Consider the following 72,089-nt stretch of genomic DNA (forward strand, 5'->3'; position numbering starts at 1 on the left):
TCTAAACCAAGGGATCTTGAAGTTTTAAATTATTTTCCTGGTTCATATGTTAACTTTAAGCACAATAATTTAAACAAAGTTTGCATAACTTATTTTAGACAAGATCCCTTGAATAGGAACTTTACAAATACCACATTAAAGGTTGAAATCATGAAGTTTGCAACTCTAATGGAGGTGTTAGTTGAAAATTGAAGAAGAAGGAAATGGAAAAAAGTGGAAAAGACAAGATGGTTCTTGAGAACCTTCTTTTAGAACATACCTAGGATAGTATGAGTGAAGATCTCAGGAATCTCTGTCTTTTGAAGTGGTCCAAATGAGCAGGAATCATGCTGCATTTATAGAAAACGACAGCACGCTGGACACGGCCCCATGTCGGCTGGACTTGGCCCCGTGTGCAGACAAAATCCTGACACATTTTTGTCCGTATTCTGATAAAATCAGAGGAGAATCTTTGGGTGGACACGGGGGCGTGTTGACCTGGATACGGCCCCGTGTCTGGAAGCTGTCTTGTAGAGTTTCTTATTTTCAAGGAACTAATCCGGATCGGGTGGTTCCTTACTGGATGGAACAACCCCAAAGTGCCTAAGATACCTTAATTGCTCTAGGCTAAGACGAGAACGCAAGAGGTTGTCGGTGAGGGCGATTCCTATGCTATATGTAGGTGGACAAGTCCAACCCTTTTCCGGGCTCTCGTTAAAGAAGGTATATGCCGAATCGCTCAGGTCTATGTATGCACCGAACGAAGTCGATGGAGAGTCCTTCACGGCACAATCGGCATAGGGACGACTATCGTCCAAGTCTTTACTAGAATTGAAGGTATTTTCGGGAACAACGAGGTTGTCTTCATGCGACCCCCAACAATTCTTTTTGGTCATTGTCTTGGGATGGATTAATGAAATCCTTCCTAAGCTCTTCTAACCAATTTAGAACTAGATTTTCTAATTGAAATAATTCGTCAAGGAGCATTTCTCCTAGAATATCTGGTTGGGCGCATTCGCGGGAGAGATAGTGACTATTTTTACTTTCGCCCCTCTTAAGGTTATAGGGAGACGGTGGGTCTATATAGTGGGGCTTATAATTTAAAAAGTAACATTCTAATTCTTTATGTTTGCCTCCACATAACTGACACCACGTACCATAAGAGTGCCGAAAGTAAAAAAAATCATTATCACTCATTTTTCTGTCAGAAATTACCAACCGTCGGGATCTTACGGTTTTGTTTTCAGTAACTGAATCTTGGGCACGGGGGCGTGTTGAGTGGGAACGGCCCCGTGTTCAGCTTACTGTCTGACTTAAAACAAGATTGCCAGTTCCAATGATTGGGCACGGGGGCGTGTTCAGCAAGCACGGCCCGTGCTGAGTTCTGCAGAAGCTGAAAAATTAAAAAAATCTAAAAAAATAAAAAGAAAATAGAAAAAGCGATTAGGCCGTTGATTCCTAACTTTCTTAAAATCCTTGTGCCCCCGGCAACGGCGCCAAAAACTTGAGGTGCTGAAGTGTGTTATATTTTAGGTGTATATTTTAAGCCCTTTTACACTTTTTAGCCAAGTTTTAAATTTATAAAACATGATATTTACTAACACTAAACACACATATGGGCAAGTGCACCTATCGTGGACGTAGTATATTGTAGGTAAGATACCGAGGTCGTCCAAGGACACAAGAGCTTTTAGTACCGGTTTATCTTCAACGTCTAATCAAATCAAAATGTTAGAAAAAAATTTTTAAACTAAGAAAATAAAACTAACTAAAATGCTGAAAATAAAAATAAAAGTAAAAACAGATAGACAAGATGAATCACTTGGATCCGACTCGTGTGTTAGTGTAACCTTTGATTATTTTCGCACTTTTGCACTTGTTTAAGAGATTATCTTAGTTATTGTAGTAGGCCCCTCTTTTGAAGGCGACGTTACCCTCTACCCAGTAGTTTGAGTCAGCAAGGATACAATCCTAAAGGGTCGGATTATTGAAAGATAATTAATTAAGTTATTAATGCATAATGTGGTAGGCCCCTCTTTTGAAGGCGACGTTACCCTCAGCTAAGTAGTCTGAGTCAGCAGGGATACAATCCTAAGTAGCTGGGTTAAAGTTTTAATAGTAGTTTAACTTATGAGGGGATCAAAGAGTTTGGACCCCCGCCATCCAATACCTTTGGGTATTGAAGGAGGTCCTGCTAAATTTGACCCAGGTCCTTTGCAGGATCTATACACTGAATAATGGCAAGACTCTTACCAAACCGTTCCCTTAACCCCCGACCAGGTAGCCAACATACCTCCATATAGACCGTGGAGATATGAATGGTGAAAATATTTTATTTTATATAGATAGTAAAATAATGCCAAGACACCACGGACAAACGATATGGAAGAATCACCTTCAACATAAGAAACTAGTAATTAAAGTCATTAATACAAAACCAATTAAAAAGTGCAAAAGATTAAAAATAAAAAGTATTACACTAAAAACTTGTCTTCACCAAGTGATGTAAGAGACTTAGGCAAACATGGCCTTTGATTGTCAAGAACTCTTACGATCAATCTTGGATCCCGAGACGACTCACACACTCTATGATGGACAATGGATGATGGTGGTGGATGATGGTGTTATGGTGGTGGTGGGTGGTGGGTGAAGTGTGAGAGAGGTGGTGTGCCAAGGGATGAGTTGAAATGGCTCCAAGCACTCCTATTTATAGGCTGAACAGAAGCCTGGGCACGGCCCCGTGTCCATCTGACACTCTCTCTCTTCATTAATTGTAATTCGCAATTACAATAAATGCGCCTGCAGCAACCTGACCACGCCCCCGTGTCCGCTGGGCACGGCTCCGTGGTGGGCAATAGAAGCTTCTATAGGTTTGTCTTTTCTGCTGCTTCTTGGGCACGGCCCCGTGCTCGCTGAGCACGGGGCGTGTTCGGTCTTCTGGCTTCTCTGTTTTGCTTGGGGAGATGCTGTTGAGGGGTCGGGCATATCACTTTTGTTCCCTTTCTTGTATTTTTGTTAGATTTTGCTGTCTTTTTGCTTCTTTTGTTATTTTGAGCTCATTTAATCCTGAAAACACAAAAGGAAGACAAAAGCATACTTTTTCCAACATTAGTACTAAAAAAGGGTTAGTTTTAAGCCACAATTGATGTAATTTATATGTTGCATTTTGTGCACATCAAGGTTATCTGCTGTAAACTCTATCGTCGTGTCGATTATGTGACAACTCGAGTTTCCAAGATTCTACCTTCGCATTAATTGCACGTTGACTGTTTAAGTTATTTGTTACATGACTTGGTTTCCTTGTAATTGTACACGTTGGATTATAAGTTGAGATGGTTGTTTGATATATTATGTGTTTAATATAAGTAAAGTGTTTGGTTGCATGAGCATGAACTTGTAAACTGTTTAAGATTAGAACTACCCGACGAAACAGGAGTGTTTCGCCATAAGTCACCTTGATGAAACAAGTGTGTACTTTAGGACTTGACTGATTATTTGCGAGCACATACGTGAACTTCGTGAATATAAACTGATTATGTACACGTGCGTACTTTAGGACTTGACTGATTATTTGCGAGCACATACTTTAGCATACCGAGCAAACCAATGTGAGTTCACACTCTTTCCAAGGCATGGGATTCCCAAGGGTTGGGAATGGGTAAATGAACTATACGGTAATTACGACCATCCTCCGTGGGTAGGATGCCAAGATTACACACTGGACCAAATCTCTATCATTGAAGTCCCTCATTATATCGACTTAATCGCCGAGGCCTATGGCGAGCGGGTCATTAGTTAATAGCGCTATTAGGTTTAACAAACCTGACACCGTGTCGTTCGAACGGGCGTGTACTAATGGACTATGGGCAAAGGGTCAATGCTGATAGACATTGACTTAGGGCACCTCTTACATTTTCGTAGCAGTCGATACACACGGTCTAGTAACACATGGGAAGCCCCCGCTAATCTTCGCACACATGTCTGGGAGACCGCGATACGAATTAATATGATACATGGTTTACAAAACGAACATATGAATTACAAAACGAATACAATAACTAAACAACCAACTATGAACTCGCTCAACTTTGTTGTTGACTCGTTGTTACATGCCTTGCAGGTCGTTAGGTACTCATAGAGCTTGCACAGGGAGGCGCGGTCGTTGTGGGACATGGCAGTGTGTGCCATGCTAAAAACATTACTTTATTTCGTACTTAATACTTACATTGGGTTTTACAATTATGCTTCCGCTAAACACTTAACTATGTCTTTGAATTGAAACACCTTTCATATTGTGTGGTTGAATTTTACTTATTACTTGTCATGTTCAATATGATTGGTGGCTTGATCCTGGTCAGTCACGCCTCCAGGCGGTGGTACTCCACGTGTGGATTTTGGGGGTGTGACAGATTATCCCATCATCAACCTTTTTCAACTTCAACTTTTCTTCCTCAGCTTCTCTTTCTTCAGCTTCTCTTGCCCACATTCTCTGTCTTGCTTCTTCTTCTTCTGCTATTTGTTCCATGAGGGTTTCAACACTGATCGATGAAGGTTCAACAACTATGTTTCCTTTAGGGTCCAAATAGCATTCCCGATCAGCATCCCATCTTTTTGCACTCTTTGCCTCTTTCCATGTTCGATAAATTTTATCTTTCATGAATTGGGCTAACATCTTCCTGTTGACATATTTTACTTCTTCTGTACGGGTATCTTTAAAAGGAACAATTTTTGCCATGATTTTATCTCCTTGAATTACCTACGAACAACCACAATTATTTCAAACAATATCAAACAACTTGAATCGGATGGGTACTCGAACGAGTGTGTCAGTGACACTAATCGGGTGACAATACTGTGGATAGTGTGACAATTCGTTCGAGCTTTTGTTCGATCGAGTCACTCAAACCGTTCGATCGAGCTACTGTTCGATCAAATCACACTACACGACAATATAATATGTTGGTCGATCGGGTGGGAATTCTGATCGAGTCACCACTTGATGCTTGGACAACACAACAAACAAGATAATGCTTTCTTTGAATCGATTGGTAACTCATTCGACCCTCCACTCGTTTGAATGTCACTACAAATTGAATAATATGGCAACTCGAACAACCCGTTGTTCGTTTGATGGCACAAAAGACAAAATGCTTATGTCGTCCGCTCGGGTAGCGTAAACTCACATGCAAACAGCCATTATGTGTCTGACAATAACAATCTATCACATGTAATGTATTGATACTTGTAAACAATGGCAGACAAGTTTAATATTATTAACTTCTGATTGGACCTCACTTTTATCGAGTAATGAATCTAAATAATGCAATCACATGCAAACCTAGGGCCGAGATATTCACTTGACAAACTGATAAACACTTTAGTTTTCACTTTGTGATTGGGCCGATAACTATTTTGGACAAATATGAATCACATGGGCCGATTACTTTTAGATGTATCTGACAATCAATTAAAGAGATCACGTGATATATGAGTCAATGGGACGCTGGTCGTTTGGGTGGGATGCTGGTCGTTTGGGTGGCTACTGTTTTCCGATCGAGTGGGACTTTTGCTGTCTGAACGAGTGGCTTTTGCTGTCCGATCGGGCGACACTAATGTTGCTCGATCGAGTGGGACTAAGGCTGCTCGAACATGACGAACATTTCAGCAAAATCGGCCACAAAAACTCAGATTTCTCCCAAACGGCTTGGAATTTTAACCTGAAAGTCCGTAGGGTTATAGATCAGCTAATTTTGCACAACATATCAAAAAATCAGCCAATTTGGACCGTATAAACCCCGTCAATTAACAAATATTCGATATAAAACGTGAAGAACAAGAAAAGTATGAAAATTTTGACAAATCTGGATGTTTTTGGCTCTGAATCTGATCAAATCTTGAACGATTATGTGCGTTTGATCTTCGCAACCGAGAACCTGCTCTGATACCACTTGTAGGACCGGTTTTGACTCCGAAACGATTGCAAACCGAACGTGTGACGTGCAGAATCTGTACACGAACATGACCGAACACAAGATCGTAAAATTAACGTGATTCTTATTGAACAATATGACAAATACAAGGCGTCGTGAGTCACCTACGAACACTTTCTCTCTCTAGACTTTCTCTCTCTAAGCACCAAGCTCCAAGATCTCAAATGGCCAAAAGTCTCTAATAAAACCCTAAAGCTCCTATATATAGGCCAAGACTTATAAGAGATCCCCTCTTATTTACAGTATTGTCACCTTGCCTTTTTCTTACAAATTACAATATAAAGCTTTGTTTTCTTCAGATTCTGCTACGAACAGGATTGACGGAGGCGATAGACATTACTACACTAACATTAACACTAGAACCCCCAAAAATATACACCAACTAAACATTAAATATGCATCATATCTTCTAATTTCATCCTTGAGTTCATCAACTATGTAGGAACTGCAACTGTTATTTGGGGGATTAAGTTGGCCATTCTTTTAGATGAAGCTTGGTTCATGGGAGAATCGATCCAAACAAAGAATTTACACTTAGATCTCTCCAATACACAACTTTATAGTTACATTTTACAATATAAACGAATTATCAAATTAGGGTTCAAATACTTACCATTTGGGGGCAGGTATAAAATCGACACTCAGGGTTTTGATCGGTCTTCGAAGTCTTCATTGTTGCAGCTCTACCACATTTGTACACAACCATCTTCAGATCGATGTGGAATTTGAGGGGTTGAATTAGGGTTTTGGATTCGGGGGAAACCTGTTATAAATTGGGGGGGGGGGACTTGTAGCATGTAATGACTAAAATAACCTCACGTTTATGGCACGCGAGGGTACTAGTGTTACTTTTTAACAGAGCATTAACGTTAACACCTTTAAACGTTACAAATTCAAAAGCTAATACCCTAATTAGTGATTTTAACTATTAGTATCTTAGTCTATTACTTTTTGCAAACTACATGGACTAACTATGTAATTAACTCTTCATGATATGATATTAGTTGATGAAAGTTAATTCAAGTAGATTAAAAAAATAAAAATAAATAAATCATCAAATTCTTATTGGGTTGTATGTCATATGTGTATAATTCGATTAGATAATCTTAGGGATTTACTTATAATAAATTATAGATTATAGATTTCTTAGAATGTACACAAAGATATATTCATGACATATTGATATATTTTATGGTATGCCCTCATAAAACTCCAAAGATTATATTCTTCTTTCGAGCATGTGATGTCTAAGAAATAGAATAATTTTGGTCAACAAGTATTATTTTCCCCTTACTTTTAAAGATTAAATAGTTCAACTATTATTTAAAAAATATTTTTGTAACCGACCGATCTCATAGCAATCCAGTGTACTGTCTTCGATCTAATGTTTTGTTTATTTTCGGTCTCAACCTGATCCGATACGGTTTTAAAACAATCTATTTCATCATGTTTGAAGAAAGAATTGAAATTCTCCTAGAACTCTCTTACAAAGTCCCACAAGTTACAATCTTTTAATTTAAATTAATTTGTTTATTTTTGGAGTCAAACTCAGAGTTCCATGGGTTTCTCTTAGCTTCCAGATTTTAACGCCTACGAAGACAATAATTTCATAGTTTGACTTCTAATTTTTGTTTATTGAGATTTTTTTATGATCATAATTTTTACAACACACACATATATCAATAAAGAATTCTGATTTAAACGTTGACAACTTCATAATATTATTTAGAAGTAACCAGTAAATGAGAGGGTACAAGAGAAATCTCAAATCCGCCACGTTTGGTTCTATCAATTTTTTAAGATATAGAAAATAAAATTTTTTATTATTTATTCACTTTAAAATTAGAGTAAATTGTCATTTTAGTACCTGAGGTTTAACTAAAATTGACCTTTAGTATAAATAGTTTTTTTTTCTTGCCATTATAGTCTAAATAGTTTTGTTTTCTGCCATCTTACTCCCTGCATTTTGTCATTTTCATCGACCACCACCTTCCACCACCCACCCCATTACAACCTTCTATCATCGCCACCACTTGCCTGCACCGTCACCACCCACCCACCCACCCCACCCCCATCACCACCCACCATTTCCACTACCACCGACCACATTTCCGCCACCCACGTCATCAACAATCACTGCCGCCATCATCGTAAAAGCAACAACCACCGCCATCATCTCCACTGTAAACCGGCACAACACCATCCCCGTATCATGCACCGGCAAAAAAAAAAAAGAAAAATGTGGTTTGGCCAAAATTGACCTAAGTTAACTAAATTTTTCGAATGAAGTTAGTGGATTAGATGAAAATGAAAAAAATGACAAAAGTCAGGGATTAAAATGACTAAAAAACAAAACGATTTGGATTAAAATAGCAAGAAAAAAACTATTTAAATTAAAGTGACAATTTTAATCAAAAATTAAGAACTAAAATGACAATTTACTCTTAAAATTAAAAAAAAAAAGTAAAATGTTGTTTTTTCTGAAAGGTCAAAGACACTATGTGACAAACAATGGGCCAGTCTAACCAATCTACATGGTATAATTGTAAACTTGCGTACATAATGTCCATAAAAATCATCACTCATAAAATTTAAGGCCTTAACGTTTTTTAAACGCTTTGTACATAAACCACCATCGTGTATACACGCGACGCTGTTTGCTTCTCGTCATTAAAAATAAATAGACACAGTGATGTAATATATACATTCTGGTATTCGATCACTAAATATCATTTACTATATTTACACATACATTAAAAATAAATAGACAGAGACATGGTGATGTAACATATACATTCTGGTATTCAATTACTATATTTACATATAAGATTCATACCTTAAAATAACAAACTAAAGCTATTTATGTTTTTTTCTTCACAGATATATACACTTATACACATTTTCACATACAATACATAATCTATCTTTGTTCCCAGAAATTCAAACAAAAGAAAATAAATTTATTTTTTCGTATAAAAAAAATAATTTGATTAATTCTTATAACTTTAATTCATTTGTTTTCAAATGAACACCACCAACAATAACACAACATAACTTCAAACACAAAATCACCAGCAGCTGAAGAATCATTCTTCAACTGCAAAAATGGCAATTATATATTCCAACCCTATTCATTCAATCAATTAGCTCTCCAGAAAACCAGTCATTCGAAGAACACAATTCCTCATTTCACTCAAATCTCTTCCTTTCAAAGTCCTTCCAATCCCATAACAAACCGAAAACGCCATTTTCTCCGCCAATCGCCGCCTCACCAACACGTGAGGCGGCACCAGTTCCCCTTCGTCTCCTTCATATTCATATAAACTCGGTTCCATATAACCACACCACGATATATTCACAGGTTTCGTCTTCTTCTCAACCTTTTTCCTCTTTGATCTTCTCGATTGATCATCAGAATCCGAATCCGTAAAACATTTTAAAAAACACTCGTCATCATCTACGTTGTTCATAGTGAACACGACGTCTGATTCTTCGAATTCTTCAGCCATTGAAACCTCGAATACCCTAGCTGAATCAGATTATTTAAAAATAACCGATTGAGAGAGGTTTGGTGCAAAAGGTAGACCGTGTGAATGATAGAGAAGGGGATTATATAGGGGACGGAATCGCTATCGTCTTGAGTACTCAATCATTCTCTGTCGTTTGAGTGTGGTCCCGGGTTTCTCTCTCTAGACGTTTTTGGTTTCTCTCTCTAAAAGTTATTGAATGTGTGTCAGCTTGCCTAAATTGTTACAGCTCACTATAACCGGCTTACTTGTGGCTCACGTAACTGTGTACAACCAAACTTGCATCAAGTACCTCTTACGCTAGGTCCCCGTGGATTACGTTGTGAATGGTTTTATTTGTTTTTTCTTTTTTTTTTTGTGTGTTTATACAAGTAAAATTGCATGGTGTACAACCTAACTTAATTCCAATGATTTGTTTACTGGTTTTGATTACTTGAATCGGATTCGAATAAACCAAAATTTGAATAATTATACGGGTATTTATTATTTGAATCAAACTCGAATAATCAAAAGTTTGATTCGAATTATACGGGTATTTATTACTTGAATCAAACTCGAATAACCAAAAGTTTGATTCGAACCAAATTCCAGTAATGAATTAGAATTCCGGTTTATTCGAATCGGGTCATTATTTGAACCAAATTCAAAGTTAGGTATCTCGAAGCAAGACTGATTTGAGTAATCCGAATTCGCACTATTTATTAATTCTTTTTATATTTTTAAATAATATACATATAACTTTTTTTTGAACGGCTAATTTATTTAATCCCTTGTCGTTTGTAGGACTTGAACCTAAGATCTTCCATTTCCCAATCTAGGTGTTTTAAAGGTTTTACCTTTGCCAATAGACCACCACCCCATTCGTAATATACATATAACTTATTGAGTTGGGATTCATAATCAGTTATTTATTTATAAGATACTAGGTTATCACCCGCGAACTTCGCGGGTAGAAACATTAACTTTATATTAATCGAACTATGTCATTAAATAAAATAAAAATACATGTTTTCGAACATAATTTTTTTTATAATTGTTTTGAATTGAAAGTTGTAGTCATTGGGTTGCGAGTAAGGTCAGAAACTTCGGGCAAGAACCAGAGGCAGAAACTTGCCTCATTGAATGACCCAAGAAACAAAAAAAAAAACTTTTAATTATTATAATAAAATATACGCATGGAGTTGTTCGAACCTACAAAACAAACTCATTTAATTAAATTTAGAAATTAATTAAAAGTTTACATAAGAAAATATAAACAACAAAAACTTTATTCATTAAATATACATTATATATTTTTTTTAACAATCATGACCAATCGAAATATAACAAATTAGTAACATGGAGATTAATATAGTGTTGATTGTTCCCATTTTCAAATAGTCACTTGCTTATTAAAAAAATCCATTAACTTTGAAGGCATTAAACTGACTTGCTAATGGTATTCATTCATACCTAATACAATACGCTAATCAATAAATAAAACACACACACAAAAACCATTCAAATAATAATGTTGAGTAAATCATTCAAAACTCTATCCAAATGTATGCCATTTAGTACTCAATGGTAACAAAACACACAACAAAGTGAAACCATCATGCTGCCTCCTGCAATTGAGGTGCCTACATAAAGAGGTACTGCAGAAAACATAGATTAAACTAATCGCTCTTAACACGATACATTTTTCGTATAAAATGAGCGAAACTTAATCTTCCAAGTACCTCGAATGGTTTGCCGGATCGTTCAAAATCCAGTATGTTTAGAGCAACTTCACAGCTCTATGAAACAATCGGTTCTGGATCTTTGGAGAATTCCTCAAGTAGAGATATACACTGGTCATCTACAAAAATGGTTTATTAAGGTCAAAAACATAAAGTTTTTCATAAAAGTATCCCGAGTCAACCCAACAGAGCCGTTTTGACCCTAAAAACCATATTTGACTACCTACCCAACATAGTCCATTTTCCACCAAATGTTATTAAAAAGTATAGTAGATTTTAGAAGCATGGTTACCTTATATTTTTTGTTTTAAAAAATGTGGCAACTCTCTCTCTCTCTCATTTTCTTTGTGTTAAATTGTTTTTTTTTTTCCTTTTCCTTTCAGTTTTTCGTTCAGTATATAATTCAGTTTATAACAACCTCTCATTTTTTATACTTAAATGTGAATCTAATAAGTTATGTTCAAACTTATTTGTCTACAATCAACAAAATCTCATATAACCAGCAATTTCTTGCGTAATCAAAGGTGTCACAATCAAACACAAACATCAATAAATCTACACACTTTCTCAAAACATAATCTCTAACATCACTAACCTGTATCAATAATTCAAAACCCTAACTAATGTGTTGTGCACTCACTAATATCTGCTACACACGTCTCACTTATTCATCTTCACAACTTCAAACACATCTTATCTAATACCTTATGCCAATCAACAAAATCTCATATATCAATCAGCAATACAATGCACAATCAAAGACCTCACAATCAATTTCAAACATCAATCAATATACAAAATTTCTCAAGACACAAAGTCTAATATCACTAACCTGATGCGCTACTGCTCAATAATATGTCGGTGCCATGAAAAACTTCATAACCCTAACTAATGTGTTAACTTGCCAAGGCTCAAGGTTGTATCTTATCCCAATGTTGTTTGTCCGACGCATCGTCACAAATCTAACAACCGAGTCAATCAAACTATTAGCTAAAAAATTAAAATAATGATTGAGTTCAAAATTTAAAATTTAAAATCTGAAAATCAAATCACTAATATCTAATCTTGTAAATCAAGCAAACTTATTAGGAAAGTCTAACCTTGCCAAGCAAAACCAACCGACATGGTACCAATTTCCAGCCATAGCAAGCATATCTCTGTCCAACATAGTTGCAGCCAAAAACTCCGGACCATCCAAAATAAACACCTAATGAATCAAAATAAAAACACATAAACCTTGATTATTACTCAATTTATGAATACTATCCCATAAAACAAAACTTTGTCAACAAATTATACTAACTTATGCAGTGGTAAACCATAAAAATAACAAATTAATTTAGATGATTAGCCTTGCAGAAAACCCAAATTGGGAAAGTTTACCTGAATTGCTAACGAAAAAAATCAGACTCAGATTGGGTTACTCAAGCGGATATTAATCACTGGAATAAGATCTGGTATCAAACATAAGAGCACACATGAGTTGATTAACGGAACAAAATGGTGAGGAAAAGAATATACATCAGTTAATCGAATAGAGATCAATTTCCCATAGGATCCCATTCAAGATATATAGATATATAGATATAGATAAAGAAGTGTGCAAGATATACCTTTCCTTCAACTTCTAATAGGATCCCATTCAAGAGTTCCTTGTAAGGGAAGGAGTCTGAAAGAAGCTTATCACCAAAAATTACAAAACACAGTTTGAATTAGATATGCAACTCGAGTACAAAAACAATAGTCGAAGACTCGAAGCATTCCTAAAATTACAAATAATATAGTCAAAGCATCTCATAAAAAAACATCAAGATTTCAAAGCATTCAAAATTTAAAATCAAACACAATAATGGTTTACTTCAAAATTTAAATTTAAAATAATGATTGGCTTCAAAAATTAAAATTTAAAATCTGAAAATCAAATCACTAATATCCAATCCCATAAATCAAGCAAACTTATTAGGAAAGTCTAACCTTTCAAATTTAAATTCAATTTACAGATTCGAAATTTAAAATCAAACATATTAATGGCAAACTTTCAAATTTAAATTTAAAATAATAACTGACTTCGAAATTGAAAATTTAAAATCAAGCACAACAATGGTTTACTTCAAAATTTAAATTTAAAATGATGATTAACTTCAAAATTTAAAATTTAAAATCTGAAAATCAAATCACTAATATCCAATCCCGTAAATCAAGCAAAGTTATTAGGAAAGTCTAACCTTGTCAAGCAAAACCAAACGGCAATTTCAGTTTTTCGTTCAGTTTATAACAACCTCTCATTTTTTATACTTAAATGTCAATTTCTAATAAGTTCTGTTCAAACTTATTTATCTACAATCAACAAAAGCTCATATAACCAGCAATTTCATGCGCAATCAAAGGTGTCACAATCAAACACAGACATCAATAAATCTACACACTTTCTCAAAATACAATCTCTAACATGACTAACATGTATCAATAATTCAAAACCCTAACTAATGTGTTGTGCACTCACTAATATCTGCTACGCACGTCTCACTTATTCATCTTCACAACTTGAAACACATCTTATCTAATACCATATGCCAATCAACAAAATCTCATATATCAATCAGCAATACAATGCACAATCAAAGACCTCACAATCAATTTAAAACATCAATCAATATACAAAATTTCTCAAGACAAAAATTCTAATATCACTAACCTGATGCGCTACTGCTCAATAAGGTGTCAGTGCCATGAAAAACTTCATAATCCTAACTAAAGTGTTAACTTGCCAAGGCTCAAGGCTGTATCTCATCCCAATGTTGTTTGTCCGACGCATCACCACAAATCTAAAAACCGAGTCAACAAACTATTAGCTAAAAAATTAAATAATAATTGAGTTTAAAATTTAAAATTTAAAATCTAAAAATCAAATCACTAATGTCTAATCTCGTAAATCAATCAAACTTATTAGGAAAGTCTAACCTTGCCAAGCAAAACCAACCGACATGGTACCAATTTCCAGCCATAGCAAGCATATCTCTATCCAACATAGTTGCAGCCAAAAACTCCGGACCATCCAAAATAAACACCTAATGAATCAAAATAAAAACACATAAACCTTGAATATTACATAATTTATGACTACTATCTCACAAAACAAATCTTTGTCAACAAATTATACTAACTTATGCAATGGTAAACCATAAAAATAACAAATTAATTTAGATGATTAGCCTTGCAGAAAACCCAAATCGGGAAAGTTTACCTGAATCGTTAACGAAAAAAATCAAACTCAGATTGGGTTACTCAAGCGGAAATTAATCACTCGATTAAGATCGGGTATCAAACATAAGAGCACACATGAGTTGATTAACGGAACTAAATGGTGAGGAGAAAAAAATACATCAGTGAATCGAATAGAGATCAATTTCCCATAGGATCCCATTTAAAATAAATTCAAACACAATAATGGTTTACTTCAAAATTTAAGTTTAAAATAATGATTGATTTGAAAATGTAAAATTTAAAATCTGAAAATCAAATCACTAATATCCAATACCGTAAATCAAGCAAACTTATTAGGAAAGTCTAACCTTTCAAATTTAAATTCAATTTACAGATTCGAAATTTAAAATGAAACACATTAATAGAAAACTTTCAAATTTAAATTTAAAATAATAATTGACTTCGAAATTGAAAATCTAAAATCAAACACAATAATGGTTTACTTCAAAATTTAAATTTAAAATAATGATTGATTTCAAAATTTAAAATTTAAAAATCAAATCACTAAGGAAACATACCAAAAATATAGGATCATATTCCTCAATCACATTTAACAATGAATGAGAGATGTTTTTAGGATCCATAACTGCAAAGTAAGTAACCACTGTTTTAAAAAATATATAATGGTAATCTATTTATAGAAACAAAGTCTATTTACAGAAACCGAATCATAATTCCGAATACAAAAATCATCTTTAACAACAGTAATCTGTTTATAGAAACAAAAACAACTTTAAAAATGAAATTAAAGGCATCTTTAAAGAATTACCAACTAACTTAATACAAAAATTATAACTAAATGACTCACGATAAATCATCATCAATAATTTTAAGACATTAATATATGGAAGTTCTTCTCCCCACAATAAGGTTGCAAAATCATACGGTATTTCCTATCAATCGAAAAAAAAAACATATAAGTTGCAATAACTTATTGTGTGCACAAAACTAAAAACTTAAGAAACATACCAAAAATATAGAATCATAGTCCCCAATCAACATTAATAACGAAGGAGCGTTGTTTTCATGATCCATAACTGCAATGGAAGTAACCACTGTTTTAAAAAAATATAACTGTAATCTATTTATAGAAACAAAATCTATTTAAAAAAATGGTGAGGAGAAAAAAATACATCAGTGAATCGAATAGAGATCAATTTCCCATAGGATCCCATTTAAAATAAATTCAAACACAATAATGGTTTACTTCAAAATTTAAGTTTAAAATAATGATTGACTTGAAAATGTAAAATTTAAAATCTGAAAATCAAATCACTAATATCCAATACCATAAATCAAGCAAACTTATTAGGAAAGTCTAACCTTTCAAATTTAAATTCAATTTACAGATTCGAAATTTAAAATGAAACACATTAATAGAAAACTTTCAAATTTAAATTTAAAATAATAATTGACTTCGAAATTGAAAATCTAAAATCAAACACAATAATGGTTTACTTCAAAATTTAAATTTAAAATAATGATTGATTTCAAAATTTAAAATTTAAAAATCAAATCACTAAGGAAACATACCAAAAATATAGGATCATATTCCTCAATCACATTTAACAATGAATGAGAGATGTTTTTAGGATCCATAACTGCAAAGTAAGTAACCACTGTTTTAAAAAATATATAATGGTAATCTATTTATAGAAACAAAGTCTATTTACAGAAACCGAATCATAATTCCGAATACAAAAATCATCTTTAACAACAGTAATCTGTTTATAGAAACAAAAACAACTTTAAAAATGAAATTAAAGGCATCTTTAAAGAATTACCAACTAACTTAATACAAAAATTATAACTAAATGACTCACGATAAATCATCATCAATAATTTTAAGACATTAATATATAGAAGTTCTTCTCCCCACAATAAGGTTGCAAAATCATACGGTATTTCCTATCAATCGAAAAAAAAACATATAAGTTGCAATAACTTATTGTGTGCACAAAACTAAAAACTTAAGAAACATACCAAAAATATAGAATCATAGTCCCCAATCAACATTAATAACGAAGGAGCGTTGTTTTCATGATCCATAACTGCAATGGAAGTAACCACTGTTTTAAAAAAATATAACTGTAATCTATTTATAGAAACAAAATCTATTTACATAAAGCGAATCATAATTTCGAATACAAAAATCATCTTTAACAACACTAATCTATTTATAGAAACAAAAACAACTTTAAAAAGAAATTAAATACATCTTTAAAGAATTAACAATTAACTAAATACAAAAACTATAACTAAATACAAAAAATTATAACTCATAAAACAAACCATAAGAACTTCAAAAGATAATCACATAAAATTTCAAATTAACAGCTAAAGAAAAAAATAAAAAAAGAAAGACTATACATATCAAAAAACAAACAACAAAAACAAAACTGAATTACCCTGTTTTTGGTCGACGAACAATTCGAAAAATATAGGATCATAGTCCTCAATCAACTTTAACAACGAAGGAGCGTTGTTTTCATGATCCATAACTGCAAAGGAAGTAACCACTGTTTTAAAAAAATATATCGGTAATCTATTTATAGAAACAAAGTCTATTTACTTCAAAATTTAAATTTAAAATAGTGATTGACTTCAAAATTTAAAATTTAAAATCTGAAAATCAAATCATTAATATCTAATCCCGTAAATCAAGCAAACTTATTAGGAAAGTCTAACCTTTCAAATTTAAATTCAATTTACATATTCGAAATTTAAAATTAAACACATTAATGGAAAACTTTCAAATTTAGATTTAAAATAATAATTGACTTCGTAATTGTAAATTTAAGATCAAACAAAATAATGGTTTACTTCAAAATTTAAATTTAAAATAATGATTGATTTTAAAATTTAAAATTTAAATCAAATCACTAAGAAAACATACCAAAAATATAGGATCATATTCTTCAATCAACTTTAACAACGAATAAGAGTTGTTTTTAGGATCCATAACTGCAAAGGAAGTACCATTGTTTTAAAAAATATATATTGGTAATATATTTATAGAAACAAAGTCTATTTACATAAACCGAATCATAACTCCGAATACAAAAATCATCTTTAACAACAGTAATCTGTTTATAGAAACAAAAACAACTTTAAAAATGAAATTAAAGGCATCTTTAAAGAATTAACAACTAACTAAATACAAAAAATATAACTAAATGACTCACGATAAATCATCATCAATAATTTTAAGACATTGACATATGGAAGTTGTTCTCCCCACAATAAGGTTGCAAAATCATACGGTATTTCCTATCAATCTAAACAAAAAAAAACATATAAGTTGCAATAACTTATTGTGTGCACAAAACTGAAAACTTAAGAAACATACCAAAAATACAGGATCATAGTCCCCAATCAACTTTAACAACGAAGGAGCGTTGTTTTCATGATCCATAACTGCAATGGAAGTAACCATTGTTTAAAAAAATATAACGGTAATCTATTTATAGAAACAAAGTCTATTTACAGAAACCGAATCATAATTTCGAATACAAAAATCATCTTTAACAACACTAATATATTTATAGAAACAAAAACAGATTTAAAAAGAAATTAAAGACATCTTTAAAGAATTAACAGTTAACTAAATACAAAAATTATAATTAAATACAAAAAATTATAACTCACAAAACAAATCATAAGAACTTCAAAAGATAATCACATAAAATTTCAAATTAACACCTAAAGACAAAAATAAAAAAGAAAGACTATACATATCAAAAAACAAACAACACCAACAAAACTGAACTAACCTGTTTTTGGTCGACGAACAATTCAAAAAATATAGGATCATAGTCCTCAATCAACTTTAACAACGAAGGAACGTTGTTTTCATGATCTATAACTGCAAAGGAAGTAATCATTGTTTAAAAAAAAATATAACGGTAATCTATTTATAAAAACAAAGTCTATTTACAGAAACCGAATCATAATTTCGAATACAAAAATCATCTTTAACAACACTAATCTATTTATAGAAACAAAAACAGATTTAAAAAGAAATTAAAGTCATATTTAAAGAATTAAAAACTAATTAAATACAAAAATTATAACTAAATACAAAAAATTATAACTCACAAAACGAACCATAAGAACTTCAAAAGATAATCACATAAAATTTCAAATTAACGCCTAAAGACAAAAGTAAAAAAGAAAGACTATACCTATCAAAAAACAAACAACACCAACAAAACTGAACTAACCTGGTTTGGTCGACGAACAATTCAAGTCCAATTGTCACAAAAGATTGAGGGTTTACCATGAGAAAAACAAACCATAAAACATTCAGAACATATGTTATTAATTTTTGAAAAAAAAATACCGAACAGAAAGGATAAAATCAAACCTACACAAACTTAAAAAAAAAAAAGAAAACAACTATAACATTTAACTAACCTCTGTTGTTTCACGAATGATCAGAGTCCAATTTTATCCAAGATTTAGGGTTCCACATGAAAAACAAAATCAACAAAAATCAGTAACTTTGATAAATCTAGATGATGATAATAAAACCTCTGATCTTGATTTTGTTTGCAAAAAAACAAAAAGATAAATGTTCAATCGCTTGATTAAAGATACACAATAGATAAACAACAAATTAAAACAACATACCTTCAATTTTTATGATCAGATCTACAAAGTTTAGGACAAAGAAGAAGTTAATAGCATTCGACACAATCTTTATAAAATCAAGTTTCTATAGAATTGAATAACATAAATAAAGCAGATTTAGGATCGATTGTGTAGATTACAATCGTAAAACAAAGAAATCAGAAACAATAAAATCAAAAACATAGAAACATACCTTTGATTGGTTAATAGGATTGATTTGTGTGAAGAAGATGATGTTGTAGAGGTTTGGCTATGGTTTGGAATTGAGGATCTTGGTGGTGGCGATAGGAGAGAGGGTGCAACTTAGTTTTTTAGGGTTTGTAAAGTGTGTGCAAGAAGAATGAGAAAAAAAAGGAAATATATACTATGACCCGAATTCAAAAAACCCGACCCAACACATTTCGGATCCCGCCTCTTTTTTCTTGGAATCGTGAATGTAGAAAGCAAAATGGGATTTCCCTCCTAAACCAAGTTGCCACATCAGCCAAGATGGCCAAATACAAATGCCACCTAGCCCAAATCCATCTCATTTATATATATATTTAGAATATAGATACTAATGATTTACTTTTCAAATTTTTTTATAATATACTTATAATTTTTGAATTTTTAACCTTTTTTGTAATAATTCGTTTTATTGGAATAGACCCGAATATGAATAAGCTCATTCCTAACAATTTGTGTAAATCTTACTCAAATCCGAATTTTGAATTAAAATTTTCAAATTCAAATGACAGAAAATAAAATCAGTAAACACGTATGTGATTATCTTGAAAGATTATCTTGAAAGTGGTATACGGATGGGTAAGACGGTAAAAATCTAGTTATTTTTAAAACACTTTTAGGGTTTTTATGGGTATATAGTTATGCCAGAGTAAGAAAGGTAGAATCACTTAGCAAATATGTTGCGATGAATGTAAAATGTTAAAAAAGACGGCATGTAGCGTACATGGTGAAGGGTTTCACATTTCATGCCAAAGAATATGTGTTGTGGAGAGATAGAATGTGAGATGAGTGTGTGTGTGTGGGGGGGGAGTTGAGGTGACTATAAGATTCAATTATAAATTAGCTAATATTTAAAAAAAATCAACAATACCCGCCCCTAGCCCTCCTTGCGTCCGATGTGTGGTGGTGTTTCGCGCCCTACTGGCTAACGTGTTTTCTTCATGCCGCACAAGGCATAACCTTATACCATATTTCTACCTTTTCTTACTAATTTTATATCTAGAGGCATGTAATATTCTTTCACAAGCTATATTATTAAAAAGTTCCAATTAGGTATTTTTTTATAAACCCTTTAGTTAAAATAGTTATATAATTGTGCTTTTCTTTGAAAAAAATGTCTAAAGGTTTTCACATAATTGTATACTATTAATAGAGAAAGTTAATGAACAGTAATATTCCGTTTTAAATATACTTTAATTTTTAATTGTGTTATTTAGTGGTTTTTTATATGTGTTAATGAACAGTAAGTATATATTTGTTTTAAATATATTTTAATTTTTAATTGTGTTATTTAGTGGTTCTTATATGTGTTATGTGGTTCTTTTATATATCTTATATGTAATTTGCGTTTGTTTTTTACCGATGTAATTCACGTGTAATTCACGTGTCAATATTTTTTTATAATATCAAGATTTTTTTCTTTATGGGTTGCTGTAACGAGTGTAGGTGGCGTAACAAAACAAACCGATACCGATCAAATTCCCGCCGTATACTATTAGGGGGCGTTTGGTTCGCAGGAATTCAATGGAATTTAAAGGAATTGGAATCTAAATTCCATATCTTAAGATGTTTGGTTCACAGAATTTGATTGAATTGTATACTATTAATAGAGAAAGTTAATGAACAGTAAGTATATATTTGTTTTAAATATACTTTAATTTTTAATTGTGTTATTTAGTGGTTTTTTATATGTGTTAATAAACAGTAAGTATATATTTGTTTTAAATATATTTTAATTTTTAATTGTGTTATTTAGTGGTTTTTATATGTGTTATCTGGTTCTTTTATATATCTTATATGTAATTTGCGTTTGTTTTTTACCGATGTAATTCACGTGTAATTCACGTGTCAGTATTTTTCTATAATATCAAGATTTTTTTTTCTTTATGGGTTGCTGTAACGAGTGTAGGTGGCGTAACAAAACAAACCGATACCGATCAAATTCCCCCCGTATACTATTAGGGGGCGTTTGGTTCGCAGGAATTCAATGGAATTTAAAGGAATTGGAATCTAAATTCCATATCTTAAGATGTTTGGTTCACAGAATTTGATTGAATTGGAATCTAAATTCCAATCTTCATGTGTTTGGTTGACAATGGTATTGGAATTGGAATTGAGCATGAAATCCTTCAAATTCCTTGAACTAAAAGAATTCAAAATCCTTTCTATATGTGAAGGAATTAAAGTAAATTCATTCGAATCTTCGACCATTTCGACCCGAACGGTTTCGACCCGCACCGTTTCGATCCGAATCATTTTGACCCGTACTGTTTCGAATCGAACTGTTTCGACGCGAACCGTTTCGACCCGTACCGTTTCGAATCGAACCGTTTCGACGCGAACGGTTTCGACCGTACCGTTTCGAATCGAGCCGTTTCGACGCGAACTGTTTCGAATCGAACCGTTTCAACGCGAACTGTTTTAACACGTATTGTTTTCACCCGAACCGGGGGTTGTGGGTGTCAGGGTGATGGATTCCAATTCATTTGACAATCAAACACAACAAAAGTGGAATTGAGATTCCAATTCCAACAATTTCCAATTCCAATTGGAATGTTTAAATTCTAAATCCAATTCCTTCAAATTCTAATTCCTATACAAATTCCAATTCTAATTCCAATTCCAAAACATTCCGTGAACCAAACGCCCCCTTAATAGACAAAGTTAATGAACAGTAAGTATATTTGTTTTAAAGGTTTTTTTATATGTGTTATTTAGTGGTTTTTATATGTGTTATGTGGTTCTTTTATATATCTTATGTAACTTGCGTTTGTTTTTTTATCAATGTAATTCACGTGTCAGTATTTTTTTATTATATCAAGATTTTTTTCTCTATGGGTTGCTTTATGTATTTGTGTTACGACGATGTGTAAAACTATGATTTATATTCCGATCGGTATTATGCTTTATGTATTTGTGTTACGACGATGTGTAAAACTTGTCAAAAAACACTAATGACTATTAACACCGAAAAAAATCGCATAAAAAAGAAATAAAAATGAAAAAAAATTAAGGGTTATTGGATTTTATCACCCCCAACTATCAACCTTTGGCCGTTGCCACTGCCAACTAACAGTTTGACGCCCAGCACCAGGGCCGGCCCTGAGAATTCGGGTACCCTGTTCGAGCTCGAAAAAATGTGCCCTTAGGCCTTAACGAAATTGGGTATTGGGCTCACTAAAGGTCTAAACCTAATGTCAAAGGGGTTAATAACTAACCTAAACCATAATAATAGTTTTGTAAGGGGGCCTATGTTGGTGTTTGCATGGGTATACCCTATTAAAAAAATATTTTACATATACATATCGGTTTTTCTTCTTAAAAAACGTAGCACTCGAAATATCGGCACCTGGCAGGTGGTCCTCCCCGCCCACCCCCAGGGCCAGCCATGCCCAGCACCTCTAACTTGACTTTAAGTTTGTGGTGGCAAACCACAAGCTTGGTCAAAAATCAAGGAGGAGGCATTTGCCAAGGCATGAGTTGCTACGTCAAAATGCCCAATTGTTGACAAGTATTGTTGATAATTTATATATATATATACTAGGTTAAAACCCGTGTGGTACACGGGGTTGGATAACATGAAAATCTGAAATAAAAAGTTATAACAAATAAATACATAACGTAATTGCAAATTCTTTATTTATAATTACATATCATATTTATGTACACGGTTCGGCAAATTTTGTACCGATATCTAGTATCATGTTAGGCCCTAAAGTGTGAGACTGACGCATCAAATTAGCACAACGGGCTATGGTTACGAACTGGGTCGTACCGGGTTAGTTTATATTAAGTTGTAGACCTTTATAGGTCACTTGGGCCAAGCTTTAGGCCATGTGGGCCAAGCAGGCCCAAGGGGAGCCCATGTAGGGAATTGGGTTTGTCCATGTATATAAACAAGTTTTAGACTTGTTTTAGGGTTGGAACTTCATAGTTACAGATTTCCTAGAGAGAGAGCTAGAGGTTTCGAGTTGGTGGTGATCATTTGTACCAGACGGTTTTGCTTATTCAAGTAATAGAATCGTGTGCAAGTGGTTAAAAGTGATTCGGTTTGTTCTTCGTTTCATATTTTCGGTTCGTTCTTCATATTTCTCGATTTGTTCTTGAATCACATCAAGTTTGGATTCCGCACAAACTTGGTGTTGTTTGATATCATTGAAAGATCCGGTTAAATGGGACTTACAAGTGGTATCAGAGCTTTTAGAACCTATTTCTAGGCTCGGTGTGATATCAAGGATTCAAGATTTCGTTATTTTTGGGTTGGTGTTCATCGCGTTCTTCGTAGTGTTCATCGAATTTTCTTGAAAATTCCACATATTTTGGTGTTTCAATTGTTGAAAAAGTTGTTAAAAGATTAAACATAATCTTTTATTTTTTTTAAAAAAAAATAATAAAAAAAATATAAACAAACTGATTTGGAAATTTTGTTTAATTTTGATAAGATTTTTAAAAATCTTTGATTAATTTCAATTGTTTTCGGAAAAGTTTGTTTGTAAAAGATATTTTGGTTGACCGGTTTTGTTTCAAAATAACATTCAGTTTGCGAGTTTCTATATTATCTGATTTCCAGTTATCATATTCAGTCGCAACCACAAGTTCTGTCATCATCTGGGAGTCGCAATCAACATTTCCACTCGCAACCTCCAATTTCGACAAATCCTGTTTTCAGTCGCAACCACAAGATCAGTCACATCCTCCGACTCGTAACCAGCAACCACCTATACGGTTACGAGTCATTTCCATCCGGTCGCAACCTTCAACCATCGTTTCATCGTGTCTGACTCGCAACCGCAGTTCCGAGTCGCAACCGAGATCTCGACTCTTCACGGCTTCTCGCAACCTCCATTACGACTCGCAACCTCCGATTTCGGTTCATCACGTTTTGTGTCGCAACCATCGGACTCGCAACCTCGTTTACGAGTCGCAACTGAGTTATTGAGTCGAAATCATCAAAGATAATCATCATCTCCGGTGAAAACCTGCAACGATCTCCGGCGATTTCGAACATCATCTTCTCCTTATCATTCATCATCGTTCACCGTTTCGGAACCTGTATCTCACAAAAGTTTCATCGTCAACCTCCGTCTTAGTCATCGACGTACTTCATCACTCTAATTCATTCTCCTGATCAGCTACCGTTCCCCTGTCACACTTATCACTGTTCCGTTCATCATCATCATCATACACTGATCATTGTCTAACCTGCAATCGCCTCTATTCATATTCATCATCATCCATAGTTCACGTCAACCACCTCCACACTATCTCCGGTCACTTGCACCTTCTCCGATAATACTGTAACCATCACTGTCACTGTCGTTCATCTTCCTTCATCATCATCATCTTGATTTCGGCGGCAATTAATTGAAATTAGGGCTTCGGTGTGTTTGGTGTGATCGAAGAAGACGAACAGGTCTTTAGACGTCATTTAGGGTTTAATATATAATAATATTTTTTAATAATTATAATATAAGTATTTTAATCATTGAGTCATCATTGTCTAATCATTAGATTTAATAATAATAATAATAATAATAATAATAATAATAATAATAATAATAATAATAATAATAGTTTATATTATAGATTTTAATTAAAAAAAAAGGGGGTTTGGTTGTTTGTTTGGTGGTGAATTCAGTTTGACAGGTTTTGAGGCACGTTTCAGAAAGCGGGTTCGATTGAGTGCAAAGTGTTTGATTTAGCGAGTACACGGGTTCTCGTTGGTTTGTGTTTTGAGGAGAAGATCAAAAGTGTCAACTACCCTCTGAAATTATGACATTCATCACTAAAGAAGACATACTTTCTGTCTTTTGCACTCCTGAGTGCCGAGGAAGGGTTGAGGCTTATAGGATACAAAACGCTGAGCTAATCGAAGACTACAATGAAATTAAACGGAAAAATTTCACTTTAACGAAAAACGAAAAACTTTTCAAAGAGAAAATCGAAGCTCAGCGTAAGGACATCGTTCAACTCAAGGACGATGTTAGTGTAGCTACGGCCCAACTCATGATAGTCAAAGAAAAACTGTGTGAGGTGACTAAAGAACTGGAGAATGTTAGGGATAAATACCAAATTAATCAGTTAAACATTAAAAAATTCGATTCCTCCAGTAAATTAGTCAAAAATCTGTGTGATCAACAATTAGCATATTCTAAAAAGAAAGGGTCGGGATTGGGTTATAATCAGACTCCTCCTCCGTACAATGATAATTACACTTATTTACCGATGACTGAGGAGGAGATGATGAACGAGAGTAAAATGACTTATGGTTCGAAAAACAACAAATCGTCTGTTCATGACAGACAAGTTGAGAAACAAAAGTCTACTCCATTGAATTTTGTTCCCAAAGGCACAATTGATCCTAATGTTTCATCTTCATGTGCAGATGATAGCTCTGAAGTAAAGAGTGGTGATGTTCATGGGAGTGAACCGGTCATCAGTTCAAATGTTTCTGAACCATATTTTGAATCTTATTCTGAACCAACTGAGTCTGATATTGCTTTTACTCGTTCTCTGTTTGCGTCATTTTCTGCTTATGTTTCATCTTGTGTATCTGATGTTTCTAACCCTTTGGTTGATGAAAGTGTCACAGGTGAGGTCCCTCAGGACACATTCAGTGAAACCACTGAAAAGTCTTCACAAGAAAATCAGGAGTTCTGTGATTCTTCTTCTGAATCTATCTCAGTGGGCATCCCTAATGTTGAATCTAGTGGGACCCCATTGGAAACCGTAGCTGAAAGTAAACCACAAGTAGATTCACATGAAACACGTGTTGATGAAACACGTGTTGATGAAACTTCTACATCTTCTGAAATTAAAACTGAACCAGATTTTGAAAAGGAAGAAGTGGTCACATTAAATGAAAAGTCACAAGAAAATGTTTCTGGAAAGAGAATTAAAACAGAAACTAAATCGTCTTCTCAAAATGATTCTGATAAAATTATAAAAGACGAAAAACATCATATGTCTGAATCTCATGCTTCTACTAGTTCTGATCAACAGGTACAGAAAGAATCAGAAAAGGCATATGGAACACAAGCAAAGCAACCTAAGCAAGCTCAGTCACCTAGACCTATCAGATCAGCAACTGTTGCTAGCACTCCGAATCTCCATACATTGAAGCGACAGACTTGTTTCAACTGTGGAATTCCTGGACACATTGCTAGAAATTGTGTTCATTGTCCAAATGTGCAACGAAATGCCAACACTTACTCGTGTGCTGGTGTTTGTGAGCCGGTTCACAACAAGCGGAATGAGCCAAAACGGGCAGATCAAAATCAGGGATATAAGAAGTCTGCTCATCAAGGACAATCACAATCTCGTAAGGCTCGTGACAAGGTGAAGAAAAGCTCCAATCAGGGAGAAAAGACGAATAATGGTGCTCAGAGCAACAAGACTTCTGCAAACAACAAATACAAGCACCCCAATTCGTCTTCATCTAAGAGAAATGTGCAGTCACATCCAACGCAAAAAGGACCGGTTTGTCCTTCAGGACCTGCTAGAGCGAATCAAGCGGCTCAAAACGTCTTTCCGGTGAAAAGACAAACTTGCTACAATTGTGGCATTGCGGGTCACATTGCTAGAAACTGCACAAGGCGTCCCTACGTACCCTACTATATGCAAAATCAGAGGGTTACACCAAAGGACAACTACCATTCTAAGCCAATGAAGGTATCTTCACCTAAGGCAATGAAGAATGTGAATCCCACGGTTAAACCTTCTGATGGGGATTGGAATGCTGCTAAAGCAAAAAAGAAAACAAGCTTTGAAACCTACAAAAATTTTGAAAAATAATAAGGTTGATAAGCCAAATGTTTTGCCAAAGGCATCTAAGAAACTAGAAAAGCCTAAACAAATTTGGAGAGCAAAACAAAAAGCAGCTACGTCTCCAATCCTTGAAATTAAAGGGGACTTGTGTTTAAAAGAAGTGTCTTATTTTGATGCTTCAGGAAATCCCAGGACCACGATGGCCTGGGTACCCATGTCTTACTAATCTCCTTACCTTTCAGGAACAACTAAGGAGGAGCTGTTGACAATCTCTGGAATGTTGATAGCAGTTGTTCCAGAGATAAAAACGGGTAACATTTCACTGTTGCAAAAAGTTCAAATTTTTTTTACAGATGATATGTTTCCTTTGGAGGAGATAAACGAAGTAAGAAATGATCAGCAAAAGGTACCGTTTAAATTCAGAACTTTGATTTGTCTTCAATCTGATGACAGAACGGTTAAGCAAAAATATTTTCTCTTTTTCTTAGTTTATAACCTTGTATATAAAGTGTCCTTTCTCTTGTAAATGGTAAATTTGCGCAAAAATCCAAGATTTATGCACAAATTTAGGGGGGGAGAGGAACATATAGATAGATATAGAGTTTAGGGGGAGAAAACTCAGAAAAGAAAAATACAAAAAAAAGAGTTTGATGTATATATATGTATTGCTTTAGGGGGAGAAAATGAGAAAAACACAAAAACATTAGAAAAACAAAAAGCCAAAAAGAAAAATTGCATGATATGGGAAGTGAAATAAATGTTCGTGTTAAAGAGTTTGACTAACACATGTAAGGTGCCATAGCTGAAAAGACTAGGATCTACTGCGATATGTCGATAGGCTTGACGCTCAACATGATAAAAGATACTAAGTGATATAAACATAATGAACTACGTATCATGTGGGTAACATACCAACGGCGTATGATTTTATGGTCTTAAATCTTGCGTTGATAGATAGCCAACATCTGAGGTTTCGGGTCTTTATATTGTTGAATCATCCGGGGATATCTTGGTTGTCCTTCTGCTTAGAACTAAAATTGTACATGACCCCAGGAAAGAAAGTCACTTGGAATTAGCTCATTTCTATTTGAATGTCTGTATGTTTTCCCGATACACACAATTTTGATCTGATTCTGGAATCTTCTCTGAAAAAAGTCGTGTACCTCCTCTGCTGCATCCAGATACATGCTGACCTGGAGGTGCTAGGCAACGACAGCTTCTGCTGCATCCAGATACATGCTGACCTAGCTGTACGTTGTCGCGCTGTAGATCTAATACACCCGAAAGAGGCCCTCAAGTGCCCAAAAGAAACCCCAATAAACCTATATCAAATTGAGAAAAACTCATTTGATCTGTATATTATACCATCTCTACAAAAGATCTATTCTGTTCTCTTCTCAACCTATTCCCAGTTAAGATTTCAGAAATCTGGATTGGACTTGTGAAATATGTGGTAGGGAAGATACTTGCATGATAGAGTGTGCTGCTTATATTTCCAGGATTTGATTAGTATTTATTTGGGTGTTCATTGTTAAGAAATGAAAACATGATAAAATAGATTATATGCAGACCTTGACACAGTCAGGATATCTTAAAGGATGACATCAGTATACTCACCTGCTACGATGAATTGTTGTGCTTACCTTGATCGCGGGGGTATGCCTTGGAATGGGAAACACGGGTATAATAGTATAATATTACTTTAATCATATCACGAAGTTAAAAAATTGAAAGTTGAGCGTTAAAGTTTAAGTGGACAAACATATTGGCAATCGCATAGACCAGTTTGATTAGGCTCGTACTGAAAAGTGTTCCTTAGTCTGCCTGAGAACGAATTTTGATCCCATTGCAATTGTAATTGTATATTATGGTAGTTGTTTATATTTTGAGTTTTTATTTGCTTTTATTTTTAAAATTAAAAAAATTTAAAAAAAATTGAAAATTTCAAAAAAAAATCCAAAAATAGTGTGTTTATTTGTTTCTCTTAAAATTAAAAAAAAAATGTAACCGTTCTTGAAGATTTGACTGATCATCAAAAGTTAAAAGAATTTAAATTGTGAAATTGGATGTACCTAGTGTTCATGTGGTACTCTCCCTGTTGCATTAGAAATGTTTGCTTTTGAGTGTGTGAGCATATACAGAACTTGATTTCAATCAAGAACAGGGGTTGATGAAGATTGAGATGCTGTTAGTTGCTGAAGAAGCCAAAAGCATCACAACAACAAGATGTACCTGAGTCAGAAGAACCGGACACGAGACGCCGTCTGACAGTGAAAGTACATTTGAAGAAGTACCGTGAACTTGCTTGAAAGACAAAGACTGAAGAAGAAAAGAGCTGCTGAGAATCCTCCTCTCACATTCTTTTTGACAAGATTTTCAAGCAAATGCTGATCGAGATCCTGATATGAAGTTAACCACAAGAGCTGAAGAAAGAGACCCAGTGCTGAGAGTTCAGAAGTCAAGAACTTCCACAACATCTGCAGCTTAGAGACAACCATAGATTTCGTTGAAGACGTTGCTGAATTTAAGTTATGAAGACAATTTGATGGCATCAGTCTAGGGGGAGATTGTTAGGCCCTAAAGTGTGAGACTGACGCATCAAATTAGCACAACGGGCTATGGTTACGAACTGGGTCGTACCGGGTTAGTTTATATTAAGTTGTAGACCTTTATAGGTCACTTGGGCCAAGCTTTAGGCCATGTGGGCCAAGCAGGCCCAAGGGGAGCCCATGTAGGGAATTGGGTTTGTCCATGTATATAAACAAGTTTTAGACTTGTTTTAGGGTTGGAACTTCATAGTTACAGATTTCCTAGAGAGAGAGCTAGAGGTTTCGAGTTGGTGGTGATCATTTGTACCAGACGGTTTTGCTTATTCAAGTAATAGAATCGTGTGCAAGTGGTTAAAAGTGATTCGGTTTGTTCTTCGTTTCATATTTTCGGTTCGTTCTTCATATTTCTCGATTTGTTCTTGAATCACATCAAGTTTGGATTCCGCACAAACTTGGTGTTGTTTGATATCATTGAAAGATCCGGTTAAACGGGACTTACATATCATTTGCTCATCCTTATAACAGTCCCTTTTCCTCGAATAATACACGTTACAAAGTATATAGAATCATACAAACTGGTCAAACTCCAGGGACGAAATTGACATTTTACTCCATAAATAAATAAATAAACAACTTACTTGATAAGCCTTTAGTGACAGATCAGCTACTTTTTTGTCATCACCAAACTTAAACTCCGTAAGATACCTATAATAGTCTAAGGGTGAGCTCGGTACCAATCATACCTGTACCAAAAATCCTTAAAAGAGGGTACCGGTACCATATAAATACCGTATGGTACAGTTACCGAAAATGTCAAATTAGTCTGAAAAGTGGCACAAAATAGTGTATGTGGCTAAAAATTTGCATTTAAAAAACCATCTTATTTAAAAAAACTTAAACATGAATAATATAAAATGAAAAATAAACAAAAAAATTTAATAAAAATAAATATAGATTCAAGAAAACTTACATAACATAACTCAGCATGGTCATGCTCATCAGTCGTTACTATGCGCCAGCAATTCCATTTTCATATTTATCAAGAAAAAGAAAAAAAGACATTAGAAAGAAATTCAAGTTATGGTTTCCAAACAATTTACAAGAGTAAACATGTCGAATAAAACATTCAATAAAATTAACCTCTTATCTTTCTTCTATAGTTGAAAATAAACAGTACTTGAATTTACATATGTTTTATTTTCTAAAGAAACTTTGTAGCAGGTTCAACATATATAAATGCCCTTACACATGTTGAATTTCTTATAAAGTTTGTTTTGAAAATGAAAGAAGTTGAAATCATCCAAACCAAGCAGATCGGAGAAATCCAGTCTTGTAACCAATTGGACAGAAGACATCTTCACACATGTCTGCATTTTCTGAAAGAACAAATAAGATTTCAACCAATAAGTTTGGAGGGATACCAAATCTCAAAATCAATAACTCTCATAGCATGTTGCTTAGAATAATAACTTAATTGTTTATCTAGAAAACCTCCTTCCACCACATGAGGGTAATCTTTAATCTTTATCCACAAGAACATCTTTTACTTCCCTAAACTTCTCAACTTCCATTTCTACTTTAATAGCTCGATCAAAAGAAATTTGCCTTCCTTTTCAATTGCCACAATCTTCTTTTCGAAAACAGATAATGTACCTCTATGTACAGAAGTATTTATATCAAGGGCACCCATCTATGGTGTGTGACAAATTGGGGAGTAAATCAACTTAGGGTTCAAAACAAAATCAAAATAAAACAACCATTGACTTTAATAAGGACGATTACTAATCTAAATCAAAACCCTTGTAGTGATCAGTTATACAAACATAAAAAACCCTACTTCTAAACTGATCTATAAAGATTCATAGTCTAATAAAAAACATAACAATCACATGATCCGTACCATCCTGAATATAGAAACACGTAGTTCTTCACAGCCAATTTTCTCAATGCTCATTTGTATATTGAAAGTTGAAACACACATTTTTCATCCAAAAGTTGGTAAATTGTATGATATTAATCACACTTAAAAACGGAAACTTCAAAGGGTTCCATACAAATCACAAATAAGCCCCAAAAACCCAATTCATCATATCCCCCAATAAACATGCATGTTCAAAAATAAAAATCGAAGTCAAAATCAAACCTTTTGATAATCTTTTAGAATTCTATACGCATTAAAGGGTAAATCTAAGCATCTAGATCCTGCATATATAAAATCACAAAACCACAACAAAAAATAGGGATCAATGGTACAATCCAACTAAGCATCACTTTTTATCGAAGACTTTAAGCAACTATATAATTAATCGAAAAAAAAAATGTTGTAAGATGGAATTAGAAATAAGGATAAAATTACCACATGGAATGAAAAAGTAGGGAATCAAAATGGCTACCCAAATCTTTAACACATACGTATATTCGCAATAACATGACATTTTTTTCGTTGAATATGGGTTTTTGTAAAAACCCTAATAGGTGAAGAAAGTAATGGGAAAACAAATTTATACTGATACGAAACCCGAATCATTGAAGAAAGCATACATAGATGAGATTAGAGATAGGGAAAAACTTAACTTGTTGACTGAGGGCAGTAGAAGAGATCTAGGGTTTCATATGGGTAGGATCTGAACGAATGATACTGGTCTCTGTTTAAACATTCGTGGTTTTTTTGTAAAACAAATACAGGATTAAAGAATGGAGTGCCACGTGTAAATTTTATTTAAATAAAGAAAGGAGAATAATCCACTTGTCAATATAATAAGGTAGGCTTATGTATAAATGACACATAAACAAAAATAACTTTGTTATATTAGAATAGATAGATTGTTGATAATTTTTCTTACATTTTTAAAATGTAAGCAACAACCAAACCGGATATGGTTTTTGGAAGGAAATGGTACAAAAAATCCATTCAATTATGGAGCAAGGTCCGTCTCGAGAGGTCAATTCCGTCTATTCCAGATAGCAGAAGATGAATGCTGCGGTCCAACATTTTTGTGGGATTTATAACAATTTATATACTCATCATCCAAGTGGATGGAATGACGAGGACGTTTACAATGAGGTGTTGCCTAGATACAAAGATCAATTTAAGCATCCTTTCCCATACGTGCGGGCATGGGAAGTCATGAGGAAAGCTAACAAGTGGGCGCAGGTTCCAAACGAGGTTGCAACCGCTAAACGGTCCAAAACATCGGAGTCTGGAAGTTACAGTGCGGGGGGCTCGGACAGCTGTTGTCAAATAAATATAAACTACAAGCCTGAATTTGACGAGGATGTGAATGAAGTTCTGGAGGAGGAGGAATGTCCCATGTGAAGGGAGAAAGCCAAAATTGTGGAAGCTACAAAAAAAGTCGCGTCAGGGGGTAGTTCGAAAATTGACGATTTAATGGCCCAATTCAAAGCATACACTGAGGTCACAACCAAAAAGGTAAAAGTGAAGAAACATGAAGTCGACGAACGGCTTAGGTTGAAAGAAGAGGGGACACAAATAGAGAAATGGAAGATAATGACAACCGGCATGTACACGTATTAGGAAGAAGAGTGCGACATTTTGAAAAAAAATGAAAGAAAAGATAAAAAAATGGAGGTCGTAGGTTTTTTAATTTTAAGGAATCTAGTAGTTTTTTTAATTTAGTTTTTTAAGTTATGTAGTGTTTGAATTTTTAAGTTATGTAATGTTTTTCTTAAGTTATGTATTGTTTTAATTTATAAGTTGTATTTATGTTTTTTAAGTTATGTTTAAAAAATATTGAATTTAATAAAAAACAAAAAAAGGGTTTATTCTTCACACCCTTGACCCATCCCTTAAGACTCATCCCCATCACCGATGATATGGCAACTGATGTGGAGGGCCATCTCAAAATAATGGGGCTCCTCCACAGCTTATAGCATAATAGTCAAAATAACGTTGACTTCACACAAGGGTGAACATTGATTCCTTTTGGAAATGACGGGGTGTAAAGTTGACGAAATTTCAAAATAGAGTGTAAACCTGTCAGCAGGGGGCAATCACAGGGTGTAAAACTGCAGTTTACTCTTTATTATTATTTTTTTGAACGACGTTTGAAGGTACTCTCAATATCCGAGTGAGTCTTCCTAAAACGGGATGTCAATTCAACCATCCTTAAAGTGGATCTGATTGACCTTATACATAGTTCTTTAATTATAACTAGTAATTTTGCCCCGTGTGTTACGACGGGAGTTTAATTATCAATATAGTACCGACATTCGGTATAGCAACTGAAAGGGATAACATAAAATCATTGGAAAAGGAACATCGAAACGTCCGGTATCTATAAAAAAACACTAACAAACGAAATACTAAGAGAAAAAAATTCGGTTATAATAATACCGATAGCGGAAACAATATTGTTCAGTTAGATTGGCTTTGGTTCATCATGTTAGGGAGAACAAAAACTCTAAAAGGCGAAATACTTAACTGAATAGAAGTAAAAGTAGAGTGACTAAACATGTATATCGACAAAGTTAAAGTAGATGGACTAAACATGTATATAAGCAAAGTTAACTAATGGGGAATAAATTTTATTTAGTTGAGGGACTAAATATGTATATTAGGAAAGCTAAATTAGAAGGACTAAACACATAAATTAGCAAAGTTATTGGTTAAAGGAATAAAATTCTTGTGGCCATCCACAAAGACGATGTCACACTCTGACTTTTGCGAAAGCGTATACATGTGACTTGATTAGTTTTCATTGCATCCGATTATAATAAACAACTACATGACTAAAATAAGCGATGTTCATCCATTCAGGAGTTTAAAACATTACAAACATAATTTGTTTAAGTTTTCAACCAACACAAATTTTAGTTTAAGTTACATACCATCATAAGATTCAAAGTTCCACAAAAGGACTTGTTTAACAAAAGACTAGTTTCACGAGGCTTTGCATTCTATATCTCATCATGGATGGGATATACGAATCAAACCCTTCAAAAGTGGATGACATCTAAACTTGAAATTCACAGCTTGAAAACAACACCAGCGCCAAAGATCCATCTAGTTTACTATAAAATCAAAATTTATTTATTACATTATCATATTTCTAAAGTCATATTAATTAACATAACTTTATTTTAGGTTGCTCAGTTCGAATGTGAAATGAGAGTGGAGGAGGGGGATTAGATAAGATTCGTTTATATATCAGCTTATATTTAAAAAAAAATCAAGCTAACCCTGCCCTAGCCCTCTTTGCGTCCGGTGTGTGGTGGCGTCCTGCGTCCCGCCGGCCGATATGGCTTTATCACGCCACACAAGACTAGGGCTGCAAACGAACCAATCGTTCGGCGAACAGTTCGTGAACCGTTCGGCGGGAAGTTCGTTTGTGTTCGTTTGTTTACTAAACAAACGAACACGAACAAGAAATTTCGTTTGTTTAGTTAAATGAACAAACATGAACAGAGGTCGTGTTTGTTCGTTTATGTTCGTGAACGTTCGGTAACGTGTTCGTTTGTGTTCAATACTTCATTAGTGTTTTTAGTTTTTATATTTATTTAAATACTTCAAAATTCCGACAAATTAAATATCTAATAAGTGTCGGTGTATTATATATTTTGTTCATGAACGATTGTTTGTGTTCGTTTGTTTGCATTTGTGTTCATGAAAAATAGTTTGTGCTCATTTGTGTTCGTCAACGTTCGTTGCCTAAAATTAACAAACAAACACAAACAAACACAAACGAACACGAACAAGTTCATTTCCTTAACAAACGAACACGACATAAAATCTCGTTCGATAAGTGCTCGTGAACGATTTGTGAACACATATATTTCTTAAAAAACGAACACGAGCAAGGTCTTGTTCGTGTTCGTTTGGTTCGTTTGTAGCCCTATACAAGACACAACCTTACACACCATTTCTATTTTTTCTTACCGGTTTTATATCTTGAGGCATGCAATATCTATATATATATATAAATGAGATGGATTTGGGCTATGTGGCATTTGTATTTGGCCATCTAGGCTGATGTGGCAATTTGATTTAGGAGGGAAATCCCATTTTGCTTTCTACAATCAGGATTCCAAGAAAAAAGAGGCGGGATCCGGATTTGATTCGGGTCACCCATCTCTCAAATTCGGATAGTATATATTCTCTTTCTCATACACACAACGTATTACATCCTCACCTTCCTGAAACCCTAAATCCCAAAATACTCTGCTCTTCTTTTTCTTTTCCATTGTTCAACGATAATAGAAGGTATGTTTTTAGTTTCATTCCTCTATGATTTTTATTGTTCAACGATTTAGATGCATCATTTATTCGTTTCCAATTCAGGATTCAACACAGGTCGCTATGTATTATAAACCTTTATGTAATAATACCAAAAATTGGTGCCATGGATGTTAGGGCTTGATGTTAATGACATATCTGAAGATGCAAGACAAGATGAAAATGAATCCTTATTCATCGATCAATTGTGTAAGTGCTAATCTTAACCCTTTGTCAGTTAATCATTATTCCGTTTTTTCAGATCTGAAGAGAAAAAGATGACGGCGGAAAGGGTTTCTTCGTGTAATTAATTCATTAAACCGTTGATGTTTTTGGATTCGTAAATCATTGGTGTTCTTTATTCTTCATATTTGAGGTTCAGTTGTTTATTCTTCACCAGTATTCCTTTCGTTTTAGTTTTTTTGGCTTGGGTTTCTTCATTATTTTGATTTTTAAGATTTAATTATCTTTTAACATAAAGTTGTTTTTCAATTACAGAGAAGATAGTTACTACTGGGACGGAATCTACTACAAAACTGGAAACAATGGCTTTAATAGGAATGGTTATGTGTTGATAAACCTATTTAATTTAGATATGTGCTTTTATTTAGATTCCATGTAAATAATGTCATTTTGCATTTGATTATTGTTGGCTCATCGGTCTGTGTTTTTGATCCGCAGTAGTCGAAGTGGAATTGTTGGTGTTACCAAACCACGTTGTGTGGCGGTTTCCGCAAACGCAAGGTAGGTGACTTTTGGGCTTGATGTTGGTCTCTCGAAGGAGTTCAGTTTTCAATTTAGGCATGACAAAAGGATTGAAGAGAGTTGTTCTTTCAAGTTCTTTGCTGGGCTTTGAGCCCTGATTTCAGAAGTTGAAGATATTATGAGCTCTGATTGCCTATGACTCCAGGTATCTAAATGAGTTTTTGTGATTCAACTGTTGATTTGTTTGTATTTCATGTTGATGGTTAGTTAATTGGTTAGTTGAATTGCGAATTTGATTTGGATTTGCTAATATCACACATGCGTTGCAAACCCTTACTCCAAACAAATCGTCCTTCTGTTAGTTTCTGGTCCACATTGCCACCGGTTTGAAAATCCTCTTTATGTACTTACCTAATTTCAAAGTTCAAGCACATGATGAATTGGCTCAAAGGAAACCGGACCTTGAAAAAGACAAACTGTGTAGTGTTTTTATGTTAGCTTCTTTGGAGCAGGCCTTACTATGATGAACCTGATGCAAATCTAAATAACATCAGGAAGAACAAGGATTCTTATTTCCCTCATCAAGGAATTGATTACATGTTTTTGTTGTTTGATTTAGGGTTGTTCACAAGCCGAGCTGAATTATGGCAGATTGATTAAAAAATCTTTCCAATTCGTTCTGGTATCTTTGGTTTTTGTTTTATTGAAACCACCAATTCGTTGATGATGTTGTTTTGATATTAGGCTTAGAATGATATTGAGACGGTTACTGATTTTTGTTTTAAATGACATTGTTTTTATGCTGACATTCACACGCATATGTTTGCGGATAAGTTTTTTTCATCAAATATTATTTTGATTTCGGTTTCGGTTTCGGTTTCGGTTTTAATCAATTGACGAGGAGCTGTATTTAAGTCAAATATGTTTGCGGATAAGTTTTTTTCATCAAATATGTTTGCGGATAAGTTTTCTTCATCAAATACTTTTGTTATAATATATTATATTTTCTTACTTTATTCATGTACCTCAATTTAAGTCAAAGTAATAATTGATTTGATTCCATGTATATATACTATTTATCGGCATTCACACACTTTCGGTAAATTTTTAGTTTTCTTTATTAAGTTCGCAGTGCTAATCAATCTCTTTGTGCAGTTTCTTATTTTTTTTTTTGATCTTTTTATTTTTGTTTTTCGTAGGTATGAGCAGTCAAAAATCGCTTGATGATTTCAATCAACGCTCCATCACAGTGGCGCAAAAGAAGGGGATAGCGGTTTTGAAAGGAGATGGCGTCAGCAATTTCACATAACTTTAGGTAAGCGATAATTTTAGGTAAGTTTTTTTTTTTATTAGGGAACCTTCTTTCGTTAGGGTTTGTGTCAAATGTTTGCATTTGATTGTAATTATTGATGATATGTAAATGTCAATGTGATTAATAAGTAGGTTCACAAACAACATAAATGAAGATGACTTGAGAGTGGGTGGATTTACTTGGCCTAATTTATTGGTTCTGTCCATTGTTACTACATTCGAAGACAAAATCCCCTTTTATTTTTTTCATCTGAATGTTCCGAGGGGAAGGCTTTTTGCATTTCTCATGTTGGTGTAGGGTTTGATACTGCTGCTATTCGTGAAGTAGTTGTTAAAGTCATGGAGCAGAAAATGGTTAGAATAATCTACTTTATTTTCTAAATTTGTTTTCTTAATATTTTTTAAAACACTTTTCGGTTTCTGGTCAGGGAATGGGGGTGATGGTTTTTAGTAATGATTTAGAGTTAAACAAGGCCTTAGTTTTTGATGATGCGCTAGAAAAAGTGGTAAGAACAACCGGCTGAAAATTTTAGACCGACTGAAGTTGACGTCGAAGCCGCTAGAAGGCAAAGGTGGCGGTGGGAAAGGTGGTCTTGCCCAAGGTCAGGTATGACGTGATATATATCTGGAAAGTGATGGAAAGAATGTGGTACAATATATCTGGAAAGTTTTGGACAAAATTCATGAATTTTCGGATAAAGTTTGCAATGAATATTGGATGGCTATCGATATTATAAACTGATTTTATTGAAAACGTATTATTTATATAATACCGTACTTTTGTTTGTTTCTGGTTATGTTTTTAAATCATGGATCTGATAATATCACGCAAAGACCGACGATGCCTATAAGTAGTTCTACGGTTCCACATAAACATCTATTGAATTTGACATAGATAGTGTGATTGCATGTGCAGGGCTTGATCTCGGAGGTGGAACCGCCGAGTCCGATGAGATGCTTGATCGGGTCTTTAAAGGTTCATCATTCATTCATAAGTACATGTATCAAGTTGTTCTTAAAATGCGGAATATAATATGGGTTTGATGTTCTTATTTTCTGCGGTGACTTTTCCAATAACAATCTTTGTGGATGGTCCTTTCACAACGCTGGTGGCTGTAGAGACGTAGTTGGCGACAACTAGATTAGGTATGCATGTCATCCCTTCTTAAGCAAATACGTATGTTATAACCTAACTTGGCATCTTTGATTCAGTGTTTCAGGCGCAAAAAGGTTGTCCATTAACCAGTAAATAGCAAAACTTTTGGAGTTCTTTCTTATTCATGAAAGGTTGTTGATCATCACTATCAAATGGTATGTTTTTGAATGTGTATCCAATGGTATTACTAATAATTTAATTTTACTCTTGGTTTATATACAACATAGATCATTCAAACAGGGTTAATAAAATATGTGGTTTTAAATTAGGGTCTCATTTAATTTGAAACTCAACTAAGAACTTACTATGCTGTTTATTCTATTTTGAAGTTTAAAAGATATAAATAATTGTTAAAGAGATACATTTATGTTCATATGCCAAATAATCTTTTTGTTCAAGTATACATATACGGAGAATATGAATATGATGGTCTCATTTCTGCAGTCACATTTAGGGATTTGCATTTGGTACTGGGTATTGGTAGTACCGTACCGGTTATATTCGGCACTGATACCAATACCCGCGTTACCAAGTACCGGCACCGGTTATATTCGGTACCGATATTGGTTATATTCGGTACTGGTATCTGTTTTCCCCGTTTTTTCGGTACCTACAGGTCCGGTACCATGCTCATGTAAATGTCCACACAAAATATGAATTCTTAAATTCTACAATGAATGATTGAAGGTCTGTTTTGACTTTTGTATAAGGAGTGGGTAGGGAAAGGTTGGGTTGGCTAATAGGTTAGAATAGACACTTTTGTGTATGTGTCGGCTACTGGCTTGCATTGTTTGTAAACGTCTGTTTGTAAAATTGTAAATCCTAATAATACTCATCTTTTTAGTATTTTGTTCAATAAGTCTATTTTATTCTAATGCAAGAGGTTTTATGATATTTTGGTGACTTTCGACCCGTCATAGATAATGCATAACCTGATTCTGGCTTCCTTTTTAGTATATTTCATAGACAAGACAGCATAGCAATTAGCAGATTGAAGTTCAAGTTTTCAATTTAGTAGTACAACTATCATGTGATTGTATGCACATGCTAAAATTCATAAATGTATTTATGTTTGGCCCTGCTCCGGGTTAATATTGGTGGTAGTGATGGAGGGAATTTAGAGTCTTCAAATGACAACAACGATGGAACCTTCAATGCAGACTCATCTATTAAGAAACGCACACGAAGAAGCAATGGGATGCTTTAGGTATAATTTATACAATTGCGAGTTTCATGTTAATTTTGTAGGCTGCTATTGTCATTGCTATAATACATCTTCAGGTTCATATTTTGCTTAATATCACACTCGTTCAAATTAATATAAAAAGATTGATAATTTCTTGATTAAATGAATTCAAATTGAAGTTTAATTAGGCTACATTAATTATTTAGGTGATTTCAGTTGGTGTACATTTTGATGTAATTTTTGTCCGGTTTCAAGTTGGTATAAATTTAAGTTATTTTACGTTTTGACTGTATAAATTCGATCATATTTCTTATGAAGAAAAAGTTGCAACTGAAAGATGGAGAGTCGAACCTTTCGTCTCCAAAATTTGCACCACTATCACTTGTGCATACTATTTTAAATGATGGAGAGTTTCTTAACAATAAAATAGACCCACGAATTTCAGTCTACCACCAACGTATGCTGCTGATGAGTGATGTGTGCTCTTAATATATACGTTTCCTGTGGAAGACAACTATTTTTTTTGTTGAAGATGAACATTTTTTTTTCAACAATACAGGGTTCCTATTGATTGTGGATAGCCTTGGGATGTGGATTTAGGGGCTTCAAATTTGACACTGACGGGACATATAGAACAAGTTCGAGGTATTGTTTAACCAATAATTTTTCATAGCAAGGGCATGTTAGCAACAACACCTAAACAAGATGACCAGCAGCCACACCCCCACACCCTGCTAAAAATCAGCTTCTCAACGTCTCTTATCGCTGCACCGGTCCACCACCATGGCGTAAGCTTTCCTCTTCCGGTCCCTTTATAATGTGTAAAAATCCGAAATGAATTTTCTCTTTGTAATAATATGAAAGCTGGCAAAAATATTGTTTGGTGGGGGAATTGTATTTATTTTAGAGGTCTAGGAAGGAATGTAGGTTGTCAATAAAGAAAATTAGATAGTATAATATTTTTATTTAGATGATTTTATTTTACCCTATAGTCTTGAAAGGGTTGAAAAAAATTTTAATTTCTTTTATGAAAACTATTCAGATTTGTATGCTTTTCAATTGGTTTCTTCATAAGAACCATATAATTAACAAATTGAGAGATGTACTACTTATATTGCTACTTGGTGAAAATTGAACACGTTATAATAAGTTGGAATTTCAAGTAGCTTAGGTAATTCCTATCGTCGACGTTAGAGCATCATCTTCTCTATCTACTCAGGTGGCTACTAACATGTCACTCATTATTTAATTTTCGTTTTTTTTTTCACTTAAGCTTTTTGTTTTTTATGTAGAAAGTAAGCAATTGAATCTGAGATTCAGTTTTCTTTTTGTAATAGAAGATCCACAATGGTGTCACCCTCTCTACCAATCGACACTACCAAAATATGCAATCAACGCCTGGTTTTATTGAGCCGTTAGAGCATCATCTTCTCTATCTATTAGAAGATCCCATTTTACTTCTCATGGCCTCGAGGGTCAGAGAAAAAGCAGTAGCGCCATCGACGCTGTTAGTAACAGGTTTACAACAAACATCAGTGTGTCCCCCTGGTGATTCAGGTATATAAGGTTGATGGTAATGATTACTCCTACGAGTTCATGGTTTCTCGGCTTAAAAATTTTTATATCAAGGCTTTAAAGTGTACTTTGCCGGTTTGAGTTTCAAAATTGAGGACTTTGGTTTAAGTTGTAGACATATAAGTTGAACTTGAAGCCCTTGCACTTAACGCAAATGATTCTCAAGTTCGGAATGAGGATAGTGTTGTAAATAGCTATTCAACACTTCCCAGGTGCCTCTTTAAGAATCACTATAGTTTCTTGCATTAGCATGCAATAAATTTACTTTAAAATCACTTTTAAACCTCCCACTTTTGTATATTGCACTATTTTCTTCAGAAGCCTCACATATATACATATTTGTAAGCTAAATGATATTTCTCTTCATTACATTTTATCTGGTGACACTCTTTTTTGTCATTAACTTCCATACAGGCCCATGCGAGATTACGTTTTCAAAAGATGACAAACAAAAGCTTCGAAGTCAGGTGCTTATTTGTTTCCTTAAAACAAACATCGCCATGAAGGGATTTACATCTATATGAACTTTCTTTTGAGGGTAGGCTTTAACAGTTCACAAATACTAACATGTCTAAGATTCCTGTTGACAGCCTTGCTGGCTAAAGTTGGACTGAACATCCAAGAAGCACATGCTTTCTCCACAGTGGATCGCTACTCATTAGATGTCTTTGCTGTTGATGGTTGGCCATATGAGGTATTTCCGTGAACTCCTAAAGTTATGTTATATAAGAAGTTTAGTTGAATTCATTTATTTCTATAGTCAATGTTAAACGCCTGTCGGCTGCACCACCTCAACTGTTTTTAGTTTGACTTTGTCTTTCAAATTGAAAATTTGTTGCACCTATTTTTCGAAAACTGGGCAGCTTTGAACTGCCCTGGAAAAATAACCTTTTAAGCTTCAGGTATGAACCTGCGAAACAAGATTTAAGTTAAGTATTATCTACTGTCGGTTAATTAGTGTGTGTTACAAGTACTTTTGTCACTGTTGGAGTTTGGTTTCATTGTATAAGTGGCCATTGAAATCTGTGCAGAACCAGTCTTGGCCAAGTCAAAGTTCATCATCCCTTTAAGTGAGCTCGACCAACGAAGTGGCGTTAGAGTTCTCTCAATATCAACGGGGCGTTTTACTCGTATAGACAAGGAAATCGTAGTTGACTTAAAGGCCTGCTCTCAATGACCATAATGTTCGACTTACCTCCAATGATTTCTTTCTTTGATCCTTTCTTTGATTCTGGAGGATGTTCTTAGAGACGTTGCAGAGATGTTTAGACCTTCAACTTCATTTTTTGCATGATTTGATTCTTTTTACAAATACTGTCATATTAGATGTAGCAAAATGGACGAGTCAGGTTGATTGGATAACAATAAGGTGATATATACAAATCGAAACATAAGCTAACATTTCTTTTGTTACGTTTTTTCTTGAATACCATGAAATAAGGATGTAAGTCGAGTTGTATAATCTTTTCGCATCGTATCTCTACAAGTCGAGAGGTGTGTCAGGACGGGCTGGTTCGTATAATATTTACAAGGGGAGGGAAATGTTGGGTTAATCACATTAACCTTTTCTTATTTTAACTTTATACCATCTGTAGTTCTCATTATATTCAATTAATGTGTTATTTGATTGGTATGTAATATGTAATTGGTTTATAATACATAAAATAAAATCAATTGTATTGAAGGCTTTAAGATATTATAACGATTTCTATTCTCATATATCATATATCTAAAATAAATTAAAAAATCAATTTTTACGTTTGTTGTTTTCATAATTTAAATGGTCCAACCCGTGAGTATTCACGGGCGATAACCCGTGAGTATTCACGCAGGCGACGGGGACGCAGCTCATGTTGGACACACTAACAAGTCTTCAAAAAAGGTAAGAGAAAATCAACATATGTTGTATTTAAATACTCAATTTATTTATTTACTTATGGTTTTCTTATAATATTTTATATACTCTATACGTGCATGCACTAAATGAAGCAAACACGAAAAAATTGCTTATAAAATAACGTAACTACTATATATAGACATAGCAAAATGTAAGTAGATTAAGTCAGTTGGTAAAAATTGAAGTATTGTTACATGCATACCAAATGCAAGTATATAACATGTTAACATTAATGCTTTCATATTTCTGATCTATTGTATTGTTGAAGGAACAATACCATATGAAAGCTTACTTGACACTACAGAGAGCTTTTCTCAGCTCTCTAAGTTATTAATATTTGTCCCAATGGCAAAGTGGGTGAGTTGAATGAGTTGGTAAGAGGTCAAAATAGATATACCCATACAAACACAAACATAGGCTCACTTACAAAACTATTTTTATGGTTTAGATTAGTTATTAGCCTATTAATATTAGGTTTAGACCTTTAGTGAGCTCAATACTCAACTTCGTTAAGGCCTAAAGGCATGTTTTTTCAAGCTTGAACAGTGTACACGAATTCTCAGGGCCGGCCTTACTTATTGGACCCGTTTATAAGTAAATGGGTCAAAATCACCACCCTTTTTTTACTTTCCTTTATTGCACTTAATAATCTTCCAAATATACAACTAATTTGGTCCATTGGCCGTAGAAAATGGTTAGATTTTTAATGAACACATCGAAGTGTAAAGCATTTTCAATCAGTTTGTTTCAATACATCATATTTCTATCAAACAAATATTTCATTACTTGAATAGCTGTCACTTACTATTTTTTTTATATTTTTTTGATTGTTTGTTGACAATTCATTATTAATTTTGCATATTATTTAGTTTCGATTTGATCAGGTGAATTAGTCAACAGTTTGTGTTATTTCTAATACATTTAGGATATATCAGGAGGGCTTTAGAGACTCTCATGTGAATTATTCATGCTTTATGTTATTTCCAATCTGTTTCTGAGATTTCAAGAAGGCTGTTTACAACAATTGTAAAAGTATGTGTGTTTGGTGGCAGGGCAAGGGTTGGTGGTTTCGCTTCTTATCCTATCATCCGCAACACCAGCTGCAAAAACAAAACCTTCAACAAGGCCTCATAACAAGTCCAAAGGTAGGAAGCTTTCATATTTATAAAGCAATATAATTTTACACATTTGCTAATTAGTAATACACACATGCATTATTGCTTATACACGATTTACAAATATGAATACGTGAATGCAATATAGGGTTCTATAGATCGATGCTTATTCGGATGCAAACTATTGTGAAATGAGTGGCAAAACACAACGGTTTAAAAGTCAACTTTTCTCATTCTATTTTATTTTATTTCAGGTAGCGAAAGAAGTCAGGCAAGTTCAAGTGAAGTTGACCGATCAATTCCCTTTTCAAATCCCGCTACTCACTTTTATACGGCTTGGCTTCGCTATAGACTTAAGACTACTTTATATTTACGTAAATTTCAATTTTATTATTTCTTTTATTTTCTTAAAAGTAACATGCAGTTTACTTTTTCTTTATTTTATTATATATTTTTATGTCTTATACAACTTAAATTGTTCAAACCGTATAACACACGGTAGATAACCTATTGTTGTATACAAGGAAAGCTTTAGAGACTTATGATCATTTTGAATTATGTGATAGTAAACTTAGTTGTTACTTTTAATCTTTTAATGTTGGCTGGATTATGCAATTTATTTATTTATTTATTTTTATTTACATATATGTGTGACTTATAGGTATTAAATACCTGAACCCATGAGGTACACGGGTCTTATTTCTCCTTTTCTTTTATCATTCGTATTCAGAAACCCTAATAATCATCAACGGCACCGTGAATCAAGATAGTGTGAATCTTTTTGTTTGAGTTATCCACGACACCGGGAATCAATACAAGGCGAATCGTTTTGTTTTAGTTTGCAAAGATCCATGTATCTAAAGCCTCAAGGGTGCAATGCAATTAGGGGGAAGGCAAAGCCGAAACTGATAGAAAAGGCCCAGTCTTTACTAATATGCTACATATTGAAATATTTGCCATTCTAACTTGAACTGGTTCACAAAATCTAAATGTTTTGTTCAAATGTTTGTTCTTATTTAAGTTCATATTTAGAAAAGGCCCAGTCTTTACTAATATGCTACATATCTTAATTGTTATTATATGTTATTGAGGTTAACACGTAATTTTGTGTACATAAGTTCATATTTAAGAAGTCAAAACTTTGCAGACGAGTGGTAGAAAAGTCAAATATTGATTTCTTTTTTAGTAACCATGAGTTCATGATGGTGTGGTCTTATAAAACCTAAAAGCATATGCAGTTGGAACTATTATTTGACACTAAAACCTTTCCTTTATCATGTGTAATACTTAATTTCAGTTACAATATACTTTTTTATTTTTGGTAGAATATAAATTTAGGCGAATATCTGGGTGCTCATCATGCATGGATTGATGTTATTTGTTTTACTAATATTGATGATGCATGGATGTATGTGGCACTGTCAAGAGTTAAAAGCAGATGGTTGTAGATAAAGTTAAACTACTAATATAAGATAGAGATAACGGTGTAACAAATAAAATAGCAAATGGTTGTAGATAAAGTAATATTTATACATTTATGAATTAATTGTGTACTTTTACATTTAAAGATTTTTTAATTTGTATTTATTTATTTATTTATTTATTATTGTTTTTTTTTAATTTAGTGTCGTATGTAACTTCAACCAAATTTATAATTTAAAATATAATATGATACAATATAAAGATATTATAAAATTAAATGGTAACCGTTGTTTACATCATTTAAATTTCCAACCCGCGAAGTTCGCGGGTGATAACCTAATTCCATACAAGCTATATTATTAAAAAAAAAACAAGCCAATTATGTTTTTTTAACAAACCCTTTTAGTTAAAATAGTTATATACCTGTGCTTTTCTTTGAAGAAAATGTCTAAAAGTTTTCACATATTATTCCATATATAAATAAGCAACATGTTGCTTCATATGGTTGTACATTATGCATTGTGAGCTTTTAAAAAAAAATTGAATTTTATTACTTTAAATCCAAAAGTCTTTTACCTTTTACATTTTAACCCTATTGTTTTTTTTTTACTTTTACCCAAAGCTTTTTAATCTTTTGCAATTTAACACAAACAATTTTTTTATGTTCAACTTTAGTCCCTCATACTTTTATCTTTCGCAAGTTTTTCGTTTTATGTTTCATTCTAAATTTGTGAGTCAACACGCTCCAATGTGCGTGTGGGGTTCAATGTTTTTTGTCTATTTTCCCGTTTTACAGGCCCATCGCAACACGTCTATTTTTCTCCGTTTGAGAAGTTCATCGCAACGTGCAGGTCCTAGATCGACTTAGTTATTCTTTTCTACGTTTTTACGTTACGGTCCAATTTCTCGCATTAACATGATGCAATGGGCGTCTGTGGTTTAACAATTTTACGCCTGTTTTTTCATTCGGTGTTATTTATTTCTTTTTTATTTATTTTATTTTTACGATCTTTCCTGATATTGGTGGTCGTTGGCAGTGGTGTGGCATTGGTGCTACTTGGCACGATTTTACGAACGTATTTAACCTATTAATTTTTACTAATAATTTGTTTCGAGTTTACCCCTATACCTCATTTACTTTAAAAGAAACTATTTTTACGTGTATATTTTTATGTATTTGTCGGCATGAATTCAATTTGCTATACGTTTCGAAGTAAACTTTTTCTAAAAATGAGATAGGTCAAATATAATACGTTTTCGTATAAAAAAACCATTTTTATGTATGTTTCGGTATACATTGAAGTTGGTGTATGTTTCGACGTAATTTTTTTGGTAAACGAGTCAGGTCAATATAATATGTTTTCGTGCTTATTTTATGAATGTTAAATTTGTTTCGAATCGAGTGGAGTCAAATCGGGGTTTCTTTTTTCCCTTTTTCACAAAGTTCTAATTAATCTCTTTTAATTATACGTGTAAACTTTCCCGTTACATGTGTTACGTTTTCTATGTATGAGTTGGGTCACATATAACACATTATGATTGTATGATATAAATTTGATTTACTTTATGTTTTGATCCAATCGCAATGCTTATATAGGTTACATTGAGTTCAATCGGGAAACGTCTAAACACGCGTTTTCATATGATTAACGCATCACATAACATTTGGACTAATCCATTCGATGTTTGTGACGTACCCGCGCTGCAACGCGCGCGGTTGTTATTGCTAGTTTTACTATAAAATCATAAAATTATTTATTACATAAGCATATTCTAAAATCACATTATAAATGTAACTTTTTTTTAGGTTGCTCGATTCGATATGTTTTAAGACTATAAAATCATAAAATTATTAATTAAATAAGCAAATTTCTAACATCATATTAACTAGTCTTTAAGCCCCCCTGTATTGTGAGGCGGGGACGTAAAATCGTGCTAAGTAGCAACTGAACGCCGACTTAAATCAGAAAAAACATAAAATAAAAACACGAATTTTTAGCACCAAGTGACTATGTAAATTACAAAATAAAGTGTACTTTTTAGTCGCAATGGACTGAATGTGTTTTTACCTAAAACGCAATGCACAAAAAACACAAAGAAATGTTTTATTTGTAAAACGCAATGGCTAGAAAATACTTAATATATCTTTTTTCTAAAACGCAATGGCCAGAAAACACATAAAAATGTCTTATTTCTAAAACGCAATGGCCTAAAAACACAAAAGAAACTGTTCTCTCTAAAACGCAATGAACTGAAAACACATAAAAATGTGTTTTACCTAAAACGCAATGACTAAAAACACTTCAAAAATGGCTTATTTCTAAAACGCAATGACCAGAAAACACTTAAAAATGTCTTATTTCTAAAACGCAATGGCCTAAAACACAAAAGAAACTGTTCTCTTTGAACCAGAAGCTGTTTATGAGGCAACTCGACCCCAGCAAGGGGCTGCCGCCCCTTGGACCCTGCTCCTAGGGGCGCTGCCCCCGGACCCCCGATCGTAAAACGCAATGACTCAATTCAAAATCCCAGATCGTAAAAATGCAATTCAAGAATTTCTTACATAGATCGAAGCCGATTTCTTCAGATTTCTTTACCGATTGACGAAATTTGAATGTTAGAAACACTTATCAGCGATCAAGTCGAACGAATTGAGTGATTCGCTTCAAAATCACAGGGAAAAAATGAGATATTGTATGAAATTAAACTGGGTTTCTTCAAAAAAGTTGAAGAACACGTTGATTGGGTGTTTGAATCATTGATTGGTGACGAAAATCACACTATAATGTAGTGATTATTGAGATAGAAAGAAAATGTTGAAGATGGTGTGTTTTGAAAATGGTGAATTTTGAAGTTACTGAGAGAAGAAGGAAGAAAAAAGGATACGATTGACTAATATACCATTTTCTCTTTATTTTAAATTTTGCCACATGTCATAATTCTATTGCTTACTATCCTTCTTAACCAAAATAAACTAGGATTCTGACCCGCCGCAATGCGGCGGGGATTCTTTAGTTATAGCTAAGTCAATCTAGGACCCGCACTTAATGTTAACCTGTCAAACAGGGAAAAAATAGACGATTTAAAAACATTCACCCACACACGCACGTTGCGTCATGTTAACTCGCAAAATTTAGAACGAAACGTAAAAACGTTAAACCAAAGACGCACATTGCGATGTGTTAAGTCACAAAATTTAGAACCAAGCATAAAGCGAAAAATTTGCGGAAAATGAAAACTATAAAGGATCAAATTTGAAAGTAAAAAAAGTTATGAGAATAGATTACAAAAGATAAAAAATTTTGGGTTAAAAGTAAAAAAACAAATAGTTTTTGGTTAAAAGTAATTTATGAAATACTTTTGGGTGAAAAGTAAAAAAAATCAATTTTTTTTTGGAAAACCCCTAAAGCCAACGTTATGACAACCATATGCATAACCATTTTTTTCTTTGGAAACCCCCCAAAGCACACCACGCATTGCGGCGGGGCGTAAAACGATGTGTCAAATAGTATTAATGTCACACAACCGTCATCGACCACCAACACTGACTCGACCTAGGATATGCGTGTTGCGACGAACCTTTCAAAAATGGAAAAATAGAGGTAAAAACGTTGAACCACACATGCACGTTGCGTCATATTAACTCGTAAAATTTAAAACTATACGCAAAACGAAAATTTACGAAAGATGAAAAGTATAAGTGACAAAAGTTACAAAGTTAAATTGCAAATAATAAAAAGTTTTGGGTTAAAGTTAAAAAACAAATTATAAAATTTAAAACTATACGCAAAACGAAAATTTACGAAAGATGAAAAGTATAAGTGACAAAAGTTACAAAGTTAAATTGCAAATAATAAAAAGTTTTGGGTTAAAGTTAAAAAACAAATTATAAAATTTAAAACTATACGCAAAACGAAAATTTACAAAAGATGAAAAGTATAAGTGACAAAAGTTACAAAGTTAAATTGCAAATAATAAAAAGTTTTGGGTTAAAGTTAAAAAACAAATTATGTAGGGTTAAAATTGAAATAAATAAAAACCTTTTGGTTAAAAGTGAAAATTCAACTTTTTTTTTTGAAAAACTCACAAAGCACAATGTACAAGTTGCTATGCATAAAAAACTTGTAAACTTATATATGAAATAATTTCGTATTTGATTCTCATCCTATTTTTATAATAAAAAATAATTTGCTTATATTTTATGGTATAGTCTAAAAACAAACCTTTTTCATATCGAATAATCTAGGAATATGTTATGTAATCAGTTATTTTTAACAAATACGGATTTTTTTTATAAATACAAATGACTTTATAGTAATATGGTATTCAATTACAATAGATTTTTCAATTTTGCGATTCAATAAAAACAAAACTTCCCACTTATGAGATTTAGACATTATGCCTTGATAAGTGGCAATGATTAAATAAAATCGAGTGACGTGAAGCCTAGATATAGAGTTATATACAAAGTTATCATTATATACTATATAAAACCTATAAACTATATACATACTAGGTTAGAACCCCGTGTATTACACGGGTTGAATAAATGCAATTTTATATATCAAATAATAAAAAAAATATATCTTTAAAAATCTCGTTTATTACACGGGTTGAATAAATGCAATTTTATATACCAAATAATAAAACAATATATATTTAAAAATCTCGTTTATTATATTGGTTGAATAAATGTAATTTTATATATTAAATAATAAAAAAAGTTATATATTTAAGAACCCCATGTATTGTACGGGTTGAGTAAATTTAATTTTATATATTAAATAATAAAAAAGTTACATTTTTAAGAACCTCGTTAAGGCTGTAAACGAGCCGAGTCGAACCGAGCTCGACCTGGCTCGAGCTCGGCTCGAACTCAATTCGAGCTGGCTCGGCTCGGGCTCGAATTTCAAATCGAGCTGAGATTTGAGGCTCGAGCTCGACTCGATTAAAATTCGAGCTAGCTCGGCTCGGCTCGATGTAGCTCGAATTAACAAAAAACCGCAAAATTTACTACTTAAAAAACCCTAAAAATGAATATTTTCATAGACTAAGGGCCATAATTGCAATTATATTTAACCAAATGGCTGAATATGCAAGTATAAATACTTAAATCTATTTGTACATTTTCCTTACCTTCTTTTATAGGGGAAATACTCCCTTAGTTTTTGTCTTCTGAGCGATGTGGGACAAAAATATGAAGGATGTAAACCTTATCGAGCTGGCTCACGAGCTCGCGAGCCGAGCCAGGCCAAGCTCGAGCTCGACTTGCTTACAAATCGAGCCGAGCCGAGCTGGCTCGTTTACAACCGAGCCAATTTCGAGCCGAGCTCTTTTCGAACTTTTTTCGAGCGAGTTTCGAGCGAGCTGCGAGCCACGAGTTTTTTGAACACCCCTAAACCTCGTCGAGCTGAGGAGCGAGACTAAGTTCGACCATTAGGGAGACAAAGGACACAGTTTGCAATAAGTGACATATATAAAGGACGATTTTTGTAATTTACTCTTTTTAAAAATATTATATATATTATCTCCTATATGAATTGTTTAAATTATATTAAACTAGAATTACGACCCGCCGCAATGCGGCGGGGATTCTTTAGTTATAACTAAGTCGATTTAGCACCCGCACGTTATGTTGAACCTGTCAAACAGGGAAAAAATAGACGATGTATAAACGTTCACCCACACACGCACGCTGAGTCGTGTTAACTCGTAAACTTTAAAACGAAACGTAAAAACGTTAAACCAAAGATGCACGTTGCGATATGTTAAGTCACAAAATTTAAAATGAAGCATAAAGCGAAAAATTTGCGGAAAATGAAAACTATAAAAGACCAAAGTTGAAAGTAAAAAAAGTTGTGAGGATAGATTGCAAAAGATATAAAGTTTTGGGTTAAAAGTAAAAAAATCAATTTTTTTTTTGAAAAACCCCCCAAAGCCAAGGTTAAACAACAATATACATAACCATTTTTTTCTTTGAAAACCCCCAAAGCCAAGATTACAACACATATACGCATAAATATGTTGCTTCTTTATAGTGTTTTGATCTTAATAACTAAGTTGATCAATGACCCACGCGTTGTGACGAACCTGTAAGATGAAAAACAATAAACGTAAAAACCATGAACTACACATGGACGTTGTACCGTGTTAACTCGCAAAATTATGAACAAAACGTAAAAACGTGGAACCACGCAAGCACGTTGCTCCGTGGTAACTCGTAAAATTTAGTACGAAACGTAAATAAAAAATTTGCGAAAGATGAAAAGTAGAAAAATTGTGAGGTTAAATTATTAAAGAAAAAAAGTTTTGGCTTTTTAAGGTGAACAAAATGAATTTTGTAAGTTAAATGTGCAACAAATAGAAAGAATTGGGTTGAAAAGTAAAATTCTCATTTTTTTTTGAAAACCACCCAAAGCCTAGGGTACAACTACCCTAAGCTTAAAGATGTTGCTTATTTATAGTGGGGATAATTTAAATGTATAATTATCTTTTAATTAGTATTAATTATATTTAAAAAATAGATGGCTTCAATGAATGACACATGTCCAAAACTTGATTTCTTTTATTATAGTAGATAGATGTGCGCGCGTGTGTATATATTATACAGGTGAGCCGAGCTTGAGTTTGACTAAACCCCGTCCTTGGCTCGTTTAACTTAATAGTACCACTGTAACAAGAGAAACTCTCTGATGATTTAGACAGAGAGGAGGACTTCTATATATATTCACAATTTACATATTAACAATGGAAATACAATAATCACAATTAATATAAAATAAAGGAAAGAGTAATTAGTGGGATTTCACATTATTCGTATTATTATCCCCCTTCAAGCGAAACGGCGGTGAACAAACACGTAGTAGCTCCCGAAAGTATTCAAACTGAGGTCTTGACAAACTTTTGGTAAATATATCAGCTAGTTGAAGCTTGGTAGGAACAAATCGAGTATGAAGCTTGCCGGACATGACGAGTTCACGAACAAAGTGGTAATCCAAGTCGATGTGTTTGGCCCGTTTGTGAGAGACGGGATTTTGACTCATGAACAAAGCACTACGGTTATCACAAAGTAGCGTAGGTCGATCGGGGGGAAGGGCATGAAGTTCCCGTAATAGATGCGTGATCCAGACAATTTCAGCTGCGGTGTTTGCCATTGCCCTATATTCAGATTCGCAACTTGATCTTGAAACGGTTGGTTGTTTCTTGGCACTCCAAGATACAAGGTTGCCCCCTAAAAAGATGGAGTAACCATACGTGGACCGTCGTGTTTCAATGCACCTCGCCCAATCGGCGTCCGAGTATCCCAAAATAGTAGTTCGCTTAGGTTGTTGAAACACAAGACCATGTGAAACAGTGCCTTTAACATACCGTAATATTCTCTTGACTAATTGAAAGTGTTGTTCGGTTGGAGCATGTAAGAATTGGCATGCTTGGTTTACCGCATAGGCAAGGTCTGGCCGAGTAATTGTTAGATATTGAAGAGCCCCAACAATTGATCTATATAAAGTAGGATCTGAGTATGGAGTACCTTTGGATGTGAATGAGTCATTTGTGGCAAGTGGTGTGGGGATGGGCTTGGCATCAACCATACCGGCACGAGTAAGAATGTCATGAGCATACTTTGCTTGGCTAAGGAACAAACCACCATTTGTATGAATGACTTCCAAACCCAAAAAATAGTTTAATGATCCCGAATCTTTGATGGCAAATTCATTATATAGCCTTTTGATAAAATTAATAAGCATGGTGGACTTGTTACCTGTGAGTATAAGATCATCTACATAAACAAGTAGATACATAAGATAATCCCCTTGCTTAAAAATGAATAAAGAAGTGTCGGCCCGACTACATGTAAAACCATAACTAACAAGAAATGAGCTTAGCCTTTGGAACCATGCTCTCGGCGCTTGCTTTAAACCATAAAGGGCCTTTTGAAGCTTGCATACATGACTTGGAAAGGCAGAATCAACGAATCCTGGTGGTTGTTCCATGTAAACCGTTTCTGTTAAAGAACCGTTTAAAAAGGCATTGTTCACGTCTAATTGGTGAAGTGGCCAAGAATTAATTACGGCCAAGGATAAAACAACGCGAACGGTCGATGCCTTAACAACCGGACTAAACGTGTGCGAAAAATCAAGGCCCGGAATTTGGGTGAAGCCTTGTGCCACAAGCCGAGCCTTATGACGATCAATCGAGCCGTCCGAGTGGTATTTAGTGCGAAAGACCCATTTGGAACCAACTACATTGGCGTTTGTAGGACGCGGTACCAAAGTCCAAGTGTTGTTTTGCTGAAGAGCAAGAATTTCTTCCTGCATTGCATGCAACCATTTGGGATTTTTTAACGCGGTTCGGAAACCTTTAGGATCAGTAGCAGCAAAAAGCACAGAATAAAGATTGTGTTGCATGACATCGACCAGGTGGGCTTGATGTTTGGGGTTGGGTTTAAAAATACCAGCCTTTGACCGGGTGACCATAGGATGGGCTGAAGAGGATTGGGCCGAATCGATGGAAGCTGAGTGAATCGGGTCAGATTGGGTGGTATCAGATTGGGCCTGGGCTGTATTATGTTGGGCCTGGATTGTATCAGGTTGCGGGTCTGATTGGGCCTGGACAGAATTAGGTTAGGCCTGGGCTGTAGCAGGTGGGGCCTGGTTTGTAACAGGTTCTATGTGAACTGTGAAGGGTGGGGATGGTGTGTTGGTGGGGTTGGGTGATGTGGTAGAAGTGTCATCTTTGCACAAAGGGCAATATGGGGAAGTATGTGGGGAAGAATGAGTAGAGGCGTTTGTATTTTGAGTGGGAGAGTATGTAGGTGAAGAATTGTATGGTATATTTTCTTCCTCATAGGTTGTAAGTAAAAGAGTAGACAAATCAGTGGAGGAAGATTGACCATTGAACGGGAACGAGTTTTCGTCAAAACGGGCATGGCGGGTTACATACATGCGAGAGGTTTGCGGATCTAGACATTTGTACCCTTTGTATTGAGTAGCATAACCCATGAAGATGCATGGAATACTTCTAGGGGCTAGCTTGTGTGGTGCATAATCACGGAGATAAGGGTATACTCGACATCCGAAAACCCGAAAATTGGTGTATGTTGGTAAGGTAGAGAACAAGATTTCAAATGGTGACTTGTTATGTAAGACACTAGATGGTAACCGATTGATGATATGTGTGGCGGAACTAAAGGCTTCAAACCAATAATTTGCCGGAACACGAGCATGGAATAACATAGCCAAGCCTGTCTCGACTATATGGCGGTGCTTCCTCTCGGCTCTACCATTTTGAGGAGAGGTATAAGGGCATGAGAGGCGATGGAAGGTGCCGTTTTCATCAAAAAAATTTCGAACGTGTTGATTTACAAACTCGGTTCCACCATCACTTTGGAACACCTTTACTTTCCTTGAAAATTGTGTTTGAATTAAACGTAGGAAAGTGGACAAAATGGCGTAAAATTCATTTTTTGTTTTAAGTGGATAAAGCCATGAGAACCGCGAATGATCATCAACAAATACAACATAATATTTATACCCATCAGCACTCACAATGGGTGAAGGACCCCACAAATCACAATGAACAAGATCCAACGGGTTTGATGCACGTTTTTCATTCAAATCAAAAGGCATTTTATGAGCTTTTGCAAGTTGACACGGAGAGCAAACAATAGGTTTAGGTAAAATAGAGGTAATAGACAAACAACCACGTTTATTCAAAACAGAAAGCGTATCAAAAGCGACATGACCTAAACGGTTATGCCATAATTCAAAGGAAGCTTTATTTTGAGAGACCGATGCTACGAGTGCGCGATTCCCATCCCGAAGCACATAAAGGCCGTTTTCACATCGAACTTGAGCTAGAGGTTGGCTTGTTTTCCGGTCCTGAATAGTAAAGAAAGGTTGCGAAAATAAGACGTCAACAGGATAGTCCGTGGTTAATTGACTTATAGATAAAAGTTTCTTGGTTAGGTTAGGAATAACCAAGACATTCTTTAACGATAAGTTTTTGTTTAATGGAAATCGACCCGTATGAGAAATAGGTAAAGAGTTGCCATTACCGAAGACAACTTGAGAATTACCCTTATATGGAGCAGTGTCGTGAAGGGAATCGGTGGTGGGTGACATGTGAGTGGTGGCCCCGGTGTCGGCTACCCAATCCGGATTTTCGGTGGTAACGTGGCACTGTGCTTGAAAGGCCTGAGCAAGATGCGCATCATGAGTGGAAGCAGATGCAAAAGAGGCTAGGCGTGGGCACTTATTTGCATAATGCCCGTCAGTTCTACATAACTGACAATGGGGAGGCCTACGTGAACCACGAGAGAGAGATTGAGATCCGGAGCCTCGAGAGAATGACGGTGACCGTCCTTTACCAGCAGATGAAGTCGAGCCACGAGAGCGTTGTTGGTTCGCTGTGAACGCAACTGGAGAAGAAACAGGAGTGGGGTGAAGAGTTTGCAGAAAGTTTTCGTGACTTTCAGCCTTAGTTACTAGATCCCTAAATGCAAGCACATCTCTGTTGGTTCTGATTGCAGTAGAAAAATTCTCAAATGAAGAACCAAGCCCACAAAGGAACCAATGGGTTTTATCGGTGTCGGTGACGGGATGGCCAATGGCGGCCAATTGGTCACATATTGCTTTGAATTTGCGGCTGAAGTCAGTGACAGAGGCCGAACCTTTGGAGATTTGACGAAGACTGTCACGAAGAAGATGCATTCGTTCAATGGAAGCATTGCTGTAGGCTGATTCTAGGGCTAACCAGATTTGACGAGCAGTGGTTAACCCTAAAACTTCCGCCACCGCTTCTTCAGTTAGTGATGAGTTAAGCAGCAAGATTGCACGCTGGTCAGCATCCAACCAGTCTGCATATTTAGGGTTTGGAGATTCTTTACCATCAGCGGAGATGGAGGCGGCCGGAGGGGTGATTGAGCCATCAACATGGCCGCTCAGTTTTTGGTAGGCAAGAAGAGGGAGAATCTAATTTTTCCACAGGAGATAATTGGAAGAGGAAAGTTTGAGAGTGATCATGTGAAGGATGGTGGCCATAGGGAGGGTACCATCGGCTGAGGAAGAGGCCATGGAGAAGAAGATGGGAGGGAATTATTGGGGAGGATCTGTGATTTGGCGTGATACCATGTAACAAGAGAAACTCTCTGATGATTTAGACAGAGAGGAGGACTTCTATATATATTCACAATTTACATATTAACAATGGAAATACAATAATCACAATTAATATAAAATAAAGGAAAGAGTAATTAGTGGGATTTCACATTATTCGTATTATTAACCACTACTCACAATTGGTTTGTTTTGGGTCTATATTAAACCTTGAGCTTGTCCTGAGGATGATATATTCAAAATCGGGTCCGACTTACTATTTGTTAATCATTCAACTAATTATATATGTTTGTTAAATTTTTATATATTACACGTTTACAACTATATATGTATCATATATTATATTATCTAGTTTAAGCTTACTGAAGTCCGGAGTATGAAGTTTGCGTACGAGCTTGTTTATTCAATAGGCTCTATTCTAGGCTAAAGCTTGTTTAAATTCGTCGAATTTATAACAAGTTAATCTTGAGTAGCTTATGAGCGGTTCGTTCTTTTCGGGTGCATTTGACAAGTGTAACAAGCAAGCGTTGTGGAGAGGGGGCTGTCCATCTGGAGCGACACATCATGGCATAATGGAATCTCTATAGTGCCGTCTCCTTCGAAGACACGTTCCTAATTTTGTGCAGCATTATTAATTATATCAAATGGATAAGTTGTCTGGCCATTCTTGGGAAACAAGGGAATCATTTTTTTTTCATAGTACAAGGGAATCATTTAATATCTTTCAAAAAAAAAAAAAATTAATATCTTTTAATTTCGTCAGAAATAAAGTATTAAACTTAAAGGGTTTTTTTTTTATGAACACGAAACAATCAAATATGATAAGTTTAGCATTATTTCGAAAATATTTTAGTTAGGAACTATTGGTTTAGGATCAAATACAAAATGTGCTAAAAATAAGAAGTCGTAGAAAGGGTATTAAACGGACTCCAATTGACCTCATTCAAGCGACATTGGAACCGTCTCATCGAACTATACGATGTGAGATTTTAGGTTTTCACTTTTGGATTTATAGGTTGTAGATTGTAGAAGTTTTGTTTATTATCATTGTGTCTTTTATTTATCATTGTGTCTTTTCTATATTTGCGTCATCGTGTCTTTTTTACTCAACATTGTGTTATATTTTTCGGCATTGTGTTATATTTTGTTCGACATTGTGTCATCTGGTGCAATCCATTGTGTCTTTGTACACTTCTTATTTTTAGGAGCCTTTGTATAACTTTAACATAGGAACAACTATAGTTTTGCTTTCCTTGAAAAACAAAATACTTTTAATAAGATCATCTACAACAAGAGGGTCTACGAACGTCTCTTCTTTCATATATCTCAATAGTTGCCCAGCTTACATGACCCATCTCAACAACGAGTTAAGTCCCTTTTTATTTACAAACATCTCCAAATATTTATTTATGATGACCTTGTCAAATACACCCTTCCCCATAGGCATCCCCTTCCCTAGCACCTACTCCATCCCGTGTATGTCGCACACTAAGACAAACTAGTAACAAGAATAATGGAGATAAAAGAATGATGACACGTAAGGGTTAGTAGAAGAACCGAACATTTGAATTAATTCAAAAAGGCAATGTATTACACAACTCACTGACCACGTTGATGTTCATCGTAAGTCATGCAAAAACCTAAATAACCTAGATAGCTAGGGTAAGTGGTCATGCAAAAACCTAAATAACCTAGATAGCTAGGGTAAGTGGTCATGCAAAAACCTAAATAACCTAGATAGTTAGGGTAACTAGGGGTTCATGTCTCTCTAAGAAACGTGTGGTTAGTATCATACAATCCGTTTAAGAAACGAGAACACAAAGAATACAAAAACATGAGATATAAGACACACAATCAGTTATGAATTCAAGTTTAATCAATCAATTATAAACTTACAATTTCATATATATTTTGTTAAAGCATAACTTGTTCATTCACCTCTCATATTAATCAAGTAGTCCAAAATAGCATGACACTATGGCGACTCGAAAATAATACACAACGGTGTAGAACAATTCAATTACATTGAGACATAATTCAATCCTATAGAGGAATGACCGTTATCGGTGAATTAACTACAAATTATCTTTCAAATGAACATAATACAAGTCCAATCATACACAATCAAATGTTAATGAGCATAATTCTATAAAGTTCAAAGTTCCAACAAATTATGGTAATCAAACTATTACAAGGGATGATTAAACCTCTAAGCTAGTTTTGATCAGAAAAATAAATTAATGTGTGTTGACTTGTTGCTTCACCTTGAGATCTGCAGAACTTCCTTTGAGTTCCCACTTGCGGTTTTCTTTAGGCCTTCTCATGGGCTGCCAAGACAAACAGCCCAAATAAAACAATTGGTATAAATCAGTAATTCAGCCCACATATTCATCAACCATAACGTCTCAAAGACTAGTAACCCAATTAAGATCTCAAATTGTTTCTTGTGATGCAATAGTGCAATGCAACCCAACGAAAATTCAACTATTAAGAAGGTGTTTAGGATTACGTTTTGAAGTGATTATTTGATTATTGCGTTTGTAAAATATAGATAATTTAAAAAAGTGTTTAGATGAAAAAGTGATTATCTGCCTCCAAGCAGTTTTGGAGAAGCATGTACCTACATGTTTTTTCAAAACTGTTTTGAAAACGCAAAATCTATTTTGAAAAGCCAACAACAAACGCCCCATAAGTAACATATATTTATCATTTAACAACTTGTGCTAATAGTGATTTACAATTTTACAAGCATAGAGTACAATCTTGCTTCTTAAGAGTAGTAAACAACTTTTGTATTTTACTTTATAATTTCATTTACACCCCCTTTAAATTTAATAAATTTATTATACGCCCCCACAATTTTAATAAAAATCAATTTTCGTTTCTAACAAATATACACTAGAGCCTTTTAATTTAAATAAAGTTACCTACGCCTTCTGCACTTTAAGCTACGAAGATTATCAAAAAAAAGTCTATGTTTCATTTTTCTTATACAATGTTACGTATGTTGTACTATCTTTTTTATTGTTATATAGAGTGCCGGAAGTGCATTGATATTGTAATAAAGAGAACCATTACAACTAAATTATCACCGCAACGCGCGAGGTCAGATTGGTAGTTTCTTAAATTTATCATTATAATTTTTATTTAAATGCTACTAATAACCAGCCTCAGTTCTATACAATTCCTATCTCGGTCCTTGATGCATAACCACATATTAAATTCAATTCACCCATGGTATCCTATGTTGGGTTATGTGTGGAGACTCGATTTGGGTTGGGCCCGGTTCAGTTTTAGAAGACAATTTTGAAGCAGACTAATTAAGTTGGAGACCTGACATGTTTTATTTAATTAAAGCCCATATAATAGTTTTCTTGTTTTCTAAGTTTGTAATCCTAACCTGTAATTATAAATAGGCGTCTTATACTTGTAATTCCTCATCACGAGTGGTGAGAGGTAGAAAGCAATAGAAATCCTGGTTGCAACACCTTGTGTTCTCGTGTTCGTTTATTTTTTGCAGGTTATTGTTTGTGTGTGTTGCTTCTGCGTACATATACCTGAACATCCTATCCCTTCATAGTATAATATAATTATACACAATTTACATGATTAGGAATACGACAATAGCGTATACCCCGTTAACAAATCATATTGACACTTTCATCTAAATGAACACATAAAGCTTTGTGATTTTATTTCAATACTTTGATCATATGTACCTTTGTGATTCTAATTCATTAATTTGATCACATACATCATTGTGAATCAAAGTGATTACATTAACCAATCATATTGAGGTTTCATTAATTTGATTACACATACATCCTTGTGATTCTATCTCATTACTTTGATCACATACTGATCCTAGTTCATCAATTTGCTCAAATGCACCTTTGTGATTCTAATAATTACTATGATCACATATAATACCACTATGATTAAATATTCTCAAGTTTGAGATTTACACATCTACATCAACTAAGATATGTATTTTAACTAACATACACAAGCACACAATCGCTTTTATGCAGCTTAACAGATTGTACGTGTACAACCAATATCACACAAATCAGAAGTACTTTCAAACCTATAGTTGTGCAAAGTCACCTTTGCCTTTTTGTGTCTTCAATTGCGAGTTCTATCCTTCTTATGTTTACTTCCTCACCAATATGCTTGTTTTGAGCATACTACGTAAGTAACCAACATATTACTTTGTATTAAAAAAAATCCCATCACTAATCATGCTCTAATTCTTTTTTCACCCGTTTGGAACTGAAATTGTAAAAAGGATACTTTCGTAACACTTCAAACATATATGAATGTTTCTTTAAAACCATCAGGAATATTGGATTTTAATAATTCCAATCATTCGTTGTTGGCCGCCAATAGTTCCAGCTTAAAAAATAACCACTGGTAGTCTCAATTATTAACATAATGGTCTCCAATGGACTCTGATTAACAGAACTCTAACGCCGTTAGTCTCCGGTCATTGGAGAAATGTTTTTGGCCGGAAAACTTTTTCTTTACCAGAAAACTCAACCTTTTCGTCTTGAACCTCACCTTTAGAAACCCTTTTCTAGTAAAAGCCTCAATTATCGATGTTGCCGGAAAACTCATTTTTTGGCCGGAAAAACTTCTTTTTGACCGGAAAACTCAACTTTTTGGCAGGAAAACTCAACGTTTTCATCCCAAACCTCTTTGTAACCTTAGATCGGACCTTTAAAACCTTTTTTCTGATAAAAACGTTTTTCTAGCCAAAAACCTTTAAAAAATAATTCGAGGGTTGGGCTACAAGCCATTGTATCAATTTTTACCAAGTCAGGTAAAATTGTATAGTCTCCCGCTATAGATCATCGCTCGCTGCTCTATGGACCACCGGACCCTCGTTGCTCGAAGATCGGAGAAAAGCCCTCCGTCTGCTCCGGCGAACGGCGGTAGTATCTTTGCCAACTCTTATTCACGCTGATGAACCGTCGCATGTAATCTATCTTAACTTATTTCTTATCAAACAACACGAATTGGTCCACATCTTGCAAACCCTAATTTCATAACTGATCACACAGACATATGTTAAAAACATAATCTGAAATTAGAAAACAAAACCTGCAATTTCCTGATTTCATGTTCGTATGTTAACTTTAATTATTCATCTATGTTGTGATTTCCAACAACTTTGTAATGTCATATAATAAGATGAAGCCTGATTAACATTATTACTAAACAGTAGACACTGCAATAGGACTTCTAACAATATGAATGCCATCACTCCAAGTGAGCCACCCAAACGAGTACACCCCTTTCTCCGCCTTCCAACTACCTTCAACCGTTAACTCGAAGCTCTTCGTCTCACCGGCACGGTTAAAATGCAATACAGGTGGAGAAACCTTGACAGTTATTCCCATTGGTGGTTCCACACTAGCAAAGTAAACACTCCCTTTACCGCCGACATTCGTAACCGTTCTTCCCACGGTCACTTTGCCATTTAGTTGCGGGAAACTGAAAGTCGGGTAGTTTAGGTTTTGAGTTGAAGGTGTGGTTTGGGGGCATGTGAAAGCTGGGTTGGATTTTAGATCGCCACGACTGCATAGAAATAAGAGATAATCTGTGTAGGAAGCATCGTAGACGAGCCCAGGATCAGCTGCTTTTTCTGGTCTGAAATGGCCCGACCCGTATTGAAATGGATCCGCCTTGTTGCCTGATGCGTCGGTTATTTGTGTCCCAACGTTATTTACTGTCCCAGCTGCAATTCAAACAAAAAAACAAACGTTAGTACGCACATAACCGAACATTTATTTGGGCTGTGGAGGCTGTACCAGTGGTTATAAGTGCAGATTTTATAGCGGCACTGCTCCAATCGGGGTGGATTGCTTTAAGCAGTGCAGCTGCAGCCGCTACATGAGGGCACGCCATTGAAGTTCCGGAAAGTAGGTTGTATTTTACTCTTCTGTGGTCATTCGCTATCTTCGTTGGAGCGTTACCGCCTGTCCATGCTGCTAATATATTCAACCCCGGTGCAGCAATATCAGGCTGTTGAAAAACACCAAACTTATTAATCGAATCACTTGAAAAACGCCTTGAAACGGGCTTTTGTTTATCTGGATTTAATCAATTACCTTGAGAATCTCGGGTGAAATTGCATTTGGGCCTCTACTTGAGAATGCAGCCATTAACGGAGCGGGTTTAACTTGTAATACGGTTTTCCCCGGATAAATATACGCTGTTCGGGTTTTTGTCGAATTTATGTATTGAAGAATTTTTATCGCATCATCTGATGTGACTGAAGTTGCTGGAAGAACATGAGCGTCTACGGTTAACTCAGCTCCATTGCGCGGGCTGTTGCCTAAAATGTACCCGATCCCACCGGCCCGTTTCACTTCCATCCCTTTACCAACTCTCGTCCCGTTCCCTCGTAAGCAAAAGACAATTTTGCCCTTGGCTTTTTGAGGGGATAATGAACCAGGTAAGCATTGGCTGCATCATTGATTCATTTAAAAATTCAGTATATGAATATATTCAGTTATTTTATGTTAGTGGATGGTAAAGTTTTGAATAATTACCCTGCTATGTATGTATTAGGTACATCTGCATTCACAACCTCTCCTGCATAAACAAGTTGATACATTTTCCTATGTGGTAGCTTGTATGGAGTTGCTGACTCACCCTGTATAAAAAAAAGTTTGACTTTTTAGTTTGACTTTTTGACTTGTCGGTTTAGGCTACAAGTATAGTTGTTTAGGTATCGACCTTGATTTTATGTCCATTTCCTAGCTGAATCGGGGCAACAAAAGCCCGATCAATGGAACTAGCCGCAACAGTGAAAATCCACGGGGCGGTGTTAACGACCGTGGATGGGGTCGGGCCTTCATTACCTCCGCTACAAACAACCAAAATGTTATTTTTAGTCGCTTGTAGGGCTCCGAGTGCAAGCCCATCTTGTGTGTAATCAATCGGGCTAGTCGACCCGATCGAAATGCTGAGTATATGAACACCGTCACGAATGGCATCGTCAATAGCGGCTAACATGTCTTCAAAGAGGCACGTGTTCCCGTCTTCTTTACCTTTGGAAGGTACCGGCCAGCAGACTTTGTAGATGGCCAGGCGGGCCATTGGTGCACCACCAAAAGCGGTCCCACGTGAAAACCCACCAAGGGATGACGCGTTGGGTACGCCTCGGCCTCCCACCGTTGATGCCGTGTGGGTCCCATGCCCGTCCATGTCACGAGGGGACCGGCTATCAGTGGTGGTGTTTAGAGGCCCGTATCGTGCTTCATAACCTTTGAGGTAGTACCGGGCCCCTATCAGTTTTCTGTCATAACAAACACATAGTTCATTTGCAAATTTTTTATTCAAAGTCAAATATGAATGATTTGATAATGTTTCAATTATTAGGTTGATAATTGGTTATAGTAATTTTATATTTGTGATTGAACATTGTAAATTGGGATATGAGATGATAAAATCTGACTTTTGGGAGGGACCAAACATTATGGCCTAAGGTACAAATGAAAGAAGCATAGGTCACAAGATGCACAAGAAACAGCCAAATGGTGGTAACCACTAGTGACTTGCTTATTAGGTCATACATTTGTATTCTATGAAATAGACAATCTTGGCTTTCTAATCACACCTCCCAATTCAACTGCAGCCATGTATAGCATGCTGGGACATCACCACCATGATTGGTCCATTCTAATATTAAATCAGTTTTTTATTTTATATATATTTGAATCAAACATGATATTAAGAGTTTGTTCCCTTTATTATAGTTTAAAACATTGAAATTAATTCGTTGTTGGGGTGTTCATAAATCGTTGAAAACAACCAAACTGTCTAAACCGAAGCAAGTCAAACGGTTTGGTTTTAGACTATTAGTAGTATACAAGTTATGTATATGTTTTATTCTCATCAACAATCTTTACCATCTATAATTTTTTGATACAAACTAACGACTTAAAAATAAGTCGGTCCAAACTGCCAAAACTGGCTGGTCTGGCCGACCCATACGACCCGCCGGATTTGTTTACAGTTTTCCAAAACCAGACTTTGCAGGTTTGGTTTTTTAGCAGTTCAGCTAAAATAAAATATTTTTTTTCTTTTTATAAATATGACTTGTAAAATAGGAAATTAAAAAAAATAAATAAAAAGAAAAATGTTGGTTGAACACTTGAACTGACCTGTTGCAGTGCGTTGATTTGAAACTGGGTCCAGTTTGGCAGATACCTTTCCAAGAAACTGGAATGGGTCCCATACCTCGATCACTGAAGCTCTCTGATTCTGGCCACACTCCTAAATACATCATAATACCAATTAAATTATTTAATATGATATAAAACTAATTAATGGTAATTTAAGTATTGCTTAGGCACTAGTAAGATTTATGTTGATAAGGAAAACATATAAAAAAGTAGCAATCAAATCTATTGCTATTTCAGTGATTTCAAGAATGTTATGACGACTATATGAATGTGGGGTCCATGTTTGTTCGTTGATGCTAATGGAAAGCCGTTTTGATGATGCGTATAGATTTTTCTTAGTAATTGTTCGACGATGAATGCACATGTTTGACGATGATGATTATCAAATTGTTTAAGAATTTATATACATCTTTTACAAGGTGTGAAAAAAGAAAAATTAAAAAGAAAGAAGAAATATACCACTATCTATCATGCCAACAAAGACAATTTTATTAAAAAGAAAGAAGAAATATACCACTATCTATCATGCCAACAAAGACAATTTTGCAATATGAGATTTGAATTACAAGTATGGCTAAACTCTTGTTACAATAAGAAAAACATATAGAAGTAGTAAATATATCTATTAGCTGACGTATCCTCTCACAAACTTGAGGGTACGTATAGCCGACCCTAGTCTATTACTATCTCAATAATTTCAAGAGTATGTTGACGTCAATACGAATGTGGGGTCCATGCTTTATGATGCTATTTGATGATGCATTGATGCGTATAATAATTGTTCTTTTTTTGAACGGCCAAGTAAATTTAAAATGTTTGATGACTATGATTACGCAATTGACTTAGAATTTATATGTATCTTCTTTAAACCTTTTAATGGAAAATTTAAAATGGAAAGAGAAGAAAAATACCACTATCCATCATGCCAACAATGACATCTTTGCCATATTGAGATTTGAATAACAAGTCCTCTCTATTCACTTGATTTGGCTTCAATTCTTCATCTAAGCCTACAAATTCCCATGACCTTGTGGTATGCAATGAATATTCCCTTTCATGGCTTGGTATCACCATCACTACCTCTTTCATATCTATTCATATTCAACAAATTCACCATTCTTAAGTCATTGTCATCAAATAAAAAAATTCTCTATAACTATTCATACAACAATAATCACTACATATTTATAACTATTTTATCCACTAAATATATATGTATAAACTCATGGAACGAATTAAAATGAGAACCACCTTAAGTTGTGAGAACCGTGAGAACTAGGCCATCCAAAAGGTTTTTCCGAATTTTTTTTCTCAAAAGTCATAAAAAATCATTTGTTTCAGCAAAAAATAAAAAATAAAAAAATACCGCATACCCACATTTACATGAGCCGAAAAAAAATATTTTTCTTCGTACAAAATTTACACCAGCGCGTAAAAAACTTGCATCAGTCAAAACTACCGACTCGACAATTTTTTTTTACTTTTTTTTACAGATGTGTTTATAACATTTTCATCTACGTTTGTGCAAAAAAAAAATTTTTGGCCCAACTCCCATAGGAAGAAAAAATTCTCACGGTTCTCACAACTCGTGGTGGTTCTCATTTGAATCGAGCCCATTCATGGAATAACTAAATGCTACAATAAGAATCACTAAATATTTATAGTTTGAACAAAGTTATGAGATTGAAGCCGAATAATAATTGGTATCGAGGAAGTGTACCTTTGTTTACGTGTATGGATGTAATAATTTTTATGCTAGGAAAAACAAATTAAATTATAATTCACGTGGTAATTTTTTGTTGCAAAAGTAAGAGCACATGGTGGACTTTTGTATAAGGGGAATCTACATATATCTTTATATATGTAATTTACGACGGTATGAAAGGCCACTTGCAAGTGGTGACAAATGTTAGTACTACCCTACTACTTCACATGAGGTACAAAGTGGCGGTTGTGGTTTACCGGAGAGTTGAGACGCCTCGTCGGCGGTAAGCAAGGCGGCGAAGCCATTGATGCTATGCTTATAGCTATAAAGGAGGGATGATCTTGCTCCCTCTTCAAACTTTTTGATTGAAAATAGGTAAGAAACATGACTTTCCTCAATCTCATTCAATGTTTTCTTTCCATTATCATTATCATCATCATTATGCCTCAAGTACACTATATACACCTGCCCATAAAAATACAAACATTTAAACTCATGCAAACACACACATAATATTTCATATTTGAGTTTTGAGTATGTATACAACCTTGGTGTCAACACATGAAGCTAAGAGAGGTAGGAGAAGAAGTAGAAGACATATAAGAGAAGTGTTCATGGTTGGTAAAACTTCAAAGGCAATGAAATGAATATTGGGGGATTTGAAAAGGGTATTTATAAGAACAAATGGTGTGCCATAGAATCTAGGGTTATTATCAACAAATCAATCTTGAATCTAGGGTATGGATAGAAACAAACAAGAAAAAAATAAAGAATATATATAAAAGCTTTTGAATCCCGTAAATTTTTACTTTTTTATTTTATTTGTTTACTTCATGTAAGGATTAAGATAAAACACATCAACGAAAAAGTACGGTTGAAAATTGAAGATTAAGTCGTAAAAACGAATATCTTTACTCTTTTATGCATCCGGACCCCTATTTGTCTTTTCATATAGTATAATATTTAAGAATAATTGATGAAAGACCAAAATGTCTATAATGTAATAATTACTCATAGATGCCTTTGAGAAGTTTCAATATTAGTATTAAGTCTCCGTGTTGTGGGCAGAGATGTAAAACCGTGCTATCAGCATTGTGGGGTTAGAGGCGTAAAAGCCGTGCTAAGTAGCAACCGAACGACAACCAAAACCAAGAAGATACGTAATGTAAAACCACAAATTTTTAACATGAAGTGACTCACGTTATATAACGTGGATGAAGTCAAATTTATACCGACACGTTTAGAAACTCGAGGGGGTAAAAAAACCCCGATGGACCAAATGTGACCACCAAACACCGTACTAAGTAGCAACCGAACGACGACCAAATCCAGAAAAACAACGTAAAATAAAAAAAAACTAATAAAAAAGTAAACTTGTTTTACTTTTGTGGCAAAATGGTAAAAAAATCAAAATTTTGCTACAAAATAAAAAAAGAACCACAAAGTTAAAAAAAAAGCCACAAAAGATGATACTATTCATTACCATGTTACAAATTAATATATATAAACAACTAGCAGGATGTCCGCACGATGCGGCGGAATCGATACTCGTTTTTTGGTAGTTTTCTTAATCATGTAATATTTATTGTAGCATCATTGTAATAGATATACATCAAAAGCGAAGTAATCGGATAATTTATTTCAAATGTAAAGCCGAAACCAAAGTCATCGGTTAGTCTATTTTATTAACCAATCGGTTTTCGGTTAATCACTTTGATTTATTCGGTTAAATTGACAATTTTTAGCTTGGTTCATTTAATTTCAGTTAATAGCAAAAAACAAACTTTGCTTAGAAATATATGAAATTGGAGTATAAATACATGAAATGAAAGTATAAATATATGAAATGGAGATATAAATATGAAATATATGAAATGGAGGTATAAAAGCTAGAAATATATGAAAATATAAATGATTCGTTTCGGTTCAACTAATTTTGGTTAAATGAGAGTACAAAAAAATTGATAACCAGTTTTTGGTTAATTCGGTTTTCAGTTAATTCAGTTTTTTGTTGATTTCGGTTCGGTTTCATCTGTATTTAGTTTGGTTTAGGTTAACAATTTAGTTAATGCTCACCGATAACCGGTTTTCAGTTAATTTAGTTAATTAAAAAAACTATAGCAATACTATACTCAAATTAAAGAGAATAAAATACTCGTTTATATGGTGTAATTTAAAAAAAAAAATATTAACATACCAAAAAGTTATGATCGTTTAAAATCTGGGGGTGGGGGGGGGAGTTAGTTTTTTGAAAGGGAATAAAGTGTAACTACTAACTAATTATCTATAATTTTGTTGAAGATGAAGGATTCAAGTGTAATCTAGATGAGATGATTAAATTGACGATATTTATTCACTTGATATTTTGTAGCTATTAAACATTATGGGATAAGGACTAAGTACGTTGGGCTTTAATCACTTGTACACTAAGGCATCATCTACTTGTACCTTTTAATCCATACGTCAATACTGACCAAGACAATTATCGAAATGTCGACAAAAATGAGTAGGCCGTCACGGTACGTTTGAATTTCTTTTAAAAAAATATTATAGTTTATAAGATATCACAAGAACACGTAAAAGAAATATAAGTTTGTTGTGGAGAGGGAAAAATGTAACGAATTACCGATAATTATGTTAAAATTCAGGGATTTAAGTGTAATAAGATAAGAGCAAAAGTATAATTCTTGTTTAAAAGACCAATTTACCCTCATTGTAGGGGTGTATTTTGCAAATTAAGAGGGAATAAGTTCCTATTATTTGGGTATCTTAAAATGTGTCTCCCTCATGCATTATAATATTAGTATAAACTAATATTTTCACCCGTCGCGCATTGCGACGGCATCGAAAGTTAAAATAATTTGAACTTATTCACTCGTCTCTAAACAAAATTTACGTCACAACACAGACCAACTGAAAATGCGCATAAAACTAAGCATGAAAACATCTTATATTTGACATGGCTCAAAAAAATTACGTCGAACATAAATCAACTTAGATTTGTACCTAAACATACTTAAAAACATGCACGTTAAAATAGTATTTTTAAATTGAAAATTAAAATATGGTACCACGCGTTGCAACAACGTTAAAACGTAAAGTAACTCGAATATATACTGCCTACTTGTATACCTACAAAATTTATATCAAAACGTAGACCAACCGAAATTGAACATAAAAATAAGCACATAAAACTCGAGAGGATTAAAATGACATTTTATAAAGTTTTTATAATGTCGATCGGGTGCAAGTGTCGATGCTGAAAGCGGAGGTACATAAACGGAAGATAAAACACTGTATATAAAATTAAGCAAATCATTAAGGGACATTTTATGCGACAATAAAAGGACCATGTCATGGCGATATATTCAAAAGTTATGGAAAAATTATTGGTTTAGGTCATTACAACAACGACACTAACCTACTCGGTAAATATTGAATTTAGAAAAATATTACGCTAAGTTAAAACAAAAAGAAAAAACGACAAAAGGAAAACATTATTTAAGTTGAGATGCAAAATATATCATTAGCAAAGTTGATGGACTGTATGATAAATTTATTAAATATCAGGGGGTGTAAATGAAAAATATATCCTAAAAAAGAAGAAAAAAATTCTTAAGCTGATCGAAATTTTAAATTAGGATTCTATAGATAAACTTGATTTTATAAATTTTGAATATAAAAAACAAAAATATCTATACTTTCTATAAAAAGAGAAATCTAAGTGACATAAGAAAAGCTGATGTGTCAGCATGAGAGCATGTCCAACAAGGCTTTTCTTATGTCATTATTATATCATAAAGCCTAATATATAAATCACTTTAAAATACATTTAATGCTCTATCAAACCACTGCCTTGTGTATTTTCAAATGTTAAAGGTCTGGCCCACATTCCAAAGGGAAACCACTGCCCTTTTATAAGAAAGTAGCAGATGCCTCCTTTGGCAAACGTATACCTAGCAACAGATGTTTTGAAATTGCGGGTAATTTGAAATTCAAAATGCATGGGGATATGTAATTTTAAATTAATGCATGTCACTCACTCACTTCTGTCAATCATCTTCTTATATAAACGTGTTCTCTACTTTTGTATTTTCAAACCACATTTCTAATGTATCTCTCCCTCAAATCCCTTCTTCTCAATACTCGGCATTTGTTCTTAAAGGATAAGAGAAAACTGAAGCTCTCTCTGTCCCACTTTCAAAAGAAAATTTGGGGATACGTGGTTTGCCTTGATCGTGGTAATGTGATATATATGATTATGTTTGTTTTTGTTTTTGTTTTTGATTTTGATTTTGATTTTGATTTTGATTTTTACTAAAGTTTTGTTATCTGAGTTATGACTAAATGATGATTGTGAATGATCTGCTGTAGATGATGATGATGATTGTTCTACGGTTGTTTCCAGTGTCATTGTTTCAATATCGTTTAAGGTATGTGTTTTTTGCTACTCCAGTTTTGAAATTTTGAATTTTTAATTTTGAAGTGATATACTCTAATTCTCGCTTTATATTTCAGTCTAATCACAGTTGTTTGAAATTCATACAATCTGCTGCGAGTTATTATAGGTTTGTATTAAAAGAAGAATAAAGTTAAATTAAACACAAAGAAACATTATTAAATGTACATTTAAAATAATTTTTGCTTATGACTAAATGATGATTATATATGATTTTGGGCAGATGATGATGATGTAGAACCCGTAGTAGTTCTTACTAAACGCAAGAAAGGATCTGCTACTGCTGTAAGATAAGATTTTATCTTACTAGAGTAATGGTCTTTCCTGCCTTTTTTGTATTAAAAGAAGCATAAGATTTGGTTT

General features: G+C 34.2%; 2 protein-coding genes and 7 long non-coding RNA genes across 12 annotated transcripts; 3 read left to right on the top strand and 6 right to left on the bottom strand.

Moving 5' to 3' along the window:
- Positions 1 to 9,112: 9,112 nt before the first annotated feature.
- LOC110933745 lies at positions 9,113 to 9,478 on the bottom strand. The gene has a single exon (XM_022176951.1). It carries the CDS (start codon positions 9,476 to 9,478, stop codon positions 9,113 to 9,115), a length of 366 nt encoding a protein of 121 aa, XP_022032643.1.
- A 1,512-nt stretch (positions 9,479 to 10,990) lies between these two features.
- On the bottom strand, positions 10,991 to 11,295 carry LOC110934931. Its single transcript, XR_002588734.2, has 2 exons — positions 11,218 to 11,295; positions 10,991 to 11,133 (listed from the first exon to the last, which is right to left on the bottom strand). It is a non-coding gene; the product is annotated as an uncharacterized LOC110934931 (long non-coding RNA).
- Positions 11,296 to 11,900: 605 nt separating this feature from the next.
- LOC110934934 lies at positions 11,901 to 14,510 on the bottom strand. The gene is made up of 3 exons (XR_002588736.2): positions 14,462 to 14,510; positions 12,318 to 12,424; positions 11,901 to 12,179 (listed from the first exon to the last, which is right to left on the bottom strand). It is a non-coding gene; the product is annotated as an uncharacterized LOC110934934 (long non-coding RNA).
- A 1,778-nt stretch (positions 14,511 to 16,288) lies between these two features.
- On the bottom strand, positions 16,289 to 18,294 carry LOC110934932. The gene is made up of 3 exons (XR_002588735.2): positions 18,255 to 18,294; positions 16,465 to 16,532; positions 16,289 to 16,389 (listed from the first exon to the last, which is right to left on the bottom strand). It is a non-coding gene; the product is annotated as an uncharacterized LOC110934932 (long non-coding RNA).
- Positions 18,295 to 29,902: 11,608 nt separating this feature from the next.
- Positions 29,903 to 32,302, bottom strand: LOC110934935. 2 transcript variants are annotated; one of them, XR_002588737.2, is made up of 5 exons: positions 32,229 to 32,283; positions 31,798 to 31,856; positions 30,901 to 31,030; positions 30,625 to 30,662; positions 29,903 to 30,359 (listed from the first exon to the last, which is right to left on the bottom strand). It is a non-coding gene; the product is annotated as an uncharacterized LOC110934935 (long non-coding RNA). The 2 variants fall into 2 exon arrangements; XR_002588738.2 differs by lacking the exon at positions 31,798 to 31,856 and having other exon boundaries at positions 32,229 to 32,302.
- Positions 32,303 to 35,752: 3,450 nt separating this feature from the next.
- LOC118479389 lies at positions 35,753 to 37,266 on the top strand. The gene is made up of 5 exons (XR_004890394.1): positions 35,753 to 35,874; positions 36,025 to 36,096; positions 36,385 to 36,449; positions 36,568 to 36,630; positions 37,211 to 37,266. It is a non-coding gene; the product is annotated as an uncharacterized LOC118479389 (long non-coding RNA).
- A 4,871-nt stretch (positions 37,267 to 42,137) lies between these two features.
- LOC110936953 lies at positions 42,138 to 45,171 on the top strand. 2 transcript variants are annotated; one of them, XR_004890395.1, is made up of 3 exons: positions 42,138 to 42,286; positions 42,410 to 42,513; positions 45,086 to 45,171. It is a non-coding gene; the product is annotated as an uncharacterized LOC110936953 (long non-coding RNA). The 2 variants fall into 2 exon arrangements; XR_004890396.1 differs by lacking the exon at positions 45,086 to 45,171 and adding an exon at positions 42,851 to 43,195.
- Positions 45,172 to 62,397: 17,226 nt separating this feature from the next.
- Positions 62,398 to 67,962, bottom strand: LOC110936954 (subtilisin-like protease SBT5.6). Its single transcript, XM_022179360.2, has 9 exons — positions 67,815 to 67,962; positions 67,525 to 67,732; positions 66,474 to 66,653; positions 65,542 to 65,653; positions 64,112 to 64,673; positions 63,925 to 64,028; positions 63,481 to 63,838; positions 63,181 to 63,394; positions 62,398 to 63,107 (listed from the first exon to the last, which is right to left on the bottom strand). Exons 1-9 carry the CDS (start codon positions 67,881 to 67,883, stop codon positions 62,584 to 62,586), a joined length of 2,331 nt encoding a protein of 776 aa, XP_022035052.1. The 5' UTR covers positions 67,884 to 67,962; the 3' UTR covers positions 62,398 to 62,583.
- LOC118491110 lies at positions 67,451 to 71,835 on the top strand. 2 transcript variants are annotated; one of them, XR_004890398.1, is made up of 4 exons: positions 67,513 to 67,642; positions 71,433 to 71,508; positions 71,642 to 71,700; positions 71,786 to 71,835. It is a non-coding gene; the product is annotated as an uncharacterized LOC118491110 (long non-coding RNA). The 2 variants fall into 2 exon arrangements; XR_004890399.1 differs by lacking the exon at positions 71,433 to 71,508 and having other exon boundaries at positions 67,451 to 67,642.
- The last annotated feature ends 254 nt before the right edge of the window (positions 71,836 to 72,089 follow it).

The sequence above is a fragment of the Helianthus annuus genome, chromosome 4 (genome assembly GCF_002127325.2).
Source record: "Helianthus annuus cultivar XRQ/B chromosome 4, HanXRQr2.0-SUNRISE, whole genome shotgun sequence".
Classification (NCBI taxonomy): Eukaryota; Viridiplantae; Streptophyta; class Magnoliopsida; order Asterales; family Asteraceae; genus Helianthus; species Helianthus annuus.

What these genes read in the sequence shown, in the direction of transcription:
- LOC110933745 (XM_022176951.1), bottom strand. Translation starts at nt 9,478, where the DNA reads ATGGCTGAAGAATTCGAAGAATCAGACGTCGTGTTCACTATGAACAAC.
- LOC110936954 (XM_022179360.2), bottom strand. Translation starts at nt 67,883, where the DNA reads ATGAACACTTCTCTTATATGTCTTCTACTTCTTCTCCTACCTCTCTTA. An exon ending in AAATCAACGCACTGCAACAG is followed by an intron (nt 64,674 to 65,541) that starts GTCAGTTCAAGT and finishes TTGTTATGACAG; the next exon opens with AAAACTGATAGGGGCCCGGT. An exon ending in CCTAATACATACATAGCAGG is followed by an intron (nt 63,839 to 63,924) that starts GTAATTATTCAA and finishes TCAATGATGCAG; the next exon opens with CCAATGCTTACCTGGTTCAT.